Source organism: Salarias fasciatus, chromosome 5, assembly GCF_902148845.1.
Source record: "Salarias fasciatus chromosome 5, fSalaFa1.1, whole genome shotgun sequence".
NCBI classification, from domain to species: domain Eukaryota; kingdom Metazoa; phylum Chordata; class Actinopteri; order Blenniiformes; family Blenniidae; genus Salarias; species Salarias fasciatus.
This window is the reverse complement of record NC_043749.1, coordinates 9,584,308-9,655,696: the sequence shown is the minus strand read 5'-3', so window position 1 is coordinate 9,655,696 and position 71,389 is coordinate 9,584,308. Positions and strand designations below refer to the sequence as shown.

At 41.5% G+C, this 71,389-nt stretch overlaps 3 protein-coding genes across 4 annotated transcripts; 1 reads left to right on the top strand and 2 right to left on the bottom strand.

Moving 5' to 3' along the window:
- The first annotated feature begins 2,049 nt into the window (after positions 1–2,049).
- vstm2lb (V-set and transmembrane domain containing 2 like b) lies at positions 2,050–22,400 on the top strand. The gene is made up of 4 exons (XM_030092346.1): positions 2,050–2,257; positions 20,492–20,661; positions 21,603–21,647; positions 22,047–22,400. Exons 1-4 carry the CDS (start codon positions 2,143–2,145, stop codon positions 22,356–22,358), a joined length of 642 nt encoding a protein of 213 aa, XP_029948206.1. The 5' UTR covers positions 2,050–2,142; the 3' UTR covers positions 22,359–22,400.
- A 2,975-nt stretch (positions 22,401–25,375) lies between these two features.
- On the bottom strand, positions 25,376–35,668 carry tgm2b (transglutaminase 2b). The gene is made up of 13 exons (XM_030092345.1): positions 35,538–35,668; positions 32,859–33,038; positions 31,625–31,843; positions 30,749–30,867; positions 30,166–30,294; positions 29,868–30,054; positions 29,604–29,736; positions 29,174–29,277; positions 28,808–29,047; positions 28,335–28,610; positions 28,092–28,252; positions 26,707–26,843; positions 25,376–25,814 (listed from the first exon to the last, which is right to left on the bottom strand). The coding sequence occupies exons 1-13, from the start codon at positions 35,545–35,547 to the stop codon at positions 25,664–25,666; spliced, it is 2,046 nt and encodes a 681-aa protein (XP_029948205.1). The 5' UTR covers positions 35,548–35,668; the 3' UTR covers positions 25,376–25,663.
- A 3,288-nt stretch (positions 35,669–38,956) lies between these two features.
- quob (quattro b) lies at positions 38,957–64,079 on the bottom strand. Of its 2 annotated transcripts, XM_030092129.1 has the most exons (25): positions 63,777–64,079; positions 54,614–54,811; positions 52,196–53,720; positions 51,127–51,288; positions 50,768–50,891; positions 50,034–50,127; positions 49,821–49,907; positions 49,614–49,730; positions 48,713–48,811; positions 48,470–48,618; positions 46,665–46,803; positions 46,389–46,511; positions 46,060–46,257; positions 45,135–45,884; positions 44,896–45,047; positions 44,445–44,694; positions 43,703–43,792; positions 43,103–43,327; positions 41,772–41,942; positions 40,960–41,137; positions 40,632–40,748; positions 40,286–40,534; positions 39,899–40,161; positions 39,695–39,753; positions 38,957–39,571 (listed from the first exon to the last, which is right to left on the bottom strand). In XM_030092129.1, exons 1-24 carry the CDS (start codon positions 63,777–63,779, stop codon positions 39,715–39,717), a joined length of 5,502 nt encoding a protein of 1,833 aa, XP_029947989.1. In that variant the 5' UTR covers positions 63,780–64,079; the 3' UTR covers positions 38,957–39,571; positions 39,695–39,714. The 2 variants fall into 2 exon arrangements, with proteins under 2 accessions (XP_029947989.1, XP_029947988.1); XM_030092128.1 differs by having other exon boundaries at positions 39,695–39,747; positions 44,896–45,884; positions 63,777–64,078.
- Positions 64,080–71,389: the final 7,310 nt, after the last annotated feature.

The window sequence follows — 71,389 nt, the reverse complement described above, 5'->3', positions numbered from 1 at the left end:
AGACTCAAGTCTTTGCCTTCAAGTTTCGGGTCGAGTCCCGAGTCAAGTCCAAGTACTAAACTTTTTTCCTGGAGTCCAACAAATCATTAAGAAAGAAAACAAGCAAACAAACAGCTGGGGAGGCACTGATAAGGACATTTTTGTCTGAGTTATTGATAGTTTTATTGTGAGATGGTTCTAGATTGACTATTTTCATAATATTTTGCCATCAAACACAACCAGCAGGTGACGCTGTATCCATTGGTCATGACTGTCTTATGGTCTTGAACAGATACAGAATCTGATGCTACATATAAAGTCTGAGGCTGCACTTCCTGTTTCATGACAAGTATCAAACTTCCTGCCCTGGCCTTAGCTAATCCAAGCGCCAACCTCCGCTGGTAAAACATGAAGGCAAAGCGGCAGTGCAGAAAAGCTGTAATACCTGGGAAATTCTACGAGGGGTCAACGATGTTAGTTTCAAAAAGAGCGCGGGTCTCATTGGAACCCATTCAGAAATGTTGGTTTTCAGAGTGCAAATAAACATATAAAGCACCCAGTTTCAGAACATATTCAGGTCTCCATCACTAGCTGCTACAGCCGTGTTGGCTTTACCAGACTCTGATTTTCACATAAATCATCAGTTGATTTCATTTTATGAGTTAAAGTTTTGCATAAATCGCTCTATCACAGCGCCTCCTCTGTCCATGTGATGTGGTCACATGACAGAATGGACCAGTCACATTTACATCCGGTTTCAAATGTTCAATGTGGAGATGTCCTGCTCAAATCAACGACACGGGATTTCAGAATGCTATGGGCGACTTCACATAGGTTTTGTCCATCTTTGTCAATGGGTCAAACACACAGACTTTGTGGAAGATTTTTATAACTTTTGCCCACCAATCCCATTTCTATCAACAGGGGAAATTTGAAGTCATTTGAAACCAGGAACAGCTTACTTCAGTAAATTTGGGCAGAAATTGGCAAAAATCCACCATATTTTTGAAAATGGCCAGCTTCCTGTCGAGTTTTTGATGTCTGTGTGTGTAAGAGACTTTTTTGAGCCTCTTGGGGTGTGGTCACACTTGCAGTACATCCACACTGTAAAGCAAATACACAAAGCTGTATAAAGTATAAAACTGCAGCTGATTCCACCTTGGCTTATAGAGTGGGAAGTAATTGCAAGTGTTTTGTCACTGTAATGCTAAAATAAATTGCTGCTTTTTTCTGGTCTTTCCTATGATTCGTCTCATTCAGCATCCATTTGAATTATGTGATGATCTCTTCTAGTGACTTTTTGGACTGTAAATAGCTGCTTGACTGACAGAGGAGTTGGCAACACTGAGAACTGGCTGTGCTGCAAATGTCTTGTGAGAAGAAGTCGTTCCTCCTGAGCTTCGTTTCATTGTTTTAAAAACGTTTTCAAGCGGAAATGGTAAACTGAGTCAACGAAAATAGAACTTTTTGAAAATGGCTTCCAGAGTGCAACTTTGTCGAATGTTCAAATGGAGCAAACACTGTAAATGTAGGTGCGTGACTAGATCATGATCATGAGTAGATCACTGCCTAAAAGGGTCTGTTTGAGCTGTTATCATCTCTGAATCCAGATTCCTTTCATTTGCTAGATTCTCGACGGGCCTTTATGATGGAGAAAGACAATTGAAAGGAGCTTCAGTGTTCACTGTTCTCTGCCTCCATGACTGATTGATGAGGTCTTTGCTGATTTATGTGACGCCGACAAACTTGACAATTTTCTTGGAAAAGAAAAAAGCAACAGCACGGGAATATTTTGAACTGGAAAACTGAAAGATTTTAAGTCCAGTGAGAAATTCTGATATAAAAAATGAAACATATAACACCTTACCATATATTATTTCTCGTGCAAACGCTGCATATCAGGAGGAGTTCGGTTGCAGAAATCCAATTTAATCCGTGAGTTCCGTCAGATCCCTCCGCCTAATTGACTCTCGGTGAGAGCCGCCTCGCGCGCCTCCCCGCCGCGTGTCCCTCCGCCGGGCGCAGCGCCTCCTCCCGCACAGCGCCGCTCCCCCGCAGCTCCTCCGGCTGGATGTCTGTCTGCTCCGCGCCCGGCGTCGATGCTCAGCGCCTGACGTGACTGCTCCACACGGCGGCTGCCCGACAAACCGTCCGTCCGAGGCAATGGGTGCGTTTGGAGCGATGCTGAGGATTTTACAGTACGCGGGACTTTACGTGCAACTTAGCGCGGCTCTGAGCGACGCGCACGCGGAGCTGGACAACCACATCTCCGGGAACGGTGAGTACTTTAAATCTGCTGCCTGCATCTCGTTTCACTGCTAGATGAGGATTTTTAAGGTTGTTTCACCAAGTCTTGAGGTGGAGTGTCTGGGTGGGGCTCTATTTATTTGAAGGTGATCATTTAAAGTTAATTGATTTTATTTCTAAGGATGCATTCTCTTTCTACAAGTGATTAATTGATTTAATATTTGATGGGTTGAACTTAAATCTGATCCTTTTATTAATATGCTCATTTTTTTATGCAAGGGAATGATTAAATATATTGCAACATGGTTCATGAAGTAATGGGATTTCTGTTTATGAACAGTCACTTTCATTGCTTCAGTAACTCACTTATGAAAGAAAACATGCTCTCCCTGGGTGGTATCAATGTTTTTTTTTTAAGCTGTCTTTATGAAACAGTTAAATCAAACTGTCACACAGCAACTACTGACTAAAGGGCCTTTGAGACAGTTGTTCAGCTATTTGCATAAAATCTTGTAACAAATATTTCCCCAGAATGAGTAGGCTTTATGCATTATCAGATGAAGCAATTATAACTTCTCTATAATAAACCATGCTCACTGCAGAGAGGTTTCCTGCATGGAAATTACAAATTGGTAGTTGATATAACTGTAGAGGTTTAGTAGCTAACAACAGCAAGTGATTAAATAAAAATGAATGACTGAAATCCATCTGTTGATTAAATCATTTGACAATTGAGTCATTTATGATAAAGTCTGGAAAACAATAATTAGTTGACATTAGACTGTGCGATACAGTGTAGTCCTGAAACATACAGACTGCATTAAGAGGCATCCTGGTGTAATATGCTTTGCAGAAATGTGAGATCTGACAACTGTGGTTAAAATTCTGCTTCAATTTTGTGGAGTCAGGGCATGAAGTGGTTATGATTGTTGCCTTGGAGCTAATTGGATTTGAAGCTGTGCTGGGGGCATTTTTGTGTGTAGTTTCCATGTTGTCCTTGTGTAAGCTTGCTTCTCCAAAACCCTCCATCACAGAAATATTCGCTTCAATGGTTCTTCTAAATTTCAGTGATTTAGCTCAAGAACAATGTATTATTCTAAACACGCAGCCCAGGTTCAGCTGCGTTCAGCTTGATGTGCAGAGAAATGAAAACTGCTCAGACACATCAAGCAGAAGTGAGCTGTAAGAACAAACTCAAGGATTTGCCCAGTCTGTGTTCTTGAGACAAATTACAGCCTCTGTAAGCACCCAAAGGAAAAACAAAAAACAAGCTCTGCTGCCTTGTGTGCTTTTTGAAGAGGTGGGCAGAGGCAGGAGATGGCCTGTTACTGTACAGACGCACCTTTTCCATATTTCGTATTTATGGCCGATTGCCTCTTGATGAAAGAAAATAACAAAAAAATGTGCAGTCGCAGGAGCTCATTGCTTTTCAGAGGGCCGGGACTTCATAGGAAACCACTCCTGCTGCTGTGTGCTCAAATGTGTTTAGCTATTATTCCACTGAATTGTTGTTGGCTGGTCATCTGTGTCTGTATGGAGTGGTCATCATCATTCACCGCTGATGACCCTCCACTGTGTGAGAATGATCCGGCCGCATAAATTACTGCATGAGACCAGCGGCGAAATTGCAGTGTCGTCTCATTAGTGAATGTTGGGAGTTGAGAGTAGCGATTGGTGGTAATAATAGCCTGAGAAATAGGTGGGTGTACTGTACACAGGTAACCGGATGATTCAGCCTCGGTTACATAACGCTCAAGCCTCCCGCATGCTGAAGCGTAAACGCTTCATAGGCTTCAGTCTGCACAGTTTCTTGTATTTTACCTCCCTCGTGCAGCTCCATGCATAGATTTACTGTATCTAATTAAAAAGTGTGATAACCACTACACTCTCTCACCAGCTGTCTTTTGAGTCTCTGTTTAGCAACTTAGCCTCAGCTCGATCTCAATAAATGTGCAGCTATGTGCAGCATCTCAAAATGGATCGACTGACCTGGACAGGTTGGAAAATCAATTAAGAGTATTTCTCCCACAGGGAATGAATTAAAACAGACTGTAATGGTTGTGTACTCCTCTCCACTCTGTGCTTGAGACTGGCCATAATGAAGAAAGGCCCGGAGGTGTTTAACAAGAAAGAAAACACTAGATTCAGAAAACAAAATACAAACCCCCCCCCCCCCCCCCCCCCCCCCCCGCCTCTTTTTTAAAGAGCAGCAGCTTCAGCATCTCAAACTCGAGGTATCCTTGTGTAGTTGAATAATCCTCAGGAGATTTTTCTTTTTTTAATCAAGCGCTTTGACAAATTGCTCAAGTGGAGGGGAGCTGAGCCGTCACGCCGAGCGGAGAGGCTGGATTCGCTGTTCTGGAGAGAGCTTGTTAGATTCAGCCCTGACTCATTTGCCTCTGATAAGTGCATCTGGCCTCTGCACCCCAGTTTTCACTCACAGAACAGAAGAGCAGATCAAATCACCTGCGACACACAGAAACTACGCCGGGTGCGAAGACAAACGACGCTGTTCGGTGGATCAGTGGCTTCACCGCGTTGTGCACTGCGAGCGCCAGACTTGTCTGTCACAAGTGTGTGAAGGTCACGTCTCGGCAGCAAAGACAGAAACCGAAGAAGAATTTCCGCTTTTGTGCCCCGTGCCGTCTCATAGAAAGTGTCAGCGTTGGTGATGAAGCCACGCTTGGACTCTGCGATGTCGGCGCTCCTTGGCAGCGATCAGCCTGCTTCCCATTGTGAGCGCACCGCTTTCTCAGTGTGGGGGCGTGTACCAATTCATTAGGCTTCCAAAGTGTCTGGGATCCTCTGCCAGTCCTCCGCTTGGCGTCCTCTTAATGAGGACGGCCAGACCCGATAGTTTGCATTGGCTTTCAATTTAATGGAGCCCTGACAGTGCAAGGGTGGGAGAGGAGGTTGTACAGTCACGCTGTCACAGTGCAGGGCGCCGGAGGAGCATCCGAAGCCAAGACCGGAGACAGGACGTCTCTCCTCTGGTGTCAAGGGATTAAAAATGAACTTGATGAAAGTAATTTTCTCTGACTATATTTAAAGCGACCATTACAGTGTTTGACACGCAAGCTTCAAGTACACCGACTAAAGCTTCTTGAATTAATTGAGGGACGGCAAAATGAGATGTAAGATGTAATCTTCACGAGTATCACAAGCAACACAGCTACAAGTTTTATAACTATAGGAAATTTTTAGCTTGATTTTCATGGTGACACAGTGGTTTACACATTAACTTGAGTCTCGGGGGGACTCGGGGGGACTCGGGTTTGAATCCTGGTTCGATTCAGCAAGTTGTAATGCTGTACTGTGGAAAACGTAAAAAGGGAGCAGTGGTAAAAAACATCATCTTCATGATCAAGATAATTGTCGATTGAAAAGGAAATGTCACAAAGAAGAAGAAACAATGTTTTGTTTTATCTCCCAAAATGAAAACCTTTCACAAACGTGTTTATTCAAACATGCTCAGCAGGAGCTCATTATGGAGGTGAAAATGTCTCCAATTTGTAATGCAGACATTTAAGAAGTCTTGAAAGACTAATAAAGCCTTGTGTTTGATGAGTCTTCATGTGTATGTAAAAGTCACAGTGCAATGTGCGGTGCAGCGGTTATTAGATGACGCATTTTATCTCAGGAGGAGCGAGGATGCGAAGCTGTCGCTGTACAATCTCACCTGGACTGATGTGAATTCAATTACTTCTCAGAATCACTGCATTGCATCACATTAATAGGGCACATCAGCTTCTATTACTCCTCAAACTGAAGTGAAAAATGACCTGACTGTTATTCGGCTTTTTCTTTTGGGGGGGAAAAAAAACCCAAAAAACTTGGGAACAGACACTTCAGGTGACTGCCGCACTTAACTTTCTTGTCTCAGACAATGCAGACACTATCACTTAAAGGCTCTCAAGGGCACCGTCGTCAAACAGAACAAAATCTTGTCTTTCATCACCAGGAAGTCCAGATGGAGTACAGTGTGCAATCTCCAAAATGTCTTCGAGCCCCCGGTGTGTGTTGTCAACAACTCGAGCCGCTTCATGCTGCCACATTGCGGGAGGAAACACAGAAATAGCCTGCAAGTCCTGCGTCCCGGGGGCTATGAAAAATTCACTCTGCGGGCCCAAAGCATCGGCGGCAACAGGCAGACAGCTGTTTTCTTGATTACCGGCTTCGTTCTTATTTCATTATTTTTACTTTCCACCTTGAATTTGGAATGAAGGTCTTGTAACAAACGATTATTTCCCCAAGGACATTTCTTTGTGTTTGCCCCCAAACTTATTCTGCTCCGAATACAGCAATATTGACTTTCTGGCAAATTCCCAGACCAGTTATTTTTGTTTATTGGTGTTTTTTTTTTTTGTTTTTGTTTTTTTTTTACACCCTCGGTTACAAGCTGTCACCCGTGTACCCGTGTTGACACAGCAGCATTTGACTTACTTGTTACTTTGATTTAATCTGAATGTGAAATATCGTCCTATTCTCAGTGGCACTAATTGAAAACAGTGAACCTCCAGACCTCAAAATAAAACCCAACTGTCTGCCATAAGTGTTTCATTTTCCCACATTCAGCAGCCTGTCACAACTCCCAGGTTTCACAAGCAGGATTAAAGCGTTTTAAGATCAAGATAAATATCTGCAGCAGGTCTTTTTTTATTGCGGCAGCTTCTTGTTGCTTTATCCACCATTCCCTCGGGGCTTCCTGGATTATTAAACCCATTCATCACATTAGTGAAATACCCCTTCCCAGAGGGATTCTCTTCACAGACGATTTACATTCACTTTTGTAGGAGTTATGATGTTATGCTAGATTCCTGTGTTTTTACTATTTAGTGATTTGGTATTTTGTTTTGTTTTTTTTAATCTTCTTGGAGTGATATGGATGTAACTCAGTTGGAGACATTAGGTTAATGAAAGTAAGTTTTATTCATCCCTGTCAGCCTGCGCTCCGTCAAGTGAAAAATAATTTCACTTAACGTAGAGAAGGATCTCTTTAATTCTCCCAGCTGCCATCATTAGAAAACCTCTCCTGCAGAAGCAGACTGACATAAAGATGCAGTCTTGGAGTTTGACTCGGAGTAGGAAAACGGTTTCTGTGGTCTCTGCCCTGAGCCAGATCAATATTCAGGTGTATGAGGCCGAGGATCTATCTTTATAGCTATCTATATCTGGCTCCAAACTCTCTTTCGAAAGTGATCACTTGGCCCTGTCAGACCAGCACAATGAAGTTTTGCACTCAGGACAATTTTTTTTTCCCCCTCAAATATTATACTTGTCTCACACGATGTTTTTAGTTTCAAAATGAACTGTGGTAAGTGACATTTGAGACAAAATCTATAGACTGTAAAAGACTTCCCCTCTGGGACTGAAAAAGTTATTCTGTTCAATGCAGGCACAGATGACTGAGCATACAAATGATATAGAATGAATGAAAGTGTTTAAAACACTCTCTTCACTTGAATCAGTCATTCCAAAAGTCTTTTATTGTACATAATCTTTAGGAATTTTCTTTACTCGTCAGCTGGTGGCATCTGCAGCTCCATTCAACCTAAGTGGCAAAAGCAGTGTAGAAGACTGATAGATAATAGTTCCTAAACATAGATCAACGTCGTATTAATTAGATGGTGTCTTGACTAGATTTATACGCAATGAGCTATAAATGTACACAGACTTTTTGAGTCGACTTAGTTTAGTTCCTGAAAGATTTTCAGTTAACACCCAACTTAAATAAAGATGAAATCACCTTAAAAAAAAATTGAAAATGACCTTGCAAACGTCTAATTAAATTGAACATTCTGATTAAACTTAATTGGGAAGTGGCTGGTTTATTCAGATTTTAAAGCCAAATTGAATCACGTACATTCATTCTGCTTTAAAGCAATTTAGTTGTTCTGCACAGGCTGGTGGCTTTATCCTGCTACGATGACACACACATTCCAAGATGGCCACACGAAGAAGGCGTCGGACTTGAGCTAAACTTAATAGGAGCCTTAGAATAAATTTATATAATGAACGGAGTGCGTGGAGGTAAGCCTAAAAATGCAGACTTACTTAAAGCTGTAACATCAAAGTTAATCAAGAAAGAAAAGAAGGGAGTGGAGTTTGTGTTCTTCTGGGAGACATAAATATAGAATTCCCAACCCTCAGATCTGAAGCAGAATTGAATAAACGCAATCAAACTTGTTTTCCATGTAAACCTCATTTCAGAATTACTATTCCGATGTAAACATGAAGGAGAATACTTTAATTCCAAATGATTTCATTCTGAATAATTAATTCCAAATTAAGAAACATCATGTAACCCTCTCCTCGGGGGAAGTGGTCATCCGCAGTCTTGGCGTCTCAACAGTTCACTTGTATATGTTGTTCACCACCTCTTTTGGTGTTTCTCATTTAATTGGTAGGCATGCCTGGTGTCGATTAATTTTGCTTTACCAACCCAGACAAAATAATAACTTAAGCACTCTGTCACCAGCTTCACCCTCACTTCCTCGTTAAAATTACGGTAATATTCATCTCACGGAGTCCTGCTCTTCTGTCTCCTTTTTCTCTGATCTTTCTGATGACATGACAGCTGTCAGTTCAGTTCTTACTGGTTGTTTTGTGCCAAAAATGAAGCTCTGTGCCCAATATTGAAAAAATAAACTTGTCCGCTGGAAAAGGCTCAGTGAAAGACAACACAGAGGCACTAATCATGCTGTGCAGCAACACTCAAAGATCAATAGCAGCTGGGGATGCTGGCTGGAGTAAGATGAGCCTGAGACGAGCCAGTGTGAGCTGCTAGTGCACATACGCAAAGTGCCTGGCAAAAGTACATAAAGATCTTTTCTGACTGAGGTGTGGACATCCCAAGGTCAAGATGGGACACGCCGTGGAGGTAGCTTAGATTAAGAATGGCAGGTTCATCCTCCTGTAGGACGTCGGCATACAGAGTGACATAGTCTGAACTATTAACCAGCAGGTAGAGACGCTGTGGACCAACAGCAGATTAAGTTAATTGTGATTTATGCAGGAACTCAAAGAAACAACAGCTCATTGTTAATCGGGATACTCGTGTCTTTAACCACGATGCCAGTCGGTTGGCTCCACTAAGAAGGTTAATCAAGTCCAACAATTGAGGAAAAAAATATTTGGCTCATGTTGTGTCTTCAGTGAGAAAAGAGCTTGGAGTTTTGTTCTTCTCATGTGACACACTGACAGGAAGACACATTTACAATAACACAAGTCTTATCCTTTAATGGCTTTGCAAAGAAAAACAGAAGCTTTCAGAGGTGGCGACAAGCTTACCCTGCAAGTTTCCCTCTATCTCTCTCTTGCTCACACAAACTCACGCGCATGGACAAGGGGAGATATGGGTGTCACACTCGCTTCTCATCCATGCTAATGAGCCCTTTGGAATTTAGTCATCCTCAAACAGCCCCGGCTCCTCCACAGCAGAGAGAGAGGGAGTGAGGATCGATGGATTGACCTCACTCCGGCACTCAGACGGGATTTATCCCTCTCATTTTGCCCGGGACCCGAAGTGAAAAAAATATTTACCATCCCCACAAAAAGAGCGGTCTCTTTAGGGCTTGAGCAATGTGTTTGCATTTGTTTCTATATTTATGTTCTCCGCAGCATTGTTTTCTTTCATTATTTTCTCGCCTTTTCATTTTTAATGAGTCTTCAGTGGATAGCGAGCAGATGCCCCTGTGTTCTCGTGGCCTCGCTTCCATCATCGCTCTCTGAGCAATATAGAGGAAAATGCCAGGGAGGGCCATTTTAAAAATGCATGTACAGTACTTGGATCTTGAAACGAGAGTCCCCTGCCTCTGGCTCAAATACGGTTCTGACAGGACTGCCTTTATGAAAATCTATACTTAGACAAGGGCAAGCTATAGCTTTGTCAGCTAAATAAACTCATAAATGAGACGACCCATTGTGCTTCAGATTTCCCTGGGAGTCAATAGTCACTTCACAAACACACATTTTTTATTCTTGTCTTCACTGTCATGAATATTTACCATGAGGGTTTGAATCTGTGTTGATTTCACTGTCGCACAAAGTTACAGGATGGGTTTCTGCTGATGCTACTGTAAACCGAAGAGAGGAAACGGCTGAATGTCTGTTGAGGAACGCTTGTTAGGACCTGATGCCAACTCGGCATCGTGCGCTGGCTGACAGTGTTTATGGCAGCAAGGCATTTCGTATAGGCTGCTTTCTCAGCGATGGGCTGCAAAGCAAACTAAACGGCATTGTTAAAACTGTCAGGTGGAAAATCAAAACATGTCAAAGGAAAGCTTGGAGGAGAGTATCCGCCACATGGTAATCAGATGTAAATTAGTAGTTTATTTCTTTAGAAAAAACAAAACAAAACATAAAATGAACCTTAAAATCAAGATATAACCTTAAACGCCCATTATAGAACCTTTAGTAATTGTTTATCAGCTTGCACACACACAAACACATCTGTGCAGTTGATATAAAAAGCATGTTCAGTCCCCCCTAAAATTTATGTCCAGCTTAGTTAGAAATATCTTGATTTCAGAGCTCAAAGAAAAATGTCGACATTTACAGATGACGTATGAAAAGAGGCACCTCTGGATGTTAAGGACATAATAGCTTCAAGTTCATCCTGCTTTGAATCGGTGGTCCAGACTGGTGATGTATAAATGTAACTTTCCTTATTTTAGCCATATTATTTGGTATTCCATGTTCTGTTTCGCACAAACTCATCATCATCTCAGGATGTCATTTTATTTAATGTTCTTCTGTCATGGTGTGGATCTTTGGCTTTACCAGCTTGGTCAGATATTTAGGCTCGCTCTTTAAAGAAAGAAGCTTCCAGTTGTGGAATTTAGGCATTTCTTAGTGCATTAGGGCTTTCCACTTTTCCACCACAAACATCAAAAGGTAATGAAAGCCAGTCAGGCAGGTATCAGACCTCTTTTGTCAAAGCACAGCTCATAACCAAAACAACCGAGTTCTGGAGTACTGCAGCATATCTTCTGTTTATTGTCTGTCTGAGTTCCTCAGAACTCTTTGAATGAGCTTTTTTTTCTGTGTTGACAGAAGGCGCACTTGTCAAAATTAAATTATGACCACCAAATTACCATAGTGTATACAAATAAACAGAATAACTCTTTTTGCACAGTGTCTTACTGGAGTTGGAGATTATTTACATGCCTTTGTAGTTTTTTTTTTTTTTTTGCATAGTCTAAATATTCTTTCTAATCCCTTTCCTTCTGTAACTTTTCGTTTTTATCCATTAATTAATTTTGGCTCGTGATTTTCAGACTGAGTATTCTCTTACCCACCTCCTCGTTGTCCATTTTCCAACAGTGAGACAACTTTATTCATAGCTTCATAACTCGTCCTCTTCAGTCCTGATGAAGCGCAGGTCCTCCATGATCACTCCTCATCAGGCCAACCTCATCCTGTGAACCTGTTTTTGCAACCATTAATGTCCAATTGAAAGAGGACGGTAGATGACTCTTTCAGCTTTATGGAGATGGGGACCCTATCGGGAGTCCAACTCGGGAGACACCATAGCTCTCTGAGAGGTCTCTGATGTAAATCTGCATGAAAACACTGTTCATTTTAAGAAATTAAACAGCATGATACAGTTAGATGGTGGATTTGCACATAAATTATAGACACATGCTACACCTGTTATAAATTTCAAGTTAAAGTAGCTACAGCATCCTCATTAAGAGGACTGAATTCAAGCCATAGGGCGCCACACACCATGAGAGTAATTCTCTCAGGATGCTGAACACCTGCCAGAGCCGGTGGGCAAGTGTCCAGGAGAAGTCGTGAGCCACTGTGAGAAGAATCTCTTCATGCCAGACAGCCGAGAGCCAACCGATACAGACTGGCCACTCCTCGAGAGCGGAGAGTGAGGAGGAGAACTGAATTACAGATGGAAGGAAAGTGAGAGTATCGGTAAGGCTTTAGTGGGGAAAAGAGGTTGAAGGACTAGCTCATAGGTAGAAAGTGAGAATGGAAGGGCAATATAAAGGCAATGAGATGAGCAAAAAAAAAAAAGAAGCTGGTGAGGGAGACGGCGAGGGCGAGATGAAAGCAAAGAAAGGGTTTTGAACAAGAGGGAAAAAAATGGTGAAAAAATTAAGGGAAGAGAATATTGTGTTTGCAGAATTCAGGGTCTTCTTGGGAAATGTTGGGAAATAGGGAAGTGCAGGAATTACCTTGCAGCTCTAAGCCTGTCCTGCTGCAGCTCCGGACTCCCGGGTGTGTGAGCGCTCTCCATGCAGCTCTCTCCTTGACTTGACTTTGACTTCACTCACAGTGGTTTTAACTGGCTGTGGAGGCTCAGCTAACATCATTAATTCTTCACCGGTTTCCCTTCAGCCTGTACTTTAGTTGTAAAATGAGGAAGAGGAATATATTTGCATTAGGTCGATTGTTTTTTTATTTATTTTTTTTAGAAGGGCGGTTGTGCAAAAACAAAATAACAAGACAATAAATCTCATGAAATTCTAATAATGCTTCTAACATCATTAAGGTTTTAGATTAACAACAAGACAACAGCCTTACATATGTTTCTATTACTTCTACTACACATCACCTTAACCACTTAAGGATAAGTTTGCTTTAAACAGTTTTCACGTTGTTTATAGACAATATACAACAATATACTAACCTAGAAGGCTTTTCTGATCCGAACAGTGCTTTGGGAGAAATTTAGATCCAAAATCGAGCGGTACACATCCGTATACGTCTCGCAGATGAGGCATCGCTAACGCCAATCCTCAAACGGCTTTAATCGTCCGAAAACTCCTTAGTTTCACCAATATTTCATCACGGTCCGCTCACGCCACTCCTCCACGACAGCCCGGTGTCGAGATTGTCATATATGCAGATATATATTCGATTTGAATTTACTACTTGGCGTTCACACGTATCTAGACACCTACATCTAGATATCTATGTCTATATGTCTAGGTGGTAGTGTGACGTAAGCAGGAGCTACGGAAGCCGCAGTGTTGTGTGTGTTTTTTCGACTGCCGATGCTAAGGCATGTTTCTGATACCTGCTCTTGGAATAAACATCCTCACACTGCCAAACGCCTCTGAACTTCTTTCAAGCATATTACAGAGACAAATGATTCGGTTGCTTTGTTGACCTCTGAACTGTAAGCTTTGTTTACGGCTGCCGCGCGCATGCGCAGTACGGCTCATTGTTTCCGGGGCAACCTGAGGCGACACACGGTGCTTTTTTCTCCAGTTTAGTGTAAAATGGACGAATATCTGTCGGATGACGATGTTGTGGACGAGAACTTTGAATATAAAGGGTGTACTTGAGGTTTCGAGTCAGAATATACAGATGAAGAGCTCATTGAAAGGCGAGCGCAGAGGCAAAGAGAAGAAGCCGTACTGCGCATGCGCGCGGCAGCTGTAAACAAAACTTTCAGTTCAGAAGTCAACAAAACCACAACTTTTATCTGGCGACACCGGGCTGTGGTGGAGGAGAGGAGTGAGCGGACCATGATGAAATATTGGTGAAACTAATGAGTTTTTGGACGATTAAAGCCGTTTTAGGAGCGGCGTTACTGATGCCCCGTTAGACCTATACGGATGTCCGCCCCTCGATTTTGGATCTAAATTTCTCCCGAAGCGCTGTTCGGATCAGAAAAGCCTTCTGGGTGAGTATATTGTTGTACTTCATTCTATAAACAGCGTGAAAACTGTTTAAACCAAACTTATCCTTTAAAATAATCGTAGGGGCCAAATATATTTCATTTTTTTACAATTTCACTACAAAAACCAGCTAAGTAAAAATTAATGTCACACTTCTCTGTTAATGAGCCTGTCAAGTGTTTTGTTCAAGCAAGACATGGATTTAATTTATGCTCATAAAAATGTCAAAAAGTAGGCTGAGAGTTTGGTCATTTTCTTAACAGTGGGTCTTTTGATTTCAAAAAGATGTATAATTTTTCTCTTTCAGCATCAGCTATTTAGAAAATCTCCATCTGACACTGTCAGATCAAAAATGAAAGAGTAATTATAATAAGATTGTGGTCATGGTGACACAAAAACCCCCAACTCTTTTAGGTTGAGGTGCCAAAATTTCATTGTTGGGCTGAGAAAAATGTGATTGTTTCAAGACATTTATGCCTATTACAGATTTGCCCACCATAAAATGTCATATAGTTATCATGATATGCAAATACTTTGTGGTTTTGTTCACGATCCAAATCTTATTGTTGGCGTACTTTTGTTTTAACTACCTGAAATTATTCCACTTTTACTGATTTGTTTTGGAAAAATTGTTTTGGACTTTTATAATTCTGTCTTTTCTAAAGCTCAGGCTTTTTCTGCCTTTTGTCACCTGTTTCCACACCTTTTTTGTCACTACAAGAGTCGCTAATGATGATTGATCACACCAGCTGTAACTTGTTAATCCATCTAGTTGTCCAACCAACCATCCATCCAACCATTCATCCATCCATCCATAGCCACTTTATCACAGAAAGGAAAAAAATTATTCACAGTATCACGCATGTCGATTTATTTGAATTTAAAATCATCCATTTAGTTAAAAAGGAAGCATTTGGACGAAAGCAGGAAGCAGGAGTGTTCAAAGACAACCCTGGCTAATGGAGAACATGCAAGTCCAGAACATCTCTGTCAGACAACAGTTTTGAACCAGGAGGCGTCTCCTCATTCTGACCGGCCAATATCAGTATATAGCTTGGTTTATACTATGTAACTAGATATATGGAATTCAACCCCAGGGGCCTCATTATAGAATTTAAAATAAGAAACTGAAGTTACCCTTGATGGATATTGTCTTCCTCTCACTGTAAAATCTTGAATGTGGCTCTTACTGCAGAAGATACTCTATGTTGTATTTCCAGCTTATTATTCAGCAACCAATTTTTGTTTTGTTTTGTTTTGTTTTTTTGTTGTTTTTTTTTTCCCTTGTTCTTTTCATTTTGCATGTACAAATACCTGTTCTGTCTTCAGCGGCGCAGTCTGTTCAGAGTGACAGCTGCTGCTGTGCTTTGCCGCCAGCTATTGATACTGTATCCTGAGAAGAAAAACAATGTGAGAACCTGCTCTGAGTCGTAAGAAACTGAATGCCACCATCTGTTGTTGGGCTCAGACGTTTTTTTTTTTTTGCACGGTGTAGAAATCTGCCGGTCCAGGCCTCAGCTCTGAAAACCTTTTGTTCGAACCACATCATTATAAGACGCCCGTATAAATGCATCACATCAGTGAGCTCTTCATCACTGCTGCTTCTCTTGAACAGTGAAGTTAGTTAGTTTTGCGGATCCGTTCACTTTCTAGTGATTGTCCTAACTTTCCCCGACATGCTATTTCTGAATCTCTTGGACTTGTTCCGTGCAGACATGGATTGCTTTGTTATCCTGAAAGATTGTCCTGCTGTTAAGAAACACATGCATCATCAGATGAAAGTGAATCATTACACCAGCTGTGATTACAGTCTGCAGTGGCACCGAGAGAAGTAGTTAGCTCTACAGGGACTGATGTATCCCACTGTGTCGCAGAAATCAGTGCAGAAACATTAATGGGCTTGTCTCGTTTTGCTTTCCACAAAAGTTGTATCCAGAAAAATGTGTGTCAGAAAGTTGTCTGCATCTCTCTGATTTCTTGTCTTCATAAACGTCTCTGTTTCTGTGTGTTCTAAAAAGTTAGGAAAGTTTGATATGTTGAAATGATGATCAGTCCTGCCTGCATCGTTCTCTGTTTTCATTTGAGATGGATGGTGCTTTTGTTTTTTACATGTACTTTTAAAATGTCTACAAAGTGCAAAGATAATTGAAAACATTTTGGTTTTGTGACCATTATTTGCTTAAAATGGCAATATACCAAGACACCTTCATACTGTATGTTGATTTCCACTGATGCAATAAGACATGAACATCAGTAGATGATATCCTCACAATTAAATCACACAGCAGCTGAGCAGACATACTGGCAGACATGGCTTTATCTGTGTTGGTTGCACTTTGATAAGGTTTTATGTCAATTCATAAGTTTGGAAAAGTTGGGGGGGTTGGCGCTGAGCTGTGGGAAGCGGTGCGGTACTCACATGCAGCGTTGGAGCGGCGCAGAGCAATGCTCACACGGAGCGTCGGGGCGCCCCTTGTACGGCCACGGCGCCCTCCCCTGTACACTGCGCCCTAGGCGGCTGCTTAGTTCGCCTATTCACGTTCAAACCGCGGCACACAGACAACGCCATGACTGCATTTGCACTTCATGCCACTAGGTGTGCTGTTTGCATGTTCAACCTTATTTTACACAGACACCACAGAGGAAGAAGGGTGCCGCAGCTGCTGCACGCTCTCTTTGCATGTTGTTAGAAAAAGAGTGTGAGCCGGCAAGGCGTGGTAAAATGTTCGTTGATGCGATGCACCGTTTTTTCAATAAAAGAGAAGAACTGAACGATCGTTTCCGCACATTTTCTTTACGTCGTAGCAATTAAACTGTATCACAAGTAGTTTGTGTACTCAAAAGACCAAGATTCCTTGCGGAGAGATCATGCGCAGAACAGTATTTCATGTCCCTTTCGACCGGATTTTTAAATATGAATATGAGCATATTCAGGGTTTTGTACGTGTTTATATGGCTGTGCGCCATGTAATGTATTATTCCGTCAATATTCCAGTTAATAAAGAGCTATTGCCTGCATATAAACGCACTCAATCTCACGGCATTCGATCTCGCGAGATCTCGCGGCATTTCGATCTCGCGAGATCTCGTTACACGACATCTCGTCCCATCCCTAGTGATTAATGACAAAAATGGAGGCTTGACAGAATAAATTACAAACAGGAAAAGCTTCATTAATCTAACTTATTCAAATGTTGCTGTGTGGTGATATGAGACAAGACACCAATCAAATTGGATTTTTAACTGTAGATAGCACTTCTACATCTGTAAAATAATAATAAAACAACAGATTTTTTTTTTCAATGGATGTCTGTACTTCCATGTCTTTGAATGACCAGGGCTCTGTGGCTGTTTCTCTGTCATGTTACGTGACGCACTTTGCGAAGATATATTTTCTTCTTTCTGTTCACAAACTTCATGCTCTGCAAGCTCAGCTGGACTCCAGAGGAGGAAAAACACAAAATGATAGCGGTGAATAATAGTAACAGAACCGTACCTTCAAAATAGTCACACTGTTTATTTTAACGTAGTTACTCCTATCACTGGTTATATTTGCATTAGTTCCGTGACATAATCCAGGAATGAGATTTAGATCTGTGAAAATGTGCGATTGAGAAACTTCAGAAGCCAGGAATAGTCTCTGTTCTCTGCCTTTTTTTATCAGTCAGCACCTCTTTAAGGATTCATAGTGTTAGAAGGAGATGAAATCAAAGGTGGAGAGGTAGGCCTGATTTAGACTGAAATGTATTCTTGCCTCTCATGTTATTTTTCAGTCTTGGAAAAATTTGCATAATAGAGGAGAAAAAGCTGGAATAAAGAACCCCAGAATAAGTAAGTTATTCTCCGGTGGCTTCATTGATCTGTTTTAGCTGCGTGTATAAGACAGCCACTCATGTTACTATGAGAAGCTCAACCATATATCTGCCTCTATAATAAAGCCTGGACTCTAAATTATGGAGACATTTTGTCTTAAATTCCTCATTTGATGTCAGAGAAACCTTCAGAGTTCCTCTTCATGCATATGTCTTTGGTCTGTCAGTGTAATTGTAGTTTTCATGGGAGCGACTGCTGGAATTATATTAAAATCACGTGGAAAAGCTTGAATTTTGTGCATTGTATTTGCAGGAGACGGCTGTCATATAAAGGAATTCACTCGGGGCCCTGCAGCATAATATTATCAGTGGCTGTCTGAGACACAATGCTACATTATTGTCATTTATCCTGCAATATGTTTGGTGCTGAGATAAGGCATGTGAGGCCACAAGACACAAACTGCACTCTCTAATATATCAGCCCTGTGAGGAAAACGTATCTCTGCAAAGTTTACAATGCTCTTTTTTTTTCTTTTTTTTTAATCAAATCATGAAATCTAGCTCACATATTTATATCTCAAGACATTTCTCAATTGTGGTAGTATAGTAAAATGTTGATAATGAGGGTGTGATTTCTGATATAAATTGCTGCGCTTTGACAATTTTATTTTTATTTTTGCAAGTAAATGTTCTCGTAAAAATATATGACTGAACATTTGCAGATGATAAAATGTGCTATAATGGAAGAGCATTAGTAGATAATAGATATATTGTGTGTATTGTTTTCAAGCAAAACCTTAAAAATGGATTCCATTTAAAATTCTGTTAAAAATTGTCAACCATAATGAATTGTTTTAATGTAAGCATACAGAGTTATGGAGATCTCTATATTCAGTATGCGTCCAGAATATAGAGTTCTTTAAATAGATATTTTTAAGCTTTTTCCTTTCATTTGCCATTCATTTATCCTTTCAAAAGCTCTTCCATCATTTGTATTATAGGCAGCATGTGTGTTGATCCATTTCAGCTCTTTTCTGCCTTTTCTATCAGTTTCCTGACTTTTCCATCTATCTTTCTCGGCTCTTTCTTCTCAGCTCACCTGCCTCGGTTCACCTCTGCCCTTGTCCGTCTTCTCTCTCTTTTCCTCTCCTCTCTTCCTGGCCTTTTGAAGGGCTTTATCCCTTCAGTCGTCTCTCCCCTGACAAATGAGGCCGCTGCCTGGCCGCACGCAGCAGTGCATCAAGGGCACGGCTCCTAAAGGCTCCCATCCTGTCCAGCAACACCAAATCCCACTTTGCTGTGTGCCTCTGTTCTCAGCCTTTCTTTCTCTTGATTCCTGTTCATCCCGGGATCATCTCTGCACAAAGCAGAGGGAATATCAATTGCAAATGCAGTGGCTGACATCTCTCTCTGCCCGCCTGGTGTCTTTTCAGTGGGGGGATTAGTCTGTTGAGCTTCGAAATACAGTATTACCTGATAGAACAGGCGCTTTATTCTGGTGTTGGCACATTTTTTCTTTGACTTACCAGCATTTTCATTTGAATAGGTCTCACATTTTACCTCCACAGCTTCATCAGTCATCATTTTTCTAGCAGCAGGCGGCTGCATTGAGCAGAAGGACTGAGAGGATATAGGTGTTGAATTTAATGAAACATTCGGTGCTTGAAGAGCTGGATTTTTCCCTCTGGTGGCTGATCATACAAAGAAAGAATATTTGTCATGTAGCTTAAAATAAATGGTCACAGTAATCTCACAAATGCACGAACATGATCAATTACATCATTGATAATAATTATTAGGATGATAGTGTGATAATTGCACATTAATTTAAATGAAAAATACTGTTCAGTGTATATCAGGATCATGTTTCATGGTTTATAGCCTCACATTGGTCTTTGTATTGAGTCCTCCAGTAAGTTGAAATAAAGTGAACTGAGTCGCAGGTTTTTTACTGTTGGTTTCTCTTTCGGTGTCATTGGATTGTCTCAAAATTTCTTTAGTATTTTAATGACTTCTTCATTTAGGTTTGCTAAGTTGATTGCTGTGCACAGGAATGTAAATGAAATGGAAATGTTTTGATTAGAAAATTCAATATGGTTTTCACTTGACTTGTCTTCATTCATGTAGGTAACAAGACAGTAAATATTACTATATTTTTTCAAGAAATTAGTAAGATACTCAGAAGAATAAGATGAAAAGTTCAGGTCAGCACATTCTGCAGTTCCATGAGTAACAGTAACTTTAAGCCTGAGCTGTACTGCTTTTAGTTTCAAAAGGATTTAAAAGTGACCGATTAATTAACCCATTACAAAAAAGAATGCCATGAATGAGAATAATAATTTTCTTATGTTTATAATCGTGCTTTAGAAAAAGACTAATGTTAAATAGCAGAGACATATTGATTGCTGAGTCTATTCCTTATTAAGACAAGATAAAATAATTAATAAGGAGCATTAAATATGAATGTGTACAGGGCTAACGATGACTAACGTAAGCATAGAAAATATTCAATTGACAGAAAACCCAGTAAACTGTATACAAATAGGTGTGTGAGCACCTTGCATTGCAGCTGTGACTGTTGGTGTGTGTGTGTGTGTGTGTGTGTGTGTGTGTGTGTGTGTGTGTGTGTGTGTGTGTGTGTGTGTGTGTGTGTGTGTGTGTGTGTGTGTGTGTGTGTGTGTGTGTGTGTGTGTGTGTGTGTGTGTAAAAGTGACAGATTGTGTAAAGTGTGTTAAGACTGTTTTGTTGGTAAAATGTCAATCAAGCACCCTAAAACCTGCTCGTTGTTGTCTCTTTCACTTTGTGTTGCAGCTCTCTTCACAGAGGTCCCACACGACATCACCACCAACAGCGGAGAAGACGTGGAGATGGCCTGCTCCTTCCGCGGGGCGGGCTCTCCCTCTTACTCTCTTGAAATCCAGTGGTGGTACATCAAGGACCCCAGGGATCGGCAGGAGAAGCCCACACACATCACTAATAATGTAAGTTGCTGGGTGAACAAAGTTTTTTTAAAATATGGAAACGTATTGCACCAACTTTAAGCCTTGAGGACTTTGGCAGTTGCCAGGACAGATGGAAAGTTCAGCTGAGCTGGACTCAATCAAATGAGTCAAATTGCTCGCTGTAAGCAATGAATTAGCTACAGAGTTTGCATAGCAAAGTGAATGACACAGTAATTTTGCTTAACACAGAAAAGAAACAGCCAAAAATGCTAAAAGTGACACAGTTTATGTGTTTGGTCCATGATAAGTTAGTTTGAACTCTTCTTTGAAATATTTCTTTAATAGAAAAAGACCTTTTGTGGGTAGTACGACTTCTGGAAGTCCATCTTCACTTGGTTTCTGTGGTCTTGATTCTTCAGATTGAACCGAAAGCTTACTGTATCTCAGTCCAGAAGGAAATGCAGTATTAGCCAAGGCATAAACCCTCTGACATGGAAAATGAAGGTATAATTGCTGATTAGCATTTGCCCGCGCTGGGGAAACAGGTTGACTCGCTGCCATCATGGGGAAACTCCGGCTCCCCTGTTGTGCCTCAAGACACTATAATTGGCACTGAGGAAAAAAATAGTAAGATTTTCAAAATCTCCTTCTGCCCCATGCATAATTCATGTCTATGCCCATAAGAATATCTCTCTGCCTCTGCATACCCAATCACACGCGCTCCTGCCTGGTGCTGTGGAGTGTGTGCGTGCACACGGACGTTTGAACGTGCAGATATGAGCCTGTGCACGCCCACGATCACAAGAGCGAGCGGTAACTACAAGAGAGAAGCAGTCCAAACAGGCACTCCTTTGTGGGAAAATAAGCAACAGAAAACAGCACACAAGTTCGTCCTGTTGCTCCGCAGGGACTCCGCAAGCACTGAGATGATTTTAGAGAAGCTTTCCGCTGCTAACGCTTCATCCCTGTTTGCATTGCAGGTCATTCCCCTGGAGGAGACGTTCAAAGATGCAACCAAAATTAGTGTAAGTTTGAAGTGGAACCAGCTGTGAAGTAACTCAACGCAAAGTCTTAATCACAAAGTTTTCCACGCTTTTGATTTAAATAATTTAGTTTTACCTAAAAAAAAAAAAAAGGAAGCAAAATGTTTTGGAAGGTTTTCCTTTTTTTGGACAGATTCTTTATGAACTATGAACCTCAGTAACGTTCAGGTTGAAGAACAGCACTGATAATAGGAAGTGTGTTTGGATTGGGGAAATAAAACAAAACATTTAATTTGTTGTCTTACGAAAGCAGATCTATCCATCTCTAGTTTTTAATTCAAAATTCTTAATCCTGTCTTTTGTTTTTTTTTTTTTTTTTTTTTGCTATTTCTAAGTGAAGACTGTTCATTCAGGTCTCCCCGGTTCTTCTCTCCTCATCAGGTGGTAAAAGTAGCTGGCAGCAACATCTCCCACAAGCTGCGTCTCTCCAGCGTCAAGGCGTCGGACGAGGGCACGTACGAGTGCCGCGTCATCGACTACAGCAGCTCCGTGGTGCAGCGCCACCGCGTCCGGGCCTACCTCCAGGTGAGGGCCGACAGGAGCAGTCCGGCATCGGATGAGCAGCAGCTGCGGGACGCAGGACGGCGGTCACGCGGGGGTCAGGGACACTCCGGCCGGCAGACAGAGGGCAGGGAACTGAAGAGGAGATCAGCCGGCGGCGCCGCGGACTGTGATGAGAGCTGTGTACTTTAGAGAGCGTCGGCCTGCCTGCATGTCCGCGGCTCGTGTCCAGAGAGAGGGACGTTCATCGGGGCACCGCTCGCCCCGCCGTTTTAACATCGACCCAAACAGGACTCTTCGTGTTTCGTGGTTTGTTTCAGTTTTTGTGTCGTTTGATGCCAGTGCTGCTGAACACCGAGAGGAGATGGTTGACTGATGCTACATCTGTTCATTTCGGGGTTTTTTTTTTTTTTTTTGTCTCTTATTGCATAAACTCATGCTGACAGTCAGGCTGTAATCATAAAACATTATCTACTGCGGATATTACAATTATCCTTTAATACATGACAGTTCTGTTGTCCTCGACCCAAACTCAAGCCAAACAACACAGTGTTTAGGTCTATGTGCTGGCCAATGAATATTATCTAATAGTTTTTCGACATTCTGAAAATATGTCAGTGTGTTCATCATTCATGTAACTTTTGCTGAGACGTCAAAGAAAAAACTGTAACAGAACTATTTTTTTTCTGTTACCGTGTAAATGTCTGTACCATAAAGTTTTACTGTTATCCTCACTAAATAAAGTTATTCACTGGTAATTAGCCAAATGATACATGCATAATTCAGATGTAAATCACTGCAATTCTTTAACTGTATTTTCCTGCCCTTTACTTTTTTACAAACTGATTTTTATTCCCATCTGATCTGTGCTTTATCTTCAGTGTTTCCTCTGTTCTGCAGTCATGTGAAATAATTGTGGCTTTTATTGTTTGTTTTTTAAGTTATGTTACTATTTTATTGTGATTTATGAGAAGATTATATAATATAATAATATAAATCTGAAGGGTAGGTATTGGTTCTTCTTCCATGTGACTCCATGACTTAGGAGTGTCAGGACTGGTAGATACCTTTACAGCACGTATCGTCTCATATATGTTCCTGTTTTACCTTTCCAGGGAAATAAACAACTCTTAGTATGCTGGATGTGTTTTATTTGATTAATTCTTTCATTTAGCAATCAACTACAAAACATGAATGATGTAATTGAACTATCAGGGATATATGTGGCATATAATAACTTTATTTTGGCGGGTTTGTGGTTTGTGTATCAGTGGACATTGTCTGCAAATATCTTAAAACTTAAATCGTGCACGAGATGGAAAATGAATACATCATGACACGTTAAGGCCTATTTAAAAGGTTGTGAGTTGCTGCCACCTACCGTTCAACACTTAAACTGCACCCTTTACATCTCAGTTTATGTTTGTGGCCAGCAGAGAGCAGTACTCTTCTCATATTCTCAAATACTTTCAAGGTCCTTTGTTTGGCGCTTAAGCAGTCTATAGATTGGAAATTGTCTGAATAGCTGCAGGGTGAGGCAACACCAGCACGGCTGTGTACATGAACTGTAACATGCCAGTGTTATCATCTCCTTTTACGTTCCAATGGGATACAAATAAAGGAAAGAACCCAATAATCGTACGTGCAAATTACAGATAACATTAGAAAGGAAAAACCGAGAAAGTCCCAGATCTACCAGACTCAGACGTGACAGTCTTCTGCTTGGAATCAGAGATTATATCTGAAAACAACATTAGGTCATCCTTGCTTCTCTCTCTCTTATATTTCATTTCAAAGCCTCACTTATGCTTTTTTTAACAACAGGTGTTAGATCAATGATGAACGAAAAATTGGTGAGAAATGCTCTCAAGATATTGCGTCATTTGTTGAACTTCATGCCAAGTGTTTGATTCAATTTAAAGACAGAAAGGTAACTATGTGTGAAGGTTTTAAAGTTACTTGACTGAAGATTATTTAAAATTAAAATACACCTTTCCGGCTGAACAGAGAAGAGTCTGTGCCCCTGTAGCCCACTTGTCATTCTGTCATCTGTTGATTTTAGTCGATCTTTTTGTCGATGTACAGTATAAGCATCAAGGTCTCTGACTGGCTCGAAAAGGACTCAGCAGCACCAAACAAACAACCAAACATTGATGATGTTAAGAAAATGAAACCTGTTTGGGTTTACGTGAAGAGATACAGAGATATGAACCAAGCTGCTTACCCTGAAGATATCTCCACTCCATAAACAAAATATGAGTACAAGTTCTTCTAGAAACTGTGTGCCGGATATTACTTTGAAGGCAAAGTCTGGCCACACCATATTTCTCATTACATTCTAAAAACAAACCATTAACACCACACTATTAATAATCTGCACCACTTAAAATACTATAAAACTGTGCACAAGAGACCCATTCACAAACTGAAAAACCTGTGAGGAATGTCACCCCAAGTGGTTCAAATTAATTTTGAACATTGTGCTGGTCTAATTAGCACTCATTTGGTTACAGACAAACAGATGCATTTATACCAAGCAAAGTTCACTGACATTTTCCTGTAGTTATTTTAATGTTTAATCATTAATGTGTTCAGTAAAAGCATGGGATGCCGTTTGAGTGTTTCACTAATGACTTGAACGAGTAGACAGATGGACGACATCTGGTAACATGACTTGTAACCACTCTACACAGAAAACTGAATCATTTTGGAGACTTTAGTTCAATTTCCTCGGCTCAGTAAAATTGCTAGTTCCTTAAAGAGTGCAGTTTGAGGCAGTTTCATGAGCGATTTATATCCATTTTCTTAGTCGAAACACCTGAATTCAGCTACGCTCTCAGACTGCATGCTGCATAGAACAGACATCAGGAGTTCATTCCTGCGGATCTTCTCAGCTGAGACATGCCAGGCCCTCATGAGAAGCCGAAGCATGCAAATACCCAGGTACAGCTCAGCCATAACTCCTGAGCGGTGTGTATTTAAGTTCTTTACGACCAAAGATTACCCCATATTTTGCATTACATGTATGCAGAGAAACAGGAGTATCTGATGTAAGTAAATAAAAGGTAAAATTGTATATTTGCAGAATGCAAACAAGTAAAAGAAGAAAATGTATGAACATTACAACAGATGCAATCTTATCTTCAATAATAGTTTGTGCATAAAGACAGATATTTACAACAATAATTAAAAATCAAGGCATTTGGCTTTATACATCAACTTTTATTTGAATGACCTATGTAAAATAGTACATTGTAGTTAAAATACTTCAAAACTACTTTAAAATGCATGCACAGGACCAATTAGCCTCATGGAACAAACAACTTTGCAGTTTCGCATTTAATTTATAATAATGGCTCTGCAGTAACAAATAAACAATGTGAGGAGAAAAAAACGTATTGAAGCTGAAATGATTTTGACACAAAGGCAGTGAGTGAGCTTGATAGTTTAAAAAACAGTACTATTATTGCCACATAATCCTGAAGGAATAAAATGTTTTATTTTCCGATGATGACGTTCCTGTAGCCTTTGACATTGCACAGCTTGTCACTGTCAAAATTGACCACCAGCTTCCTGAGCCCAGATCGGGTGGGAGTGAAGTAAACTTTTGCTTTGGCGTCTTCCCCAGGTCCCACAGTGGAGGCCAACCTGGAAAATAAATATACGGTTATTGCTTTAATGACAGTAGCAGGAGGAATTCATTACAATTCATAAATACTAAGATTATTTTATCATGTGTATATTTATCGCAAGGAAGAAGATCAACGACTATTTAGAGGAGAAATTTGGCCAGACAATGGTGATGGCCTTTAAAAGGGGCTTTAAATAATGATAATAAGGGGCAACATGTCAGAAGTGAAGACGTAAGATTTAACAGGAAATAACTCTGCTTGTAATTTACATTCTTTCTGAACTTTGAACGCTCTTTGTTACACTGTATATCTAATTCATGGGTCGTAATATTCAACAAAAATTCAGTTTCATGAATGTGCGTAGATATATTTATATATACATCAATTTTTTTCTTCTTATTCTTTTTTTTTTTTTTTTTTTTTGCTTGAAGATGAACTTTGGTAAAGCGAACCAAAGTATGATTGTGATCTTAGTGTGGCCCATTTGAGGAAACGCTGCTATCTGCACCTGGTGTGCACCAAACACGGGCCTGAGCGCACATGAAGAGGAAGTCTCTGTTTGTAAATTAAATCTGATTAAATTCTATTGAAGTTTGATGGAAAAATGAGCCAAACCAACCAAAACTCTGTAAGCAGACCAAACACAGGAGACAACTGACTTCAGACGGGCTGTATCTTAGGAGTCATGATCACTTATCCTTAACGGTGAACTCCTGAACATGTTTTCACTCCATTTTGATTTTCTAAGTTGTTTCTGAGCTGGCATACATCCCAATAATCCCACGTGCATTGCACTGCGTTTAGCTTTACACACTGCATAGTTGAAGTTAGAAAAACCTGTGAAGTTGATCTGAACCCGAGTCTGATTTTAATGACTTCTACTGAGGTAATGAAGGATTTGTAAAAACCTCTCAGAGATGGAGTTCCCCCCGGTCAGGTTGGCGCCTTCGATGCTGAAGCAGCAAGCTTCCAGAGGCTCCGGCAGAGGGTTTTTGAGAGTGATCTCTGCAGCAAGCTTCCGATTCTCCTTCGGTTCACCCAGAATCTGTGGAGCACAACCACCTCTTCATAAGTCAATGAAAATATCACATTAGGAATAATAAAGTACAAAAACAGACGCATTTACACGCTTTAATGACATTTTGTCTAAAATGTGATTGTGGCGCGGTGGTTAGTGCTCTTGCCTCACAGCAAGAAGGTCCTGGGTTCAAATACCGGCTGGGGCTCGGGGCCTTTCTGTGTGGAGTTTGCATGTTCTCCCCGTGTGTGCGTGGGTTCTCTCTGGGTACTCCGGCTTCCTCCCACAGTCCAAAAACATGCATGGTAGGTTAATTGGTCACCCTAAATTGCCCCTGGGTATGAAAGTGTGAGTGAATGGTTGTCTGTCTCTATATGTCAGACTGGCGACCTGTCCAGGGCGTACCCCGCCTTCGCCCACAGCAGCTGGGATCGGCTCCAGCCACCCGTGACCCCGAAAGGGAAGAAGCGTTAGATAATGAATGAATGAATGTGATTATGAGGCAGTATTTATTGCCATAAGACACAGTTATTGTTTGGTAATATTTATTAATTCTACGCGACTGCCATACTACTTGTATATACCTAACCTTTGTTTCCAGTATTTAATACTCGTATTTCAAAATTGTTCTATTTTGAGACAGTTCTATAATTACTCATTCATTTCATTTGATTTTTTGACATAGAGGGGCATCCACTGTCATTTTTTTGGAAAAAATAATTTTCAAAAAGAAAATGCAATATGATCTAACTATAAAGAAAAAGAAAAATTCTGATTATAACAAAAGCACTACACAATTGTTGCAATCTAGTGGTTGCAGGGAATCATCTCGAAGTACATCTGAACATGGACTGCAACATTTATCATTTATTAAACCTTCATTCTGAAAATGCAGAGAGACCAACAGACAGTCAAAGATTACTGTTAAAAGTCTGAGCAGCGTGTGAGTCAGGAATTGCGCAATGCAGGAGACTTGGCAGCAACACTTTACACACAGTTAATACAAAGTGTATAATCTGCTGATGGAGTGGGTCAACTATCATGAATAGGAGATACATATTATCCCATTCTGCTGTTAGAATAATTTAACAGGGCAGTACATACAGACCAGAGGATTGTATGTATGACTGTATACGTCTCCCAACGGACGGGGAAAAATGCGACCTGACAGGCCTGGAATGGTTTGTTTTCAGTCCAGCAGACTATCTGCCAGGTAGTTGAATTGTTTTGGCTCTTTGATGAAGCTGAGTTTCACGGTCCTACCACGGTACTTACTCTGACTATGATTTGAGGATTCTCCAGAACGATGTTTCTTGTTGCCAGCGTTGCCTCATTGGTTGCGTAGTCAAACAGGACCGCAGCCAGGCGTATCAAATTATGCTCGGTGAGCTGGCTGCCGTACTTGGAGTAGTTCAGCCTCAGCGGTACTCGTCTCTCTGGAGGCACAGATGCAATAAAATTCAAACTCAAGGAAACGTCAACAGGTTCACATAACCACGGCACGGTGACCGGACCCACCTGCTCCCGGGGGGAGCTCAACGTTGAGCAGGTCTTTGAAGCCGCAGCTTCCTCCGAGGAAGCCATTGTAGGACAGAGCGCAGGATCCGAACACCAGCCGGCACTTCTTCTCACTCTGAGTGTTGTTGGTGACCACAGCGAACACGTCAAAGTCGCAGCCCTTCCTCATGTCTGAGGACACCTTGATGGTGAGGTGGAGGCCGTGATCCCCCTGCTGGTGGAGCAGCTTGTTTTGGTGGTTAGCCTTTTTGAACGTTTCCCGCTCTTCATTAGATCCTGGAATGATTGATCAAAAAGCTCAATGCACCAATCCACAGAAGCAACAACAACAGGAATCCCACATTAGTTTACTGTCATGGCTCTACTGAATGATCTGCATACTGATCTTAAAGTAACATCTTGATATTCCTCTACATCTCAATGGTAAAATTCAAAAAAAAAATTTTCATGCATGTTTTCATCGTGCTTGCTACCTTCAGGGTACTTGTAGAGATGAGTGATGTCCTCTCGGTCGTCACTGCCGACCCTCTTGGTGCTGATTTTCTGGCCCACCGCAGTGGTGTTCATCACCTCCGACGTGCTGCCATCTTTTTTCTTCATGAAAGTGATAACGTCAGCATTCACCTCAGCGAAGACGAAGGGAGCGTCGTACTTGAAGGTGAGCTCTCCATCCTTGATGGCCCGGACAGGGACCGGCCCACAGCAGTATATGTCTGAGAAAAAACACAAAGAATGTAATAATGTAATAAATAATCCACAAATAATGTGAGATTCACTTCAATCGGTGATTTGAATTGTTTAAAGGGTATTTAACATTTAAAATCAAAGTGTTTGTTTACTTTCACTTTTCTCCTGAGGGGTGGGGTCGCTGGCCTGCCAGCCATCAAATCCTGGTTTCAGGTCAGGCCGAGTCATCCAGCTCTCCACCCAGCAGTGGTAATTCCTGGAGACAGAACACAGACATCCATCCTGAGCTCAGACGTGGTATTCAGCAAGCTGTCCTGCCTTTATGAAAGCTACTAATACCCTGTATCTCAATGTCTCTTGAAATAAACACTTTCACTGTCTGATATATCCAGGCTGCAATTTGTGAAGAAATAACAGAGGACTGGGGAATAATGTCTTTTCAGAGAACGACTTATTCTTTAGAAATATCATAAGATATCATGAAAAACAAGCATTTCTATAACTAAATGGAACGTCAATGTGACGGTAAGCGACCCTCGGCCCCCCACACACAAATAGTGCCCAGCTTCAATAAAGCCTCACCAGATCATTTCTCTGGACCGAATGAGGTCTCCGTTCTCATCAATGCGGCGTTCGATCACCAGGTTGTTGTTTGTGTCGTGGGCAGACAGGTAGTTAGTGATTACTCGACAGGGGATGCCCAGGGCTCTGGAAACTGAAGGAGGTACACAAAACAGTTTGGCAAATGCAAAAGAAGCAGAGGCAAAATGTTTGTGCGCTTAAATGGTGTCATGTTGGTTTTTGTCTGAGATAAATCGCTCCGAGCTCAGCTCTGCTCTGTCTTACCCGAACAGCACACTGCAGCGAACACCCAGCACTGTCCGAAGCGAACGGGCGCACAGGCTTGTTTTTCCCAGTTGCGAAGAATCTCCACACTGCCCTTCCAGAGCAGAGGATTCACACCTCCTTTATAGCCTTCATCGTTCTCTGGCCATCTCCCCCACAGCACGCCTTTATCGTCATTACAGTTCACCTGCCAGGCAAAGGACAGGTGAGAAAAACACATTTTACCCATCAAGTGCAATGTTCTTCTGTTCAGTTTTTCCAAATCAATGAAAAAAAGGCAAGAATCAAGTGGACGAACCATTGCACTCAGCACTCGAGACACATAGATGGGGTTTCTCCTTCCTGAACAGTCTTTTCCAGGATTTCTCAGACATTTAGGGTTCATGTCCAGAAGCTTCAGGCAAATATCCAAAATTCCACTTTCAAACTGTATCACAAAAAGACAGTGATAATGAGATGTTATTAAGAGATAGAAAACAGATCATCCGAGAACCATGCATGTTTTTTTTTTTTTTATTATTTCAACACATACAAACCGAGTGTTTAAATTTGCCAAGCCGTAAAGCCTTAACAGCTGCAGGACTGACGCTGCGGCAGTGCCAGGCTTATCAGACTGCCGTCAGATATGACAGAAATATCTCTCCTAATCAGTTCTGCACTGTTCGTGGTGAGAGTTATTGTAAATATGTCTGGCGATTTTAGTGACTGATGTTCAGAACTGTATCTGCACACATGTAACACCCGCAGAGGTGGATTTTTTCCACTGGTATCGGATAAACTAGGTGTGGCTTTGAATTCCTGATCATAACAGCACAAAGCTCATCTGACTGACGTGTTGCATGATGAAGTGAGGCTGATGGCGTCAGTGTTGATGTTGGTACCTGGCCAAAGTTCCAGGGGATTGGGACGGGATATCTGTAGTCCCCTTGAAAGATGATGCCATCCTGAGCCAAGACATATTCCGCCAAATTCGCCTCACTGTCCATATACACCACATCCGCTGTTTTGAAGAGATATCGCAGAATGACAGTTATTGTGTTAGTATAGATCCTACCTGGATTCCAAAGTAGAAGCCGTAATTTATTGGAAACTAGAAAAAAACACAAACTGATTGTCTGTGCCCTCTCAAACCAAAAATATCCACAATTATATTAGTATTGTTCTTGTACAGACTGTCAATCTTAAAGCGAATATGGCAAGTGAAACGATGAACAACAATATGTATTTTTTAAGGAAACGCTAACAGAGGTAATGTCAAATGCACATTTAACCTCTAATTTACACCAGAAATCCTGCAGCAGTGTTTTCACCAAAAGCAATTCAGGCCTGTGCTTCAGACAACACTGAAGATGAAAGCCACGTCAAGCTGTGAAGAGGAGGTCGAGCCAGACAGGAATTCTAACCATGAAAGGCAGAGTGAATCCAGACTTTCACAAAAAAATGACATTAACATTTTCATTGAACATATTATCTTATCATGAGTAAGAAGTCCAAAAGTTAATGTAAATAAATAACAAGATTAACAATTATGTGTGAAATACTTCTGATGTGAAATAAATTGTGATGGAACTAAACTATCCTCCATCATCTCATCCCTGTGGATCTGACTGAACCCAAGACCGTTCAGTTGTCATCAGTATTGCATAACTTTTGATAAGGTTACTCCAATGACAAAACCTGAAACATGATCCTCAAAGCAGCTTCGCTCTAAATTAGCTCCACGGCACGACAGCTTGACGCACGCTCTGTTTACCCACCTGAGCACCAGGGGTTAAAGAGCAGGATGAACTCGATCCTCCCGGCCTGCCCCAGGGTCAGGGTGTAGCGGCCTATCGGAGCGTCGGGGGCAGAGCAGATTGACAGGGCCACCATGTCTCCGGGGGGGCTGAGGACGGCGGCGCTCCAGCGGGAGGTGTCGATGTTGGCAGAGAGACCGAAGGAGGCCCTGGTGCCGTACTGCTCCGAGGGCTGAGGACCTGCGCGGAGTTAGAGCTTAGCAAAACAACCGTCTCACGGGAATTTCCAAGACGTTGCTAAATTATTTGACATCTATTTGGAATCCCTTCGCATGCATGCATAGAATAGCTCTGTAACAGGAGCCGATTATTTGGTAATTTACAAATCTTTGTTCAGCCCCTTGACATCTTCCACTTAATACTGCCAACCAAAATAAGTGCTCCCATTTCAAATGTTGTCTTTTTATGACGTGAGATGATGGGGCTGTTGTGAATCCATTAAAATCTACTTGACTTCTAACAGTTGATAAGGTTATCTGTTATTTACACACCCTTTCCTTTTGGCAGGCTGCACTTCCTGTGTAAAAGAGTTGCAATTGATGGCCTGCAACAGTTGTTTTATCACACTCCCCCCAAAAACTTTATCTAACTCTTAAATGTGGGGGGAAGTGGTGGATAATTTACAGGGTTTGTTTTCTGAGGAAAAATGTATGACGAGAATGTCGAACGTGCCAAACGATAACAGAGATTCCTGCAGAAATATGGTGGATAATATCACTTGGTTAATGATGGGAGCAACAACACATCAGCCAGTAGCACTTTCACAGGAAGCGGCTTTAAATTCCATCACACTGCTGCTCCTTTTCCTTTTTCATCTTTGAAAAATACCCGGGGAAACAATGTCAGCGCTGTGCTCCTTACTTCCTGAATCAGAGGACAAAGGCACAATGCTTTTCCATCATCACTAAGAGAGTTTTCCTACAAATTTTCCAAGATTTTTTTTCCAGATACGAATGCATTTTTTAATCAAAGACCTTCTTCAGAGGTACCAACATTCACAAGGGGGTACTTGGTACACACGCTGTTTGTATTGATCATTATCATTAGAACATAACCCATCGGCTCCTGAAGGCATCATCTACTTATGAATCTGATAAAAATGATTCAATAATGTATTTGGGTCAAATTATTTCATAATATAACTGTGATAAAACTACATGAAACTGATATAGCACACAGAACAAAGGAGCAGTACCTGTTTCTGCAACACAGTCCAGAGTGCTGACTCCTGGCTGGTAGCTTCCTGAGCGAAGGTACAGGCTGATGGAAAAAGGCTGCCCTCGCCTCACAATGAGGCGATCTGCACCATTCAGATCAGTGCGATGGTCCAGGTTGTTGAACTCGCACTCCAGGTTCCAGCGATCGATGTCCAAAGCTTTGAAAAAAAACAACAACACACACACAGGTTTTGTCATTGAAAAAAAATCCAATAAAAAGCCAACCACAGTTGTAATTAGAGAGAATGGTTGACTTTCTGTTTAACTTGATGGATTTTTATCCAGTCGGTTTTTCTTTTCTTTATTGAGCTTTTTATCAAACTCAGTGAAATTCCTGAAGCATTTCTAGCAGTTTTTTTCCTTTCTTTATTTGACGTACATTAATTCAACAAAAAAACCTGTCTATGTGTGCCTAAAATCTGAATGCAACAAAACATAAATAGGACAAGTCCATTACTGAAAAATGACATTTGACCAGAAAACTGCGGTGATTAAGTTTTGGAACTTACTCATGTTTCAGCTCGCTTGTTTCCTTCATTTCGTGAGGACTCCATTAAGAGAAGAATTAAATATTTGTGCAGGTTTACTCTACAGATATGGTGGCCTGTGGGATGCTTTGGTGATTTACTTTATGAGATTATTTTGTTTGATGGGGTGTTTTGCATGGATTCAACAGAGAATAAACACAGACAGACAGAAAGTCACTCCCTGTACACTCCCACCGCTGCTCTCCAGGGTCTGCTGTGACTCAGAGAAACCCACCCTCTGGCTTCCTGTTAGGTGGCTCCTACATAATGCTGCTATAATCTTTCTGCTGTTGTTCAACCAGACATTGGGCTGCTCCAGGAGGTTTGTGCTCTTCGTATGTTAAGGCCTTGACGTTAAAAAATAGAAGTCAAAGTGAAGGTTGAGCAGAGAAAAATGTCTTCCTGCTGTTTTACGTGAAGCCCACGGGGAGTCATTCCTCTGCACTGGTCACGGCTCTGATGTTTTACTGATCTCGGAACCGGTCTTGGTCTGAACTGAGCTGAATAAGCGTGGCACAGTGGAACATCTGGAGATTACAGTTCAAAACTTCTACGGGCTTTACTGCTTAGTTCATACAAACTCCCAAGTTATTATCTCACATTGGATCAGTTTTCTGACTAACCGTCTGGAGGAGAAAATAAAATGTTTTCTGTCTGATTAAACACAGCCACAGCCGAAATGTTACCGGTTACCAAGATCAATAGCATGTGGAAGTTTGTGACTCCACACCTGCAAAACAACAGGCTAATGCTGCAACAGAAGACTGACATAATCCGTTCTGTATTGATTTGTTTGCGTCAGTAAAGCTTCTTGATTAAGTCAGAGGACTTGGCTCCCTGAACTGGAGAACATGAGAGTGTGAAGTCAGAGCTCGGATGCTGAGGAATGCCAGATGCACAGAATGTGATACAGTATATGTAAAGCATTTCATTCTGTCGGCCTGTAGCTGCACAGTTCTCCATTGTAAAATGAAATCCCTATTCCCCGGCCCATCATTAGTCTTTTCAGTCTTCACTCTCCCACGCTTTGCTCTCGCTCCACCAGCCCTGACCCGCTCCACACAGGGACCGTCTCAGTCGCTCCGCTGCGGCCGGCACCAGCCTTATAAGGACATTTAAACAAAATACGTCTGGTGACAACTGGCTAACAGCTTTTACAGTAAACACTATTTCAAACCTGGAAAATACTTATATCAACATTCAGATGTAAAGGAGCTTTTCAGTCTTTAGCAGGTAACACCCATGCTGACCTCAGGTGTTCAGTCACAGGCACTTTCATTTTCAAATGAACACTGTGTCCCTCCCAGACGGGGAAAATAAATACATGTTGATTATTTATAAAGATGCTATTTTTTATGCTATTGGTCTGATGATGTCCAACATGACTTTGGAACTATTTACTGCTCAAGCAGACTGGCTGTGACTCTCACAGCACACAGTGCAGCCTGCAGAATAGTAATAAAGACATCTTTCATTGAATAGACAAGATATTTCCATTCAACAAGAAAGTGTCTCTTGAACATGCATGCTACCCTGCAGAACACACTCAAGCATAGGCAAACTATTTACAGTTAGTGTGTGTGTGTGTGTGTGTGTGTGTGTGTGTGTGTGTGTGTGTGTGTGTGTGTGTGTGTGTGTGTAAAGATAGAAGCAGTAAACTATTGAAGTCTCCAGCTGTTCTCTCTTGCTATTGAAAGTGCTTCTGGTACTAGAGTGACTATCAATCATATAGTTAAAGGTTACTGTCTTTAGTTCTTCTGATTTATTGAAAGTCTCCTAAATAAAGAGTGCACTGTGCCTCAGAAGTGAAGGTTAGAGGCTGCGATAATGCTCAGACAGCGTGCCTGCAGCGTGCTCAGTGACAGGGGATATCAGTGGAAGCTTGACTTTGCTGGACATGCACTTCCCCGTCGAAGAAAGCGCACACCAGGGAAAAAAAAAATCGAAGTTTCATCCAGCGTTACATGAACATTATAATTTTTTTAAGTCTCAACTTTTGAAAACTAAACTGAATGCTGAGCTAAAATAAAGTCTAATTACTCAGAAGACTATAAAATATAAATGTATTTAATAAGCTGGCTGCTTTAATTATTAAACGCATGAATAAAAAAAAAAAAAAAAAATACTTACTTTGTGCCATGACTCTTGCTGTGCGGTCTTCAGGAACTTTTCAGCTCAGGATGAATATTGCCTCTTTCTAGATGCGTGCTGCTCTGTTTTCTCGGTATTATTTGTAGTGCTGGTGGAGCAGAGGGTGGGTGCTACCCTTCGGCACGACCCTCCCATAAAGGGGTGGAAAAAAAAAACCCTGGGATGCGTGCTGACACGCGCTTCACGCTCCGCGCGCCGCTTCCGATGATTCATGACGCACCTTTCGTCAGATCCAGCTGCCATCATCCTGGAAGGGACCCAAAAGTTAAAAGGTTTGACACAACTGTTTCAAAACGTTTTAGGCTTTTCTACAGAAATGACGAAGACCAAATGTGTGAGTAAGATCCATATGGAAAATAACAGACGAGAGAAGAAACGAATATTTCGCTGGAAATTCACACGTTATCAAAGTAACTTTGTGGTACTCCGCAAGTATTGAAACACCAATGTGTTGGTTCCTGCTTTTCGGTAAAGTTTGTAGCAATGTTTGACCACAATTGGCTTCAAATAGTAGTGGCTTTTCGTTGCACATAGAAATTTCACTTTTCTTTGTAAATAGTATTTTGGTTTTATAGACAACAAATGCCCAAAATAAGGGTTTTAAACATGTTTTGTTTCAGGGCCTATATAAGGCCCAGCTCCATCTTTACTGGGAAAATAGTGCCATCATAACCTATATATTTCAAATTTAAAATTTTGTCTTTGTTGTGGAGTATATGTGATGAAAATGATTTTGTATTTTGTCAAAAAATCAAACAATTCTGACCATAAACTACTACATTTTTGCCATAAAGGCCATTTTAGTGATAGCTTCAGGTGTAAAACACAGAGAAACAACCCCAAAACTTCACAGATAACTGTTACAAACTCACCTTGACAGCACGGCTTGACCAATATCTCAGCTCAGGTCTCAGTGTTGTTTCATGTCCGCTACTCTGAAGAAATTTTTTTTTTAAAACAATCAATGTTTTCTCTGAAGAATTTTTGCAATTTACTTTGTGGTTCAGCAGTCAGATTGGAGCCTTATGCGGGCCGGTCTTGGCCCACGGGCCTTATGTTTGACACCCCTCATCTTGAAGGAGGCATGTTATTAGGAGGCATAGTACAGAGGTGGGAAGGTATGCTGTCTGTGCTCTGAGTGCTTTTCTAGTTTTTGTTTGTCTGTCTGTTAGCAACATAACCCAAAAGTTTATGGATGAGTTATATTGAAATTTTCAGGAAGCATCTGAAATAGTACTAGGAACAAGTGATTAGATTTTTGGAGTGATCTGGATTAAATCATGGATTATGGATTGATTTAAAATTTTTAACATCAGTTAAATTTCGTTCCACAGTATTTTGGTCTTAAATAGCATGAACGACAGGGAAATTGCCTAACAGAATCCCAAAAGCATTGTCAACTTTTTTTTTTTTTTTTTTTTATTAAAGTTGAATCAGGCAAAAGTCTGGATGATACGATCCAGAGCAGGAAAACATAGGCGGACTGTGGAATTTTCATTGCTGTAAGGAAACAAATAAAGATCCAGATATACAACTAACACCAAATTGTAGCTGGGAGTTGAGTATATTTTTGTACATTAAAATTGAGTTGGGGAGTGAGCTGTTTGGTGGAGGTCTGTGCTCTCATATAGAGTATTTTTCTACTTTTTAATCATATAATTCTCCATGACACTGCATTACATTTTTCATTTAATTTTTAAGATAAATCTATTAGCAAAAGAAATATTTAAACTCTTAATCCTTTTTGTGATTTCACATGAAAACTCATAGTAAATGGAGAAAACAGGTAAAAAAACATAATTTCCACAACCAAATTCTGAATTTCACAGAGGTTCTCGAGATGTTGACTGGTTTTTTTTCTAATTTATTTCACATTTATTTCTATATTTCTGTATTTTGTATTTGGTTCAGAGTGTGGCAGACCTATTGGTTGCATATTTCCTCTTATGAAATTCAGCCATGTGTAATTGACTTAAGACGCTCCTTGGATGCTTTCACTTGAAAGTTTGCAACCCAAAAACTGTAGAAACACGAGCCTAGTGATGCAACCGGAGACTTACTTCATCCTTTCAACTATACATGCTTGCTATAGGTTTTAACAAGAAACACTGATAAAAGAGGAATTAGTGGTTCTATAGAAGAAAAAAAAATCCCCTTTGGGAAATTCTTTCTTAACATGTTACTCATTACATTCATAGTTAACCTTTATTATACACACTAGGTGTATTTACTCCCACAGTGCAGCACCTGGGTGAAGTCAGGCGTCGAGCACCTGTAAACTTCCAGTAACAATTCCGCTTCCTGAACTTCTACGCCGCCACTGCTCGTAAACCCGATTGCATGCCTCCAGGCCCAGACTCAGACCGGGAGTGGTTCACTGTGAGGTGAGAGTGCCAATCACTGCGCCCACAATTCATGTTGGTGTAGTAATATTGAAGTTATTTCAGATTTATTTCAGAAGCTGTCAGAATCCTTTCTTTAATGTTTTTTTTAAAGCTTTGATAAAGGCTTGAACTGAATTTTGAGCCCAGATGAATGATCACTCTTCATTTTTCCATATGTAGTGCCAAGCTGCACTCACTTATCGTTGCTCCCCTGAAGCTTGAAATATGCGGTACGTTTATGTAATTTGGTTATTAAAACCACACATGCACAGCTTCTACTACGTACAGTACACCCAAGCACTAAATGCTCAAACAGCAAGCTGAGCCAGTAGGTGGCTACATTGAGCTGAAATTCCTCACAGTAGTGGGATACTGTAAACTGATTGTTTGGCAGATATGGATATTCAGATGCTTTGTGACCAATAACACCAATACAGAATGTTAGAAAGGTGAACTGGCAAGTGTTGGGAAAAAAAAGGAAGAATGTCAGTCAGAGCATCTTCAAACCTGCAGCTCAGTGAGGAGTTCTTGGTCCGTTGTGGTCAATATCAATCTGAAGGAGGAGAAAAGGCAGCGACAGCTGACAGGGTGAAGGGGGCCTCGTCCCCCTTCACCCTCACTGTATCACCCCCTTCACCCTCACTGAAAATCACTGTATTTTCACTGTTTTCAATATGTGCTCATGATACAAAAAAATTGCAATTCAAGATGTGTTGTAATCATTTCCTAAGTAATGCATGCTCTGTTGTGCAGCCTGCGGAGACACTGTGTCCTGTGGACAGACGGGGAAAATCAGAAATATCTCCATCACACAGGAAATCAGGATGAGTACATGAATCTGTTAAAAAAAAAAAAAAAAAAAAGACAAATTGCTCTTCTGTGGTCACCAGTAAGGAGTTGCTTTTGTTCTGTAGCGTATGAGAAGGAAACCTTTGTGTTACCTGTTGTTTTAGTGCTGTTAAATGTAGTGAAATGAGTAAATAAAGACACATTAAAGCAGCCGCACACTGGGAGTGTGAATATTTTGTATTTGAAATTGAAAGCCCAACAACTTTTATGAGAGTCAGTATTCATTATCGATTTAAACAGTTTATACAGAACTGTTAAAAGATGGAAAACAGAAAGTGAACTGATCTTATTGGTCTTATTTTTCCAGAGAGTATACAAAATACACTAATGCAATATTGTTTGTCAGATTTTATATAAAAAAAAAGCCATCAAATTAGGGCATAATGGATGTAATTACGATTAAATAATTATAACACAGTAATTTAGCCACATTTTCAGACTAAAACATAATTTAGCATTTTGTTATAACATCATATGAGCACACAGTAAAAACCCGAAACAACTCTATGAATCTTTTACTTGAGCTATAAAACTGAGCATATTTACAGCACACTACATAAAGCTGTGTCAGATTTGAATTTCAACATTGCATTTTCCACAGTTTATGTGCAGAATACAGAATAGTTACAGGCAGCTACGTGACCTATTGGTTTAGTGCTGATATGAGAAAGCAGTCATATTTACAGAGTGGCACTAGATTACAGTAACAGCTGGGATAAAGGTACATCTGTTTGAATCGTTCGGACATTTTCTCCTGGGTTTTGATGGCTTGCTCCAGATCTGCAAAGAAGAAGGAAAAAAAAAGCTGAAGCAAATAGTTCGAAAGTAAAAAATAGTTTGAAAAGAAAAGTTTGTCACTCATTGCACAGCTCTTGCTGTATTGTCTTATTGTATTGTCTTCACCTTATTCTGTTTGTCACCGGTCAAACTTCAGTGGATTTTCCAACACCAGAGCTCTGAACCCGAGAGAACCAGAAAAAAACATCAGTGAGTTAATATTAATGAAAAAAGAAAAAATATATTTGAATAATTTATCATAAAGTTGCACATTTTACTTTGCATTTTCTAACATTTTACTACAAATATATAAAAATCTCGATGTGGCACCTTTCCATCGGGCTGATCCTCAGTCTGGTGCTGAGGTTTGGGATTGGGTACATCTGGTGGTTGTGTTTTTTCTGCCAGAATATCTGACTTTTGCTGCGCCGCGTTGGATTCAGTCGGGTGAGCCGCCGCCGCCTCTTTAACAGTGATTACGGAGGCACAAACGGAGGCGCTGTCCTCCGACTCTCCTCCCGCTGCAGACTGGTAGCTGTGACTGGAGCAGCTGAAGCCGCTGACGCTCTCTCCTGACGACTCGGAGCTGTCCACTGACACAGCAGACAGACATGCAGAACTGGATAAATTCTGTCTTTCCAAAATATTTTTATAACTAAATAACAAGAATGATGAAGACATAATGATTTTTACATCTGTGATTATATTGACGCTCACATAGTAAATTCTGATTTCCGTTCTCGTGGTCCAGGTCATCCTCCTCCATGGCTCCGGGCGGCGACACATATCCTCCGGGGCCTCCTGAGACCACCCTCCGCTTTGGGCCACACAAGTACACAAGGGACCCCCTCCCAGAGGAAGACGAGGAAGAGGAGCTGCTGCCCGAGCCAACGGATTTTGGACGCCCTCCCGGAAGTTCGTTCTGCGAGCCACCTGAGCCCACGGAGGAGGAAAGCACCTTGTTTTCTGCGGTGAGGAGACGGTTGATAAACAGACGTGTGCTGAGGTGGGACAAAACAAAGAGTGGTTCAACCTTGACAGTATCTGCTGATGAACTCCATACCTCTTCCCAGCAGTACATAGTTAATGGCTCTGTCACTGATAGCTGCCTCACTGGGCTGGATGTCCATGAAAGGCTTGTTTCCAATACCCAGGAACACTCGCTCCTGCATGCGAACCTCTAAAAAAAACATAAGAATGTATTTGTTTAATAATATTTGACTCCATTAAAGAAAGTAATAGAACAATTCAAACAAATTCCAATCTGGCAATCAATCAAATCGATTGATAGAAACGAAAATTCTATAATTGACTTGATGAAATCTTGAAATTACTATAATCATCATAGATAAACATTTTCTTTAACATTCATCTGCCTGCTGACCCTCTACCTCTGTTGTGTATTGCCTGCTCCCACAGGATCCGCTCCAGATCTTTGGTCCAGGCCTCCTTCACCTCGCGGCTCACGGCCTGCAGCGTGTACGTATCGTGGCTTTTCCTCTTTCTGAACCAGATCTCAAAACACAGGCCACTTTCTCCAGTGTTCTGGGTCATGCCGACGTCTGACGTCTAGAGACAGAGAGGGGTAAAAGGGATCGTGTCAAAACAAAGAAAGCAGTTTATTTAAATTGACAAAAACTTTAACTTGGAAAAACATCAGTGAAAAATGTTCAGAAATGAAGTCAATGTTAACCAGAACAATGGAGACTGTGAACTGAAAAAACTGCAGATTGATTCAATAAGTCATTAAAACATATTGTAGTTGTGAATGTTTATGTTTTCAGTGGAATGCATTTTAAGCCTGATGATTTTCATGTGAGCTGGACAGAAGAATCCGGTAGCATATTTATTATCCATTCCTCTGCTGTGTGCATGAGACCTGGGGTGTTTCTCATGTTGGTAGGAAAAATGTAAACGTTTAATTCCCTTACAGCATCTGTAAGCTCGTATATACTCTGAGTCAAGATTTACTGAAAAGAGGAAGTGGTACTGCCTTTCCTTTTCAGGGCTGTTAGATTTACTGCAGTGGGGTCATGGGGTCACGATATCACTCATTTTTAGGTGGATATATTTTAAAGGTAGTGTAAGAACTCTGTGTGTGTGTGTGTGTGTGTGTGTGTGTGTGTGTGTGTGTGTGTGTGTGTGTGTGTGTGTGTGTGGTTGTGACTGTGCGAGCGCCTGTGGGTGTGTACTCAATAAGTACCTTGAATGACTGTTTGTAGATGTATGTGTCATTTCCGACGTCCGTTTTTCTGGTCTTGCTAAAGAGAATGAGTTCTTGAAAGAGAAAGATGTGGCGGAAACATTTCTTCTTCCTGAACGTGACCAAGAACTCGTCCTGTCGTATCAGCTGCCCCTGCTCCTTCAGATTCACCTGCAGCGCACAAAAGAAACATTCACTGAACAAGTCATGGTCATTTACAGCATATGCTACAACGTTTGAGTCTTCTAACCTTGTTAAAGAAATGTAAAACATTAAACACACAAATGATAATCTTATTTGTTTAATCATACATTATCAGGAGTGTTTTCTTTTTTATTAAATTGTGAATTACCTCAGGTTTGACATGGACAGAAAAATGCTGCCTGTTTCAGTGTTTCTGGGCCTGAGTGACTGTGAGTCATCTGTATAACTCTGAAAGAAAGTTCACTGTGTGTGAACATGAGGAAACGTCAACAGAGGACACACAGTGGACTTTCTCTTCTAGCATCACAGGGCAAAAGGATCCCCTGTTTAAATGTGTTTTAGAGAGTAAGTCTGAGATGGAAAATAACTTTCAGAAAGGAAGAATCTCAGGTTTTAGTCAATGAATCAAAGATACAGAGAGAAAACTGAATTTCAGTTTTCATGTTACACATGAGTTGTTTTGTCATTTAAATACCACTGCCAAAGTATTTCAGTTTGATTCATGTTTTTATAACCTGCAGGACTGATCTCCTCTTTCTGGTCTCAGAAAATATTTTTGCCCCATTACAGCTGCTGTGGCGTTCAGCTATATGACTATTTCAGGTGTTGTCATGTAAAGCACTTTGTTTTACAGTTTTCTCTAGTATAAAAATTGCTATAGTTTGATTGGTAGGCATAATGTATTAAAACTAACAACTTTCCTTCAAACCTGTCTCCATTCCTTGTGTCTTAGCTGTCCAGATAAAGGAGCTCCAGATGCAGCACCTCCCCTTAGTTTATAAGGATAAACGGAGGACTTATCATATCTTCCTTCACCATCTTGTCCATGTTCATTATGATTAATGACTCAGCTGGTGCAGCCAATTAAAATGAATATTCCTCAGAGCATTGCTTACTATATCATATTGAGAGTTAAAGTCGAGCCAGTACCAGCTCACTCACGTCTGTATTTGCTCAGTGTGGGATGAGGGTGATTAATTACTGGAGCTCATGTTATCATGCCTGAAGACATAATGCATATAGAGCACATACTGTCTTTGTAACTGTGCAATACATAAGACACATGAGTCTCTCTTCTGGCAATCTCGCTGGATTTGACGTTTCTACGGACTGACAGGGTTCCTTACGTCACAGTGGTGAATGGCGTCCATCGCCAGGAGGTTGTTGCCATGTCGGAGCTGGAAGTGAACGACTTCCAGGGCGGCCTTGACTTCGGTTATTTCTCTGGTTTGTGTTGGGCCGCACTCCCTCATCATGTCCTGCAGGAGAAGACTGTATTTGCTGATGCGCTGCACGGGCTTCAGCAGGTACGACCACAGGTCCATTTTGTCCCCCAGCTTCTGCTGCTTTTGCTGAGACAGCAATAAGTAGATCAAACAGTAGGAGGATGATACTTCTGTCAGAACTCAAATATGAAATCACACAGTGGAAAATGCTGCTTCTATTTTCTGTGAGCTGAAAAGGTAGAATTTAGGGAATATGATGTAGCAGTTCCTCAGGACCTGACCAAAGTAGAAAGTTGATGTTTTCACTCTCAATCATTTGGTGAATGTGTGTGTGTGCCTGTCAATCTCTCCGTCTTGCCAATATGAGGATCTATGTTCCTGTTCAGGATGAACTCTGATTTTCACCTCCTGTCAGCTGAGATTAGCTGCAGCCCCCAACTTTGTGCAGTGTGCGATAAGAAATGAGTGGATGGAGAGTGAAGAAACAGTTTTGGCTCTCACCTTGAAAAAAGTCTGTCCGTGATTGATGAGGAGACTGTCTGACTGTGGTTTGTTCTTGCTGTAAAGGGCGTACAAAGCAAAGCTCTCTTTCTAAAATAAACAGAACAAATAAAAACTGTGAACACAGCCGGAGAAACTCAGTTGTTACAGTGTAAAAAACAGACTGTTCTTATCAAAGTGAATGGTAGGTCAACACTCTGTGATCAAAGCTTTCGATTCCAGTAAATATATTCGAATCACACTGAAATTATTCAGAGGAAATTCTTTGGAAAAAGCTCATTACACCCAGTAGTGATGACTTATGGCTTAAAATGGGAACCATGCAGCACCGGGCCTGGCTTGTTTTGCAATCGAAGCGAGCATGTCAAGCTTTGTTGAGGGCGCCTATGAACAGAGCCGGCCCTGGAACCATGGCGCAGTCTACCTAACATCTACCAACCATGGTTGAGTCATGGAACTCGTCGTGACTTGATTTTCTGAAATGGTTTCCCCATCTTTTTTCTTTCCGCATTAAAAAAAAAAAAAAAAAAAAAAAAAAAAAATATATATATATATATATATATATACACACACACACACACACACACACACATATATATATATATATATATATATATATATATATATATATATATATATGTGTATATGTATAACTCGCATTATAGAATTATAATTCCCCTTCAGTGTTTGCCCACCAAGCACTTTAGATAAAGGCTGTAGCAAACACACACAGGGCACGTACATGACGTAGAAAACAGCGTCCCACTCTGAAAGGCTCGCTGACGCAGCTCTCCAACTCGTCTTGGAAATGGTGTCGATGAAAGTCGTGGAGTTTCTCCAAGTTACCGAAGATACTTCCCCTCTGGCCCCTGAGGTCCTGCGGGACGTCGGCTCTCTCCAGCTCGGGAAAGTAGTGCTCTCGAACGTAACCAAGAGCCTTTACATATTCCCTCTCCGTAGATAGCAACTCCTCCATGATCCTCCCTACTTTCCTGTTCAACATGTTGGAAGAGAAAAAGTGAAAATTGATTACTAAACCCTGGTGAGCTCAGAATCTATGTTTGGATTTTTCTTTATATGGCATTGCTTCTGAACTGCTGTCATTCTTTGATATACTCGAATAAAAGATTCAGTGTACAAGATGACATTTCAGGAAGCTTTAGATTACATCTGAGGGAGGGGGAACTACTTACAAAACATTGCAGCCATTGTGGTCTGTCGGTGTGAGTAACGTCCCCGGAGTCGTCACATCTTCAGGGCGCTGGGCGGAGGCTGGACATCCGTCAGCCTCCGCTCCGTTACTGTCTCTGTTCGATGGGCATTTCAGGTTTCCTGGCCGTAAATTCTGCTTATGGGAAGTGGGCAGATTTTGGACTGGGAGCAGATTCAGTTCCAGTGGTTGTTTTGTGCTCTGACAGTGTTTACGACTTACAATCAAAGGTGTGAAGCCAGAGATGCTCGTCAGATGAGTACTGGCATACGAGCCCTCGCTCAGAGACCGGCCTAAAGGCTGATGCGATGGAACGTCTTGGCTGCCTTTTCTAGAGCTAATGCTGCTCAGATCAGCTTCACTGTAGTGCTCTCTGGACTTCTGCATGCCTTCAAGATGGCAGTTATTGTATGGTTTGGACCAGAACATATTTTTTTGACTTTCAGCTGGTGTTTCAGGGAGCTGGGGCTCTTTCTTTTCTTTGTCTCCGCTCCTTGTGAACTCAGTTTTCAAACGTTGGTGAGGAGTCGCAACAGAGACGCTTTCCTTTGCACTTCCAGTAATATTGACTGCCTCTTGTGGCAAAGTTGTCTGCAGAGGCTGGGAGCTCTCGTCCTCCCCCACCTCACTCCTTTTCCTGTCCCTCTCCACTCCCCCACTTTCGCCTGAAGAGCTCGCAGCTGCGGCCTGCTGGATCTGGTCCTTATCAACGTCTCTTTTCTTCTGCATCTCCTCCAGACGGTGTCGGACTTCTTGGCACTGGACCCAGGCCGCATTCCACACTCTGGTCGCTCCCGAGGCCCCCGATCCCACGCTGCAGACTTTAGCTTTCACAGCTTGAAAGTGCTGGGTGGAGAATTCGCCACCTAATCTCTCCTCATACATTTGGAGTTTGTTTGGAGTCTGAACTGAGTAACACCCCTGCTCTACTTGCTCCATAAAACGACTACATTCCTCAGTCAGTGCTGACACCTGGACAGAGCAAGTGAAACAAAAATGAATTCAAGATTGTGGATATTAAGTTACAGATACATAAATCAGTCAAAATGATTTACAAAAAAAAACAATACGGTGAAAAGAGAAGAATTGGAATCAAATAAAAAATGTCAGAAGAGTTGAAGTACAGAGAAATGGTAAAAACACAAACCTTTTGACAGAAGCTGTACACATGCACCAGTGCGTTCAGTTCTTTGTATCTCTGCTCTGCCCGCAACATAAAATCTTCTATATTAGATTTGAAAGTGCTGACTAAAGTCCGAAAAATATCTGTTGCCGGACTTGAGTCGCTGGTTCCAACAATCTTCTCTGCCTCAGCCACGAGGGTGAGGGCATGCTGTTTTTTTTCCTGGGATAAAAGAAAACGTGTCAAGTAGAGTGTATTTTCATTTCCCGTATTTGCCGTACATTAGGTGTGTATGGAAAAACACAGAAAGCCAAATCAAACTAGCGTCTGCTTTTGTAATTTTGCAGTAATACCTTGGACTGTGTGAGAAACAGATGAAAGTGCTTTAAGACGTTTTCAGTGCATGCCAGGTTGTCCTCTGTTGTGTAAGAGGCCTTCAGTCTCTCTTCACCTTCTGTACTGAACCACATACCAGTCTGTAAGACATAATGTAGAGATCAGATCATTTTGCCTCAAAGCTGCAGCATAAGTAATGCAATGAAAAGACAAAAAAAGCTTATTAATTTTCTATTAAAAGAAAAAAACAATATTTCTACACTTGAGATGTATAAGCTGGATTTCGACGGTACCATGGTGATCTTGTTTTCTGTCTCTCTGAATCTGAAGAGGAAGTCCAGGTGCTGCAGAGACTCGTTGGACCTCATCACCAGTTTGTGGAGCTTTTCCTCAACCTGGTTATACAAACTTGTCACAGACTCCAAAGCATCTCTGTGAAGAAAGAACAGAAATATATAATGAGTCCAGTTGGTGGAACCTTTGCGCTCTGGGTCAACCGGTTCACTGTTCTGGGAAGCAATGTATTAGGTAATGTATCTTCAAAAAGCAAACGAAGGAGTCAAGACTCCCCTCTCTTGGACTTAGACTTGTCTCTGCAGCCCTCTAGTGGCATTTTTGCAGTACTGGCACTTGTTGATGTGTAGTGATTCAAAATAGAATGAAGCACAAACTGTTAATTATTAGAGAGTGTAAAACTTTCTGATAAGTACTGTAAGCAGCTGGCTCAGTACAGCTTCTGGTTTATTGATCATGAACAACCCTGAAGCTCCTGTGATGTGGAGTAATACACACTGTGAGGAACAAATCTATCCATCCATCCAGCCATGTTCATGGACTGTGGGAGGAAACCAGAGCACCCTGACAAAACCCATCCAGACACGGGGAGAACTCTACACAGAAAGGCCTGTCCAGTATTTGAACTCATGACAAGAACGTTAACCACTTCTCCACCTTATGACCTGTAGATCGATACATGTAGATCCTACAAATCACGAATATTTAGTATTTATACGATATACATTAATGTGAGGTCAACTTGCATTGTTTTTCATCAGAGAGTAAAGTTAGGTGTCATTGATAAGTGAATGAAGTCTTTTTGACGACTGAACGTTGCACCAGCAGTAAATGTGTAGGAATGATTGTTGATGAAAGATTTGTAAAAACAATTATTTGGTAAAGCTGATCATAAATGGTAATTTGTACAGTAAATCCCATTGCTTTTGAGCTTGCAGCGGTGTTAGTTCTAAGAGGGTAATTATAGTACAGCTGTTCCCATGACTGTGTAGTTGAAACAAGCTGGGCGAGATTTATATGATCTTCAACTGTTCCACCAGTGACAGAAGATACTGCATGTCTCACGTTGTAAAACAACATAACTTTTAACATTTCAATTTAGATTTGAACCAAAACACCTCTCAATTTTTTTACTACATTTGTACAACTCTGTTAAGCAACCAAAAACAAAAATGACCAAAATCAGACCCTGACTGAAATCAACTCCAAAAGCCACAATTGATAAAATGATCAATTACCATTATCAAGCAGTGACAGTGAAATGCTTTTTCCATCCCCACTAATGGCAGAAGGCAGGTCGCCACTCCATCAGAGGGTAAACACGAAGAGACAGACGTTCACATACATTCATTCACACAGAGGGTCACTGTAGGATCTCTAGTTCAATGAATTGGGAGAGAAAACCGGAGTCTCTGGAGAAAACCTGTGTATGCACAGGTAGAGCACATAGACGCCCGGACGAGAACGGGATCTTTTCCACTGTCTGTATTTTGTGCGTACATTTGTTTGTCCATGCGAGGGAGAATATTTACAATTTCAATTTTATTTTTCAGACAAAACATGCAAAAAATATAAAATCTTTAAGGATAGAGCTTAGAAAATTATTTGTATTTTAGCAGAATTCACAACTTTGCAATCCACAGTCATCCAAGTTTTCTTTGTGGCTCTCATAGAAACCGTAATTTACCATCATTGCTATAAAGAGGATGCACATTTTTTTTCATAAATGTGCTTTATCGATCTCTTTGTACACAGCTGACATGGATGAGACACATGACAGCAGTTCAGATATCTGGTACTGTACCTGTAGTCCTCAGATTGTGGAAATCTGAACTCCTCTCTCTTCATCCTTGCCAGTAAAGCCCCTCCCTCCCTCTGCAGCGTTACCAGTCTTGCGTCTTCCAACACCTCCTTCATTGAAACCTTCTGTTCCTGAATGCATTGCTGCACTTCCTGCAACAGAGTCAGCAGGTCGCACCAGAACTGATACAATGTCTCTGTGTCCTCTCGTTCCTAATCAGACATGCACTGTATGTCTGTGCACTACCTGAGCTGTATCCATTTGTCTTCTGCTGTCCACTTTCTTGATGGCCTTTTGCAGCAAGCAGTCTGCCTCTCGCAGGTCAGTCAAGAAAGAAACCAGTCTCTGAAATGAGTTGTATTCAAATTAAGCCGGCAGGAGCTTTGTGTCGTAAAATGAGAGCACCTGAGACAAAAGCAAACTTATGGAGTTGTAGATCGTCAGTTAGTTACAATGAGCTGCAGCTGCTCATTAACACCTCTTATTATCGGTCCTTTGTGTATTGACCCCTCTTCTTACTCCAAGTTGCACAACACTACAGTTGCTTACAGTTGGGATTCTTGTCGTTAAATGCCCAGATGTGCAAACATGAAGCGTAGCGAGCATCAGGGTTGCACCACCTCACAGTGTGATTGTGCTGTTTAGCCCTCATGGCACATTAGTGCTCTGGACCAAAGCAGAGCTAAAGAACATGAAAGGTCATGCGTGTTTGGTGTGGGTGTGTGGGTAATGCATCATTTCCACTGTGGCTGAACAACTTTCTCCTGAGACACCAGATGAAAACACCAGCATATAACTAAGGTTCAGTCGTGTAATTGCAATATGGCTTGCAAAAAATAACAAACATTCAAGTGTAAAAGATGTTGTCTTTGTGCTTTGGGATTTGTATATCAACAAAACACTGCTCTTTCTCTCTTTGGGCCCAGTTTTGACCGTGCTGCCACTGCAATACACTGTGGGGCAGTCTACTGGCCTTATCGTCATTTTCATTTAATTTTTGTGTTTCTGACTTTTGACTATTGCCAATATGTCAACATTTATAGACAATCCAGTCAGTCTTATGCAATATGTATCATGCATCCTTACTCTCTTTCTTTGTGATTATGGAATATATTGTATTTGTTAGGAATAATTCATATTTTAGTACCTGATGGAACTGCAGCCAGTCGCTGTGACTATACATGAACGTCCCTCCGAGGTCAGAGGTCAGCTGGGAGGCTTCCACTGTCTTGTTCAGTGCTTTCATAGTTGTCACCATGTCCATCTGATAGAAAAAGACTTGATCAGAAATGCACAGTTACACTCACCTGACCTGTCAGATCAAACAAATGCAACTAAAAGTTGCATTTCTCACCTGCAGACCTGGCTGCTTCTCAGGTCGTGGGAATGTATCTTTGTCCATCAATATAACAATACTGTGGACGGCATGGAGGGCTTGCTCCTGTAGCAGGCAGTGAGATGCACATGACAGAAGATGAAGTGTCTGAATACATTTGTTCTTCACCTATACATTAATGTATATTTCATGAACATTTCGGACGTGTGCCTGAAGGCTTGCTGTGTATACCTGAGCCATCAGCAGAGCTTTGTAGAGGTGAAGTGGGGGAGGCTTCTTCTTGGCATTTATGATCAGAGTCATTCCCAGCTCTCGAACGTCTTTCCTAGAAGAAAACAAAACAAAGCAATTGATCACTGCTATCATCTCCGACGCCTTCACGCACCCTTCCTAATGACCTTTCTTCAGTTACAGCTGTGTGAACCCACATCAGACCGAGCTGCTAATTCTGGCGAGAGCCTGCATACCAGACAGCTGGCAGCCTGCCTGGCTGAGCACTGCTGTGGTATGGCCCTTTACATCAGGGCCCGATGAGATCAAGTAGCTTTTTGAACTTCAAAGTTTCCATTTGCGTTAGTGTAAACAAAGAATCCCACACTAATAGCTCTGGTGTTCCTCAGTGGATCCCTGGGTGTTTGTGACCCAGCTTCGGGTCAGTGTAGTCGTTTTGATTTTATAGCCAGTTTATGAAAAGGAAAAAGAATTACTGCTTTATTTGTTAGTGTCCGTATAAGACGACAACCCATAAGGGAACAGTTAATGTGGATGGAAAATGTTATGCTTTGTTTTTTAAAGCCTGCTGGATGGTCTGGAAGTTAAAGTGGTAATGTGCTGCTCTCTTGTGGTGAGACCTGTTTGTGCATCAAGGTCAGAACAACTTTTTAAACTCAAACATCATTATTTTGTAGATTAATCAGTCATTAAAAAATGAAATGAAATATTGTGTAATTAATTGTTAGCTGTACCTCGGTATGGAGTGTAAGTAGAGTAGTAATTCACAAATGGTCTGTGCTGACAGGAGAGGAGACGTCCACTCCTTCCTGTCCCCGTGGACCTCCACCACTGCCCTGCCAGTCCTGTCCCGGCTGCCTGGAGGTCAACAGAACATCAGACAAGCTCCTTCATTAGCTGCTCACAATACCTTCCAAGAAAAACGGTGCTGACTCGACAAATATTGACATTTTAATAGGAACTACAATCTTCTAAAAAGACAAATCATTATATCATATACAAACATACAGAACATTAACCTTTTATTTAGTTTATTCTTCTTATGACATGATCATAATGGGATTCTCACTGGCTTTTCATTCGTGTCATTTACCTGGTAAACAAATAATCCCCAGTTCAAGCAGCCCGCTGATTCTCCTAAAGTTACATTCTTCATTTTGCGGCGGCAGCTGAGTGTCAGGTAGCTTTTCTGTCTTCAGGTTGAGGAGTTTGGAGGCGTTTCCAGCTGTAGTTTCATTTTTAGTTGACAGGAATTCTGTCAAAAAATACAAAACATCCTGTCAGTAACAGTGCAGGAGGATGTATCACATGAAAAATACATTTTGAACAGCAAGAAAGAAAAGGTCTTTATTGTGGAACATGCTTTCAAGGCCTTTGTTTACTCACCATTTTTATATCCTTTTGTATCCCTCTGGCCATTTAACGCCAATAGTGGGGATTAATTTGCTTAACCATAACATTTAACAACTGCTTGTCTTTATGGACCGACTCCTCACGGCTGCACAGTGATATACTAACAGCCTTTAAACACTGGACATGGTTTCTATAACAAAGCACAGCAGAGACCCGGCTACTAAAGCCTGGGTTTGATTTTAGACATCCTAATAGGTCTCTTCTGAGCTGACAAGGCCTCATCTGTTCTCTCTTTCTCTTTGCCACTTTCATAGTCCGTGACAAGCGTGTCGCCAGTCAAGATCTCGACTTGCCCCTCTGAGGGCATGCGGTTGCATGCCAGAGGGTTCAGAGGACAGGGGAACCTCCTCCTCGTGTGTTACGCTGTCTCTCATCATTAGAAAAATGCTCTGCTTCATCTTTCTGCCCAGTGGGTTCGGCCTTCGCTCTTCCACGGGGGTGCAGCATGATATTTCCGTTCACTCCCTTGATAATGGAAGTGATGTGAATGGGGCCAGGAACTTAGACAGCAGTGGGAGAATCCCTGGAGGAAAATCATGCTCAAACCTGATCTTTGACCTTTGAACCTTCTTTGTAAAGAGTCTTTATGAACTGCGACCCTCAGTGGAGCACACGCCTTCAAACATGCGAGGTCATGGTCGAGTTTCACCGTGTTTGGTTTGAATATATCTATTTCTAGTAAAAATGCAGAGATTTTTTGGTTTTGGAGGATTCTGATTGTTTACTTCCAACATGTTGACTCTGCTTACCTTTTTTGGGGCTCCTTTGTCTGTCCTGCTTTGGTGTCCCCTGATCCAGCAGCTCGTCTCTCTTACAGTGGATGAGGCTGGTGATGGTTTCAGGGCAGATATCGCTGTGGCTTCTGTTGTTGAGTTTATAAAGAAGTGGACTTCCTAAAGCCGTCTCTGACACAGTGGACAAAGACCTTGTTTTGACTTTGTGTTTGCCCGACGGTTTCACACCTTCATCCTTCTGCCGGGGCTTCGTCTCGCCGTCACAGGATGCCAGAGGCGCATCTGTCACAGGATGCACACAAGCAGTATGTGGCGACTGCTGAGAGACGCGTTTTGTCTGAGCTCTGTCACCCTGGCTCAAGCAGGGAGTTGATTTTAAATCGGCACGTGTTTGTTTAAATGGGTTTTGTGATTCAGAGCAGATGTGTTGGTGAGACGCTGAGTTTTGTGACGTTGCTTCACAGCACTGTTTGTGCTGGCAGGGTTCAATATTTAACATAAAGTGGTTACAAACGCTTCCTGACTGGTCCTGTTGAGCTTCAGTTTGACCTTTGGATTCTGTGTCCCCCTCCTCGGGCAGGCCGACCTCCTCTAAGGCAGCCAGGAGGTCCACACTCCCCCTTTCAAAAGCGACTGGGTTTTTCAGTGCTGCCAGGTAAGAATCTCTGTATCTGCATTTCAAGTCCTGATCCATGATCTCCTGTGTGAGTGGTAGACAAGGTTCATCTCTGTACTGCAGGGTCTGTCCACAGAAAGCACTGTTCCCAGGTGGAACAGGTGGGGGAGGCCTGACGGGCTTGAATAAAAGTGAATCAAGTGGATTTGAGTGCCCATCTTTTGGTTTATCTTTGAACTCCCTCCCTTTGCCAACGTCCACCAGGTCTACATAATCACCCTCGATCTCTTGGTAGTTATGACTGTCCCAGCTATTAGGAGAAACCCAACCCACAGGTTTGATTAGAGGTTTAGGGCAGGATTTGGGGGCTCGTCTTTCATGATCCACTTTTACAAGCTTGGAAGAGGAGTCCGCAGGTCTCAAAGAGGCAGACATCCTGTCTTTAGCTGCAAAAACCATGGCATCCAGAGGGAGGGTGGCGGAGTGAAAATGGAAGGCACCTGAGAACTTCTTTGGCTCAGGGGGAGGCTCCCGACAACTTGGCATGATCTTAGGCTTGTCTAAAAACTCTGGTATTGCAATCTTAGCCCAAGGTAACTTGATTACTCCTTGATCCGTGCAAAGCAAACAACGTGACAGAGGAGTTCCTTGACGTCCTTCGTTGATGTCTTGAAGCCAGTCCTCAGTGAACATGCAGGGGTAGGAGGTTTCGGGGATAGGCGTCTCCTCCACCTCCCGACATCCCTCCTCCAGGAGGCTCTTTAGAACGATGCGAGCGGCTTGGTCCCCAAAAGGCTCCACCTGCAGGTAGAAGTCGCCAGGACGCAGCAGTAGAGGGTTGACGGGCGCTAACTGGATGACGGTCTTGTCGTGAAGACACAGAGGCCAGCCTTCACAGCGGAAAACCACATCGGAGAATCCAGCCTAGGAGAAAGATTAATTGACAATTACAAATTATGTTTTTCCTCCTCATCAGATGGCTTTGTCCATCTGTAACTCCTGTTTGTGATTTCATACATCTTTTATCAACTTACTGTAATCAGGTTTTGGTTTAAGCAATTAAAAATTCTGCCTGCTTAGAGCTCAAATTACTTTCATTGCCAGTCTGTGAATTCATACTGTAGACTGCACAAAACCTGTAAACTCTGTTACTCTTAAACCTCAACTTCCTCTGTGTTATTAAATGTCCTCACTTCACAATGACATTACACTTTGAAGAATGTTTTCCATTGTTATTCTAGGCGTGTCTGGATTTAGTTTGCTTGGAAGCCGCAGTGCAGTATTGCACTGGCTCACTCTGTAGTGAGCAATTTTCAGTAAGGTTAGCAATTTAATAAGCTAACTTGAAAGAAATGTTTCTGCTTATTTGGTACCTATGAATATAATTAATAGATCACAAATTGATTTTGTTTTTTTCTTTAAGTATCAAGAAAGTTGTGCATGCTTGTCTGACAGAAGAATTTGATTGTCCAATCTTTAATTCTTTTCAGTTTGTTGATACGAAATTCTAAGTTTTCCAGCATTTCTTGCACAATACACCAGATAATCAATATATTGTGTCACTTCCATCATGTAGTAGTGAATGGTGTTCTTTATCAATGAGGCAGCTCTGATTATCGGCTAACTTCCTGTTTCTGGCATCCAGGCTATCTTCAGAGTCCGTGCACGGCCACTTATGTGTTTAATAATAGAGAGTTTTTATCTCAGATCAAACTCTGTTCGGAAAAAATCAGAGGGAATAACTAACTGAGAGAGATGGGGGAAACAAATGTAGATGTATGTCCTGAAGTGTATCTTTTTTAAGAACTGATACTCACACACGCTGCCTGTTGGACGCTCTCCAGCAGGTGTTTGGACGGGATGAGGAAGTCCAGCATGCACTGCAGAGCGTCGCCGTAATAGCGCTCATCAATGGTGCGAAACAGCTGGCTGAGGACGACGGGCGCCGTGGCCTCGAACGGTGGGAAGAGGGCCGACAAGGCGCTTTGTATGGACAGGTCCAGAGATTCTGGATTCTACAAGACACAAAGACGCGAAGGTCAGTATAACAGCAGCTTGGCACAGGTTTAGTAAGTATTACTCGCATGGTCGGATTTCACCTTCAGAAGAGGATTTATCACAAAAATACAGTTTACAGAACAAAAATAGGTGAAATTATCAGCATTGTTTAACATTGAAATAGTTGCTCTTTTTGTGAGTTTTTGACAATTTTTTCTAAAAATGAAGGTGAATGACTCTCCAGCATAACACTTCTCATCCCATAGCCCCAAATTGTGCAAAACAGTCAGCTGATGTATGCATTTTTTTTTTCAAAAATCTGAATAATATAAAAAAAGTGACACCTTATTTGGATAGAGCACCCACTGAACAGTTAAAATAGGATTAAAAAACTGACAAAGGACACATCTGGGGAATATTTGTTGTGTTTTTGTTACATAAGGCAACAATATTTCATAAACTCCGACAGAATCCAGTTGTAAAAACACATTTGTAACTACAAATCATAAATATGCACATATTTTTGTCAGTTTTACAATTTTCCCACAGATGTTATGAGAGATAAATGGCACATGATAACATTTTTTTTATAAACTTTATAAAAAAAAATGACATGGAATAAATCCATGATAAATAAACATTTAATTTATCTAAATAAATCCTCCGCCTACAAAGTCCTGCAAAAAAGGAGGAAGAAAACAGATGTCGAGTGAACTGAAATGTTTTGGTGTTGCAGTCGTTAAGGTTTTTAATGGCAGCTGTCCAACTTGCTTCATTTGACATCTGCTATTATCATTCACAACCTTTTCATTCTGTTTTGACTAGAAATATTTATATGCGTCAGGAAAGGTGAACACCGTGGGTTCTGCCCTCGGAGGGATTCACTCATTTCTTGCTTCCTGTTGATCTCATGTCTTCGGTGAAAGCTGTGGATGTGTTACATGCACAGATTGATTGACACGTTTTTTTTTTTTTTTATTTTAATGTGCAGGTGAATGTTTGAAAACTGTTACTCCGTGCCACTGTAAATTAACACTTGGATGGATAGTCAGGAACAAAAACGACGAACAATGAATTTTTGAGGTACACCATTTTCATTTTAAATCCCTCTAAAATATGCAAGCTCACGCACGAAAAAGCTGTGTGATATCTGGTTTTCTTCATGAGTGCACCTGTGGATTAGTGCATTATCTCTGGGCAATTAAAGGAGACATCAGTAAAGATAAAAAGGTATGAGCTCCTTCATGCAGAAGCTTTTCAACTCTTTTATGGAGGTGATTAAATCTTCCCTGCACGAGTCTCTGCAGCTTGTTTTATGTCTGGCCAGGGCTTGCTTCATTTGAGCTGGTGTATCTGCAGTAAAGCCGGGCTCCAGCCTCTGGTCTAATTCAAAATGACAAAAAAGCATATGGCTTCATCACAAGTGTCCATGAAGATGTGACCATGTATGGCACTGCGCTGTGTGTTGGTTTTTACTTTATGTGCCACTCTGCTATTGGAAGTCTGTATGGAAAAGCCAGAAGCACCAGCTGTGCCACGGTCCAGCTAAACGCATGGAAACTATTTGGATAAAAAGAGGGCATCTTTAAAGCATTTCTGGTGAATCAAGTCCAACTTTGAGCTCTATTTCAAGATGTGAGGGGTGCCACTAAAGAGCAACCAGACATTTTCACGCAATGCTGAGCACTCCAAACACTGCAGAAGATTAGCAACTGAGGCCCATTCGGTGTGGGGGTCTTCATGTCAGTCAGCTTTAAAATATGGGCCCACTGCACAAATCCAACAAGGTATGGATGCATCTCAGAAAACAAAACATGTCTGAATACTCAAAAAGCAAATGTTTTTTTCAAATTAAATCAACAAAAAAGGATGAAGGATTACAGCTGTTTCAGAGCAGACAAATGTCACAAGACACACCCACTGTCACAAACATGCAAAATAAAAAGCCTCTCAAAACAGAATGAACACGTTCGCAGGCCAGCTCGAGATTAAAGAAAGTGTCTGTTTGACATGTGCAAATGTAATTTTCACAATATTAGAAATGGCGACGCCTTGGATCCTCCCAGTGTTCTCTGGGGGAACCCAAGTCATGCTGGAAATGCTGCACGTGAGCAAGTTATGACGATGGCTTGGTAGATAGCTCGGCACATGTGTCGTTAACACGACCTGTATTTTATGACAAACCAGAGCAGTAGAACTGTTAAACTCCAGAACAAGTCATTATCTCACCAGGGTCTTAAGTAAAATCCACCGAGCGTCAAACACACAATTAGCACTTCACTAAAAACAAAACCCAGAGCTTTAAAGGTAAATGTACCATCAGACATTCCAATAATGAATGCTGTGCAGAGAAACATGCTGCTGTTTTCACTGAAGTCTCTTTTTCAAACTAATACAGGAACATACTCCACAGTGTGGGTAGATGTATACAGCAATAAATCGAGTTTTGATTCACAAAAAAGGTGTAGTTATCAAGGACAATACAGAGTTGACACATCTTATGGATCTGAACAAGTCATTTGCTGACCCCAGCAGGCCTGCTATTCATACAATCAGTTCTCAGTGTCCTGCTGTGTTAATCTCTCGGCCCGACAAAGGCCTCAGTTTTTAGTCCCTCTCCTCATTTAGGTTGATGGCCTCAGTGAGACCAGACCAGCCCTGGGTAAACACTGGAGCGGCAGCTTCAAAGGCCTCACACTGGGACCGTTTAGCGGATGAGAATGCCTGTGAGCACCTCGGACATAAAACATTTGGCGGAAAATGTTATTCAGTTCCCGCAGTTGGTAATGATTCAATTAATTATTCTGTAAATCCTTCAGGTATTTTTGAAAAAAGGAACCAAGCAGACTCTTTGACTACATCACACATTAACTTGCCTCTGTGCAAATATGAGATGAAATCACGCTGATGAACTGCATCACCAGACATTATGGGATGTTGGAGTCAATATCAGTAGTTGATCACTTGCAGTGTTGTTGGTCCATGTATACCTTAAGCCGTTTCATGTCCTCAGTGGAAAAGAATTCTTCCTTTTTCTGATTGCGCACATCTGTCACAATAGATCATGAAATGGAGAAGCGAATACCTCTGAGGCACGCTCTCGAGTGGTAATGCATCACAGCTGTTTAAGACTGACTGCAGCCGCTTAACGTTGGGTTTCTACTGTATTTCTCAGAGTGAACAGTAGACTTCAGGTCACGTCTAATAAAACTCATCTCCGCTAAGTGGCTGTACAGAGCGAGGATTTTTTTAATTGCTTCACTTGTGTTTAAATTAGTTCATTCTGCGTGTGCGCAGTGTGTTGTGACTGCACAAATGTCACTGATCGAAGTGTTTGACCCCCGTTTTTTTCTTTTTCTTTTACTCTGATCTCTACAATTTAACCTAGTTTAGATTGTATGTTGCTGCATCAACGTCTTTCCAAACTTGAGATATAAATCTTTTTTGTCAGCTCAGGCTCAAACAGTAGCTTTTCCTCCGGACTCGAAGTCACCTTTGTGGGTGGTTTGACTCCTGATACTTTTGTGAGTGATACCTTCCTGAGATTTATTTAGTGTAGCCCGGCTGCGCCTTGTTCAAACAGCCAAATGAACTCGGGGAGAGTGACTGCTTGTGTGATGAGTCATATTTCTTGTTACACAGCACTCAAAACCTTCTAACTGGACTGCATTGAAGAAAACAGTAACATATCAGAAGTTACTGGAGCTTCTACTGTTTTGATTGGTTAGTGACATAAGTCATACAAAAACACAATCTCACATTGAAGCTATAATGTAAAACAACTGTTTTATCTCACAGTCTGCGGCATTTGAAGTGAGCAATGTGGTCCATTTTAAGAAATTATCATCAGAAAAAGTTAAAGTTGTCAAAACATTGTAAAAAACAGTGTATCACTCACTTGTTTCTCTTCGCTTTTCTGTTTACTTCACCGACTCTGTCAGAATTAGATTCACACATGATGTTTTGGTAAATCAGAGACGGAAGGTGAAGTTTGCCACAAGCTGGCAAACTTAAGATGACAAAAAAGAGTCACTGCTTTTTCATACAGGGCATTTAACTCCCACAATCAGCCGGCGAGGAGCGTTCGCTGGAGCTTAAATCCCCAGCCTTTATCTTGGTCTGCTGTGACTGTTGCTTTTGATCAATGTCCAGCTGACCACATTCCTACGCTGCCTCCTCTGCACATTCAAGACAAGGGGATTCCCTCTCTTCCCGCTATTGTCCGGCGCAGCCTGTGATTTAACTCTGGAGAGAACTGCAGTCTCCACCAGCAATCTTTGTTTGGTTGAATATAGTGTGCTAACACGGACAAGAGGCATTTGTTGTGAGGTTACACTCTCCCTTTGTCTTGTCCACCACTTCGGCCCCCCGAGGAGCTTTAGCATCAGGCGGATAATTGCAGGTTTCGCCATATTGCCCGAGGCTGTGGCTGATGAAAGTCTTGGTCCAGATTTGAGCCACAGCACAAACAAACTGTCAGTGTGTGTATCTCACAGTGTGTCAACAGCCACAAAGAATCAAAATAACAGGCAAAAAGCAAACTGACCTCATTGTATTTGTGACGAAGATTAACGTTTGAAAATGGACACTGCTCTTGATGCGGCACGTCTAAAGGCCCCGCTGATGTCTTTAACATGACTGGTCATCACTTTGCTTTAAAATCCCTGGAACAAATGGACCATCAGTTCACCTTCAGGCAAAAAAACAAAAAATAAACTAAAGTGACAGTTAAGTTAAATCCTGCCAGTAAATCCTAAAACTTCTCTTTCGTCTCCATGTTCAGACTTGTAGAAACATTCAAGAGTCACCTCCAGCTCTCAGCAGCAGACAGCACGGACTCGGGACTGGTGCTGTTTGTCACCAAATCAGATGAAACTTTATCATGCAAAGAAGAAAGACTAAAGATCCTTAGTGAGTTGTCTGACTGTTTTTTGCACAGAAGTCAATAGTTGGACAGACATATCCTGCAGCGATCTTAATCATCGGCAGTTTTAGTCACAGTCGTCTCCGTCATATCATAACCAGAAACATACAATCAGTGTCTCCATCTTTTACTGGATTTCATCGAAAGTCCGTGACCCTGCCATCTGAATGGATGGCTTATTCTGCTCTGATTTTCAGATTTCCACCAATAAGAAGAACTATGCTGTCATCTAAGCAAAAATTTCACCCGGTCACTTCCCTTAAGCGTAAAATTCCTAATCATTCATTCGTTTATTCATTCATTTTGTAATTTAGAAGACCTGCTAGAAACTGAAGATGGCACATAAATAGTGTCACTTTTCTGGTTTCACCTTTTTTCCTCATTTTGTATGAGATCCAAGAGCTGGTTGAAAGCAGCTCGCTCATACAGGATGTGGCTTAACTGAGATTTGATTTCATAAACCACTACAGTGAACAAGTGGCTTACGTCTTGAAAGTCTTCAGACAACACTGCTGGAAACGTTCGTGTTGAAATTCGCCTTTTAGAATCTTAGGGGACAATGAACCAACTGTGTGTGAATCTCGCTTAAATCTCTGTTGTCATCGCAAACTCTGACTCATGTCTGCACTTAATGGCTGCCATGATATTGAAGAACCTGCCCTGAGCCTTTGCTTGCATCCTTATCTGATTTAAGCATCCTGCTTTTTGGACGCCTGCCTGTCATGTCACCGCATGATCCGACAGGTGAACAGTTAAAGAGGCTGGTGAAAACACACGGTAGTGTTTGCACAGGTATACTGCCAAGACGCTCAGATGAAAGATCAAATGTCTGATTGAACAATAAAAACAAGCATTACGAGTAATGATTGAAAAAGTTCACACAGGTTTTGTTTGTCCTGATTAATACATGAACTCATCCCCCTTCAAAATGCTCCTTGATCTGAGCTCATTCACTTTTTTAAAATCCCAGGGGTAAATTGCCACTGTTTACATTTTTAGAACAGCTAAACATTAAAAGGTGTTAGCATTAATTTACTTCCGATTAAGCTAAACAAACACCTGAAGGAATGTACTGCAAATAACAAGGATTCGGAGTCCATTAAGCCATTGAGCCATGATAAATATGTGAGTTACATCTGTCAGCATGTGCAAATGTTTATAGGGAGTGAACTAAGTACGGACATCTGCTGCTCTTCATTCCCAAGGAATGCAAAGTTTTCGATTCAGCGCAAGTAAACAGCAAACAGAGCTGTGGTGGTGCATGTTTGCAAAAATGATACACTGAGAGCGACTGTTGAAACCTATACTGGCGAACCAAGCTCAGCTTTAACACATGAGACTGGAAAGACACCCAGTCTGGGAAGGAAATGACAATGTTGCGCTAACACTTGGATTTCTCCAGACAATGGAAGCTGAAATGTGACGTGCGGACGGCCTATTCACCGACAGTTTCCTCTCAAAACCTGGCTGTATAATGCAGAGCCTCTGTTGAGTTTGACCCACTTTTTTGTGATACGGAGATAATAAACACATTCAGTACAGTTCACAGCTCCATGACAGCTCTGAAGTTTAACTTGCTGACTGAAGCAGAATTAAACCAATTTGTGTGGTGCAGATGCCTTCAGTTATCCATATATCTAAATAATTCAGAGAGCGAGAGACAGAGAGAGAGAGAGAGAGAGAGAGAGAGCGAGAGAGAGCGAGCCAGCTGTGACCCGGGAAAGCGAGGTCAGTATGAATACTGTAAACCATGTAGACTGTACAGAGCTTATCCAGGGGATTCACACAGTTAAACTGAATGCATATCTTGCACTGTGGCCAATTGCAATATCTGCATGAGCTGAGAAAGCCCGGACGTCAACTGGAGTTGGTATATAATCGTCTATAACTTTATAGCTGTCTCTCATTTACAGAGTGAAGCTGTTGATTTTTCTCACCACTGTTAGCAATGCTTTAAAAGAGTTCATGAGCTCTGTAGATTCAATCCGGCAGTCTCCTGGAAAAACACCCTTCTTCACACCCTGGTCAAGCTGAAAATTAACATTTGGGTCTGTTGTAGCTCAGCCTAGATTGCAGGGGTGGGTAATCATTTTCCCAAGAGACCTACATTAAAAAAAAAAATACACACACAGAAAACCAGCCATATGTTCTGCTCAAAGCAGGGGATATATTGTATATACATATTAAAGCAGTTCACAAATAAACCGTTCCTGCTCTGCATCAGTCAAATTCTTTGTTTAGTTTGAAAAGAGTGGTTCAGTTTGTAATCTCTGAATACAGGGTTAAGTTGTGCTGATAAGCATGAACTCTGGAAGGGTAAAGCATTCAACGTCAAAATGAAAGGAAAACATTCGTATTGCAGGCATAATGTACACCAACTTTAATTTGATGCATAATTTAAACCTTCTAATTAACGGTTCAAAGAAAGGGTGAAGAAAAACCCATCGGCATGCGGTGCTCTTATGCAGGAAACTGTGATAAATCAAGTGGAAGCGACCGCCTCAACACAAGACTTCAAACAAACAAAAAGAGCAAAGAAACGAAAACAAAAGTTGCAGATAAAGCTGCTTTCCTTTGCATTGGATTTTAAATACAGTGTTAATCTAAAGCCTCGTGAATGCTAAATCTGCCATTTTTCACTCCCTCCTGTCTCCTAACTTTGCACAGATGATTGAATTACACTTAGGAAGCGATGCATATTGAGTTGAGTTTGGACGAAGAGCAAATTCAAAACACAAGGGCAGCTTGCCTTTTTGATTTGCATTTGCTTTGAATGAACTTTAAATACTGCAACAGACACCAGGAACATCACTGTGTTTACTGTACACTGCCGTCAGGCCTCCAGAAGAAAGGGCTTGACCTTGCGAGTGAATAAGTGACTCGGTGTCCTTGTCATACAGTAACTAAGTGCCACAGTGTGCAGCAGAAAACCAGTGATCTGGGCTTTGTAATGTTGCAAAGTGTTTACCCTGGAAAGAAAGCCAGGTTCGTGCACAGCGCAGTAATCTAATAATTCAGATCCTGCTGGCCGGTGGCTGTCGATCGGTGTGGTCGCTGAGGAAAACATCACTCAATGAGTAAAATAAACAGCTTGGGCTGTAAAAGTCTCTAAAACAAGTGTTGTTGTGGATGCGAAGGAGGAGCGAACAGCCGTGGCCATGATGAGCAGCCAAGTCTGTACTTCTTTAAACATCCTTCCTTCCTGCTCCTTCCAAAGCCATCATTTATCTGGCATGCTTGTGCAGACGTTATGGGTCTGACAGATTTCCTTATAAAGAGAAGCGATGCATTCAGTGAAAAGTTAACTGAACACACTGAAAAAGTTGTTTGTCTTGTCCAATCTATGGAAGTTTAAAACACTTATGATGGACGAATTTTTTGCCGCAGCAGCAACAAGTCAGAAAAAGTTCAAAGAGGCCACATCCTCCCACAAACACATCATCAGCCTAACGTGTTCCCGTCCTGCGGCTCACTTATCGTCATTAATTACACTCTGTTGTGACCGGGATTAGACCGGGACTCTCCAGCCGTAAAAAAAAGTTTTGCTGCTTGAACTTTTTAAAGAGTGGAGAATTCCGTTATGTATGCATGCAAGGCGCCCAAAAAATTCACACACCAAAAACACTCTCCTCTTGGTGTCATATGTCTGCCATCCACATCAGTAAAGTGGTGATCAGAGTACTTGAAGATGCAACACAAAAGACACTGTGCCTCTCTGTTTCTTTCTCTCTCACACACACTTAAAAACGTTGAGATGTTGTGGGTTGCTTGCGTGATTCAGTCCCACAAACTGCTTCATTATCTCTTTCACAAAAAAATGAAAATAGAAAACGTGCATTACGCAACTCAAAGAAAGTGTTGCCAGAAGGAGAATATGCTCCAGAAAATCTAATTTACAAATGGTCTGCAAAGCCACAGAAACAAACAAATCACTTGTTCGAGCCAGAAAGCCCTGCTCCCAGTTACTGGGTCAGTGGAGCACTTCAGTGCTTGGGACACAAAGCAGCAGCGGTGGAGGAGGAATGGCACAAAGGAGGGAAGCGTAGCTGTTACTTTACCATGTTTGCAGGAGTTTCTTCTTTGTCAAGCCAGAAGATTTTTCAGTTTTGCTCCTGATAATCATCTCCAGACAGCCTCCCTGGGCTCGGCGCTGACAGACTTGCCATGTTTAGTACATCAACAATAGAAGCTGGCTGAAGAACATCCACATGACAGTGAGTCGCCTTGACTGACAAGGAAATAAAGTCCATTCCATTCTTCGCAAACTTCCCAGCAGTCTGAGCGTGCCGCACAGAACGACGCAGATTGTCAAGCTGCCTGTTGATCCCTCAGCTTCTCTTTCACTTCTTTCACTTCTTCAGCAACTCAGTGTTTAGGGTGAGGGAGGGAGGGAGGGAGAGAAGGAAGGAGGGAAGGAGAGTGTCTGTGAGGGGGAGGAGAAAAGCATTCCCTTTCAGAGGAAAACCCCCTTGAGGCTTTTGAGAGGGTTTTTTTTTTTTTTTTTGCTTTGCTCTCTCTCTTTCTCTCTCTCTCTCTCTCTCTGTTACTCAAACACACAGGCTTTATCACACACCCGAGCAAACCCACAGACACAATGTGGGCCAAAAGGAGACACAAAGCGGCCACTAAGACCGACTGAATGTACACTGTTTGTTACTGTAGGTAATGTAGGGCTATAAAAAGTCCCACATCCTACTTTGTCATGCATGTGCGCATCCACACGCTTGATCACGCACAGATGGAGACGCAGTCTCTTTGGCTCAGAGTCAGAGGGATACAGAAATCCAGCCCCTCGTTTGTGGGCCCCCTTTCTTTCTATTTTAATCACTGGGAGCTTTTAGAAAGCTAAGCCAGTCTTTCTCTATTCTCCTGTCCCTCATTGACCACCACTGTCTACTCCGGGCTTTCTCATTTCCTCTCTTCAGCAATTGTCTTCCGGCAGACAGCCCAGCGTTTCACTCATATCAAAGAGAGACAGCAGAGGGGGCTTCCCAAGCCAAACAGCAGCAGGCCTGTGCCGTACCTCCACATTAGGTCTGAGGAATGTAGGGCTACACCCATCGGGCTACATTTCCTACCTAAAATTGGAAGGTGTATAGACGTACAAGGCATAAAATCCAGGATGCGCTGCTGCAATAAAGGAGGATTCACCTTTGAAGCGTTTCTCGAGGAGGAAGATTGACAGCCCACTGTTTATTTCTGTCGGCTGAAGGCCAAAGAATGCACGTGAGTGGTAGTTTGGAGAAGAAAGCTCTCGGCTGGTCTCAATCTCTGTCTGTTTGTTCACTCACATTCCAGAAATTACATTAAAATGGTGAACACACTGGTGACGTGGAGACTGCAGCATGCATTTCTTCTAATCAAATGCTGGGGTGAACCTAAAGCGACAGCCGCTCTCTAACTCGCTCAGCGTCTGTGGTTTCTCCCTCTCTGCAGAGAACTGCAGTCTCCTGAACATTCTTCTCATGTTTTTCTTTGGCAGAGCAAAATTTGCTAATTTGTCTTTCACTCGAAGCCACAAAAATATGTAGGTGACGTTCTTGAAATGCAGTGCACTTTTCCTTCTCCTTCCATTTTTCTTCCTTTCCTGCATATTTTCCTCACAAGACACAACCATTTGTTCTTGGGAAGAATTATGACTTAGCCTATAATAATATCTAATGTTATCTCTCTTGATTGCTGCAATGTGCTTCATTAGAATTTTGAGCTATACTGAGAATTTTCCTGAACCAACTCTTGTATCTTGGTTTTGTTTGTAAAAAAAAAACTAGAGTTTTTATGCCAAGAATGATCTTGATATTTAAAAATGACTCAATTCAGAAAGAAATACCACGTACTTTAAGACCAGGTGAGAAGAGGGTGTATTTTGTAAATGCTTGCTTCTTACCATTAACAATGATTCAATTCATCATAATTTATAATATGACTTTTACAGTTTATCTATATAACAGCTATATTCTAACTATGTTATAGCTTCACATTGTCATTTTGGTCTCTGTGGTCCTGAAATGGGCTGGCACTGTGAAATAATGATTGCTACTATGTTTGAACTTTCTAGTTAATAATTAAGGGTTTTCTCCAGATATTTTGACCTTTTACCCACAATCTAAAGATATACTTGCCAGGTTCATTCCTAGCACTAAAATGTCAATCGGGGTGACTGAATGTGTCAACCTGTTCATGGACTACATACAATACCTGCTTGGAGATGGTCGACTGAGTCGCGTCCCAGGGTAAACCGGTTTGGGAAGATTGTAATCTCATAAATGTAAATGACCTCATGTTTAAAAATATGAAACACATGTTGACTCATTACCAAGGTGTAGATTACTCCCTGCTGTCTTCCAGTAACAGTGAAGTCGATCACTGGAAAGATAAAAGCAAGCCAAAAATGGGTTTTGTTCACTTTTAACCTGTTCATCCTCATTCTCCCACCAGATTTATATCAAAAAACCAGAAAGAAGAAATCCCCTGATGTTTTGTCCTTCTTGGGCTTGTTGTGGAGAGAGAAATGCTCTGTTGACTATACACAGCACACAAAGTTACACACTTAGTGGACTAGACAAAACTAAACTTGAATAATGTACACAGAGATAGAGCACTAACATTTGAGATAACATACCCAAAGCGGGAAGTCTGGAACACACACCCAGACCAGTTCATTAGGCAGCCGTGTAAACATAGACATGTACTGTGATTTGTCAAATACAGACATAAACACAAGCATCTGCACACATTTATATACACAAACGCAGGAGGATAAGCTTTGCTTCCTCCGTCTGCGTCTAGTTCTTTCCCAGTCAGGTTGAGACCCCAGAGGCGAGTGATCAGGACCACTTCGGTGATTCACTGGAAAACAGCAGCGATAGCTTCCCCCTGCACACTCAGACGCAGCACCGCACTGTCTCGACAGTCTATAAAGCATGAGTCACAACGAGCGCATGCAAAGTTACCAGCATTAGATGGTGAGAAAGCAACATTTCTCCTTATAGCAGTCCACCCCCTGCATCACGTCTTGAATCAATTACCTGACTTCATTTGCTCTCCAACACTATATTCATTAACTTTATGTGTCACGGGTTGTTTTCATTTAACACAGGGAGAAAAAAAAAAAACGCTTTTCAGCATATAATTGATGGAGCTAGTCCTGCTCTTGGAGCAGAGCCAAATACTTTGTGTGTGTGTGTCACAGTGACAATAGTATGAAGTGCTCTGTCTCAGTGACAAATGTCTGAATGGCTTTTCTGTTGTAATCACCCGTATTTCGATGGGACCAGATGAAAGGAGGAAGGAGAAGACAGAGGGCTGATCTGTCTCTCCCTTGTTTCACTTTCCCAGAGTGAGAGGGCTTATCAGTGTCTGGAGATCTGCTGCTGTGACGGTGACATAATTTCCTGCTCGACCCCGGCCTGTCGAGATTAAGGGGGGCCCAAGGCTTGTAATTTTGACGTTTGCTTTCTTTCAACAAACAGAGAGAACAGAAGTTCTTCTCAATCAATACCTGTCTGCACCACAGATGGGCTTTTGTGTGAGGTATTTCTGGGTCTACTCACAGCGGATTGAGGGCATGTTTTGAGTGGTTGTCATTCCATGTGACTCCTGAAGACAGAATAAGCGTCTTGTCAAGAGAAGATGTGCATTCAAGGACATTCCAGGTGTCGGTGGGACCCTGCCTGTGCATGCATCCCCGTCTCTCGTTGTTCAGCTATCATAGAGGGATATTTTTCACAATAAACGGTCCCAAGTGATTATGTCTTGTGTGGTTGTAAATCCCATCGGCTAATAAAAGACAGGACCAAGATGCAATTCACACTACAAATTACTTTCCATCTGTTCTCATTTAATAGATTTGTTCCCATCAAACATTATTACTGTGAGAAGGTCTCCTTGGAATACAAATGCATCTTTTCCACTGCCCACTGCCAATTTATAGAGACCTTGCTTTTTGAATAATCATGAAGAAATGAACCACAGAAAAACCACAATATGAGCGAAACACCAGTTGTCATGAAAATAGTGTTGTAGTACTTGGCCTCGGTGGTTCCAAGTGTCCATATTGGCTAAGATCTTCAGGATCAAGTTAAATGCTTTTGTATTTAGTAAGTCTGCACTGTACTTGTAATTTCAGGTGGGGACTATATCTCCACCCTGCATGGGGGTCACTGTTCAATACTGGAACAGAGCTACTGGTTGTTTCTGTGTTAGTCTAAATGTTGGTTTTCAAGCTTGCTTCCCCATCACAAGCCATCTTACTGGATTTATGTACAGCAGTCCTCCATTCGTCCATTTATTCATCTGTGTTCTATACAGCTAAAGGTGCATTACATGATATACTGTATATGTCATTGGTAAACCAAGCGGTCTTGAAGGTTTGTTTGTATTACAGCATTCTGAGAGATAAAATGCTACATTTTCATGACAGAATTTTGCATGTAATAATGTGAATATCCACCATTAATTGATTTACACTCAGTGCATTGGAGCTCATCTATCCTCAGACACGAGGCCATATTAAAATGCTTCCTCTATTCTGAATATGTGCATAGTTTGTCAAAATGTCAAGAAATATCAAGATTCTACTTCAGTGTAAGAACTTTTATAACTCGATGTTGTTTTTAATGAACATCACTCGCACCAGACGATCTGTGGCAGCCACCAGAGGCACAGAGAATGTGCCAAATGGCTGAAACTGCAGGACACCATAAACACACACATCTAAAAATGTGCTCTCGTTCTCTGTGTTGGAATCACCCGATCTCCCCCAACTCCGACCTTTTATGTGTTTTCACATGTACTGTATGCATGCAAAATGGTTTTTTCGACAGTCTGTCATCCATATGTATGATATAAAGTGATTCATCATACATAATCTGTTGCTGCCTGCAGTGCATCATCAAAGGATCGAGTCTCGCTCATGCTCCCCACATAGTAGGTAATGCTGGCCTCATGTCATTAAATCTCAAAATCCTGTCCGTAACAAATCCACTATATGATTTCCATTCCTTTTCGAAAACATTGTGTTTGCCACTCAGCATTTAGCCCGAATCTGTCTGTGTAAGAGCTCAGAAGATCAAATACTGACAATAATGGACCATGTCTGTTCTGCAAGGGAGGAATCAGACATTAAAGACTCCTCAAACTAGAAACATCTTGCAAATGAAGGAACATGTTCCCTCCATGATCTTTTTGTAGACTCTGACTGGACGTCAAGTCGGTAATTGTGTGTGAAGTGTTTGCGGCTTGGTGAGATCACATCACTTTGCAGAGTATTTCTGATTCCGGAGAGCTGTTTATGGGAACGTCCCATTTCTCTGAAACTTCCAACTCGCTGCAGGAAGTGAGGATTGACACGCAGTATTGATTATTTTCATATGTGAAGCTCTCATGGCAGACCTGCTGAGCAGTTCCACATGTTTTGGTCAGTCCTTCTCTGTCCTGATGTATTTTCCTGAGAACCACAGAGCTGAGGGGCTTTAACCTCAGAAGGCCACTGCTGGGTCCGGCGTCGGAGGCAGGTGCTAAATTCACAACAGCCCCTGGAGGACTCTAGAGGGACAAATAAAGTCTCCAAGCTGAGGTGCAAATATGTAATATGCACGTACAGTTTGTTGTCTTTAGAATAAACTAATAGAGACATTCAGTCACATGTTATTAATATGTTGTTGATATGCTCTTTAAAAAAAATTAGCATGTCTCTTCTGATGTATACAAGTGTTCAGGTGTAATTTTGACATTTTTCTAACCAGTGGTTGTGTCATGTGATTTTTATCACTATTTATTGTGATGAGGATCAGTGGAAATCGTCACCATTAAGTAGGAGCATGAGATGGACGCTGCTACTCCTTGTTGATGGGATTGATGAGAACTAAATACGATGAGACGAAGTGAAGATGTTCAGTGAGACCGCTGCATATTGGGGGGCGGGGGGGAAGGGGCGCTCACCAAGACAACCTTTAGTGGTTAATTGTCAACTCTACTTGCTTGTGTAAGCAAAGCTGTTGACACAGTGGTGTTTTGGGAAAGCGGTGTATGAAAACAGTCCCTGCTGGCGGGCCATGGGAAAAAGAGAGACCCACACATGCGGCTGAGTCAGACCACTGCAGACACAGAGAATGTTGTTTCAGGTGAAGCTTAGCACAACAGGTGTGTGAGTGTGTGTGTGTGTTCAGGACAGTGTGACATTTGATTCTCACCAAATCAACTAACGATAGACAACCACAAGTTCTAATTTTAAAGGATCTTCGGATGCAATAAAAAGTCCAGCAGCAGGTTTCTGCTGTGGCTCTCCTGTGAGTAAACAGGGGTGTTAATTCTGTTGGGAGCAACAGACAATTACACAACAGACAAGCTTCATTAAAATACCACTGAGTCACCACAAGTGTATGTAAATGTCATCTGTCAGCTATCCCCACCCCTCTTTTCCAGTATCTGTCTCATTTACAGCCTCGTCTTTGTCCCCTGGGAACGTTTCTGTCCGACCGCCTGCCTCTGCTTTGCCTCCTCTGATCTCTCAGCACTCCCCTTCCCCTCACTTCCTTATTTTTTTCCCTCCTCTAAATACCTTGGGTCTTCTTTTCATCAACTCCTCTTGCCACTCTTCTCTTTTTTTGCCCGAACCATTTATCCCAGCTGAACTCACTGCTTTAGTTTTTTTTCTTCTCATCTCTACTCCCCTTGCTTTTCTCTTCCTCCGCATTCAGCTTTTCTTTTTCTTTTTTTCCTCTTCCTTCAGCCCAGAAGCAGCTGTGGGGATGTGGCCGTTGTGAGTGTAGCTAATCTCTGTGATTTATTAACTTGTATTTAGAACTGAAAAAAAAGGATAAAGATTAATTTTGTGTCTCTTTCTTTGAACCCTCAAGCCACTTAGCATTGCAGCAACTTTCTCTCTTTTTATTACGTTTGTCTGGTTGAACACAATTTCTGTTTTATTGAGGAGCTTCTGCTGACGTAAAGCTGTGTTTACAGTAGCGCCGTTCAGTTGAGCTTGCATCTTGCGTCCTTGGGTTTGAGGCTGTGGGCGCAGCAGATGTTTTGGCTAACCACAAAAACACACCACAGCCACACAGAGGTGGGGTGACTGCTGAAAGGGAACAGTCCAGCATCCACCAGGACCAAGACATTTTATGTTGCTGAACAAAGAAACATAACCAAATTTATGAAGAAGATATATGTATTCAGAGAAGAGGAGGATTATTTATTACTATTTCTCTTTTGCTTAGGCCAATGCGTACTTTGCAGAACCCCAGTGAGACCACCAGTATTTGTATAAAGATCAAAGTTCCCATTCACACACTGCAACACACATTTAGATGCAGTTTGAAAACTTAGACACATGTGCATTAAGTCTAATAATATATATGTATATATATATATATATATATATATATATATATACACACACACACACACACACACACACACACACACACACACACACACACATATATATATATATATATATATATATATATATATATATATATATATATATATATATATATATATATATATATATATATATACATATATATATATATATATACTTTTTTGTGTGTGTGTGTGTGTTAAATACACCAGTGAGACTGAGTTCCTTGTATTCTCTTGTATGGGTTCCTGAATATGTTGCAGTTCACATATCTCACCGCCAGGTGTCACAGTTTGTCGATGATCT

Excerpts from the sequence above, each read along its gene's own strand:
- tgm2b (XM_030092345.1), bottom strand. Across the intron at positions 30,868-31,624 it reads CTTTAACCCCTGGTGCTCAG|CGGATGTGGTGTATATGGAC; the intron begins GTGGGTAAACAG and ends TCTTCAAAACAG. Across the intron at positions 25,815-26,706 it reads GGGAACTCCATCTCTGAGAG|GTTGGCCTCCACTGTGGGAC; the intron begins GTTTTTACAAAT and ends TTTATTTTCCAG.
- vstm2lb (XM_030092346.1), top strand. The coding sequence starts at position 2,143 with ATGGGTGCGTTTGGAGCGATGCTGAGGATTTTACAGTACGCGGGACTT. Across the intron at positions 2,258-20,491 it reads CAACCACATCTCCGGGAACG|CTCTCTTCACAGAGGTCCCA; the intron begins GTGAGTACTTTA and ends TTTGTGTTGCAG. Across the intron at positions 21,648-22,046 it reads AAGATGCAACCAAAATTAGT|GTGGTAAAAGTAGCTGGCAG; the intron begins GTAAGTTTGAAG and ends TCTCCTCATCAG.
- quob (XM_030092128.1), bottom strand. Across the intron at positions 46,804-48,469 it reads CCACAATCTGAGGACTACAG|AGATGCTTTGGAGTCTGTGA; the intron begins GTACAGTACCAG and ends CTTTCTTCACAG. Across the intron at positions 40,749-40,959 it reads GCAGGCAATACACAACAGAG|AGGTTCGCATGCAGGAGCGA; the intron begins GTAGAGGGTCAG and ends TGTTTTTTTTAG.